The 72,089-nt window shown below is 37.4% G+C and overlaps 4 protein-coding genes across 5 annotated transcripts in view; 1 reads left to right on the top strand and 3 right to left on the bottom strand.

The window, feature by feature from the left end:
• The window catches only part of slc38a4 (solute carrier family 38 member 4), a 32,730-nt gene extending 26,509 nt beyond the window's left edge, over window positions 1-6,221 (bottom strand). The window contains exon 1 of the mRNA XM_084407259.1: window positions 6,138-6,221. The gene's annotated coding sequence lies outside the window, so the exon portion shown is untranslated. The remainder of the gene's footprint in view (window positions 1-6,137) is intronic.
• Window positions 6,222-21,324: 15,103 nt separating this feature from the next.
• Window positions 21,325-47,151, top strand: tulp3 (TUB like protein 3). 2 transcript variants are annotated; one of them, XM_084407265.1, is made up of 12 exons: window positions 21,325-21,442; window positions 27,469-27,510; window positions 28,288-28,339; window positions 31,182-31,344; window positions 33,382-33,567; window positions 36,492-36,625; window positions 40,286-40,477; window positions 41,003-41,115; window positions 42,108-42,225; window positions 42,623-42,721; window positions 42,815-42,986; window positions 45,228-47,151. In XM_084407265.1, exons 1-12 carry the CDS (start codon window positions 21,426-21,428, stop codon window positions 45,359-45,361), a joined length of 1,422 nt encoding a protein of 473 aa, XP_084263391.1. In that variant the 5' UTR covers window positions 21,325-21,425; the 3' UTR covers window positions 45,362-47,151. The 2 variants fall into 2 exon arrangements, with proteins under 2 accessions (XP_084263391.1, XP_084263392.1); XM_084407266.1 differs by lacking the exons at window positions 21,325-21,442; window positions 27,469-27,510; window positions 28,288-28,339 and adding an exon at window positions 30,064-30,163.
• Window positions 47,152-48,766: 1,615 nt separating this feature from the next.
• trim35-14 (tripartite motif containing 35-14) lies at window positions 48,767-55,387 on the bottom strand. The gene is made up of 6 exons (XM_084407267.1): window positions 54,597-55,387; window positions 54,419-54,514; window positions 51,885-52,115; window positions 51,725-51,747; window positions 51,516-51,631; window positions 48,767-49,621 (listed from the first exon to the last, which is right to left on the bottom strand). The coding sequence occupies exons 1-6, from the start codon at window positions 54,990-54,992 to the stop codon at window positions 49,098-49,100; spliced, it is 1,386 nt and encodes a 461-aa protein (XP_084263393.1). The 5' UTR covers window positions 54,993-55,387; the 3' UTR covers window positions 48,767-49,097.
• A 12,390-nt stretch (window positions 55,388-67,777) lies between these two features.
• On the bottom strand, window positions 67,778-70,008 carry LOC311288943 (uncharacterized protein). Its single transcript, XM_084406634.1, has 3 exons — window positions 69,929-70,008; window positions 69,083-69,311; window positions 67,778-68,884 (listed from the first exon to the last, which is right to left on the bottom strand). The coding sequence occupies exons 2-3, from the start codon at window positions 69,147-69,149 to the stop codon at window positions 68,085-68,087; spliced, it is 867 nt and encodes a 288-aa protein (XP_084262760.1). The 5' UTR covers window positions 69,150-69,311; window positions 69,929-70,008; the 3' UTR covers window positions 67,778-68,084.
• Window positions 70,009-72,089: the final 2,081 nt, after the last annotated feature.

Genomic DNA, 72,089 nt, shown 5'->3' with positions numbered 1-72,089 from the left:
AAACTACATTCAACTCCGATCAGAAATTCTGAAGCCACAACCAGACCGACTATTGGCCGGTATTGGCCAATTACCAAATCCACTTGACAGATTAAAAGCATCTTGGTGAATTTTGTAAATATTGAGTAAAACATAAAAAATAAAAAATGTAGTTCTAGATATATCAGATACTAACACTATATATCTCTAGATATCAATATAGGCCATTGAAAAATCCATTAGTGGCGATTGAAATACTGAAAACTAATATACATCGAAGAGTCCGTTTTACAGGAAAACACCATCTCAGTTTGTCTACAACAAAATTTCACGTTTAATTCAATGTATTACTTGCCTTTTCTTTGCAATCGTATGAAATTTACTAACAATTTCTGAGCTAAAATTGTTTCTACACCAAATTTTCAGTGTAGAATTATTCTTTTACCAGCTGCTCTTATCCAAAGTGCTAAACTTATAACTGGCGAATGGCCAATTTATGAATGATTGGTCAAGTCACTTTTATTTCTATAGCGCTTTATACAGTACAGATTGTTTCAAAGCAGCTTTACCGTGAAAATAATGATCAATGATGCAAACAGAATTTTTTGTAGTTTCCATCTCTGGAAAGTCTAACCAACAACCTTCTGAATACCAGTCTACACAAATAATACACAACATCACACTACACAAATAATCCCAGTCAATCAATCCAACCATACAATATGATGCATTTCCTACCCACAAAAATGACAAATTATTGACACAGTCTAATTATCAATCAACTGCGTCTGCATGTCGTCACGTATTATTGACTAGTCACAGTAAAAAGTCAATTCTTACTGTCTTGAATGATGCAGGTGCTCCAATCTCAAGGAGAAAGAGTCTTCCTGAAAGAGGCCTTTCCTTATACGGAGACACTTCAACACACTCAACGCCACGAGCCAATCAGCAGCTCCGGCTCAAGGGTCAAACACACAACGGGCCACAGAAACACAACACCTCAACATCACACTCAGAGCATTAGAATATGAAAAAGTAAATATAAACTGACTTGCTAATAACAAAAACTCCAAATATTTCAACCTCAAACAAACAAAACACTTTGACAGAGTCTGAAATAACCACTTACCCAGCGCCCCAAAAATGTACCAATATTTACTTATTATTTAGACACCATTTCGTATCAGAATATGAGACGACAACAACAAAAATGTTTCACACCCTGTTTGCATTATTTAGGCATTATTTTATTTCATTGTAAGGCAATATCTTTTTTTGTTTTGTTTGTTTTATAAAGAAATGTCGCCATCAGAGTGTAAAATAAATGTTAAAAGTTAAGGAATCTTACACAGGTTTACTACAGGCTACTGTAACTGTATATGTTTGTACGACTTTTGTAATCAGGATCTCAAAAAATTATATCAAAATTTGGATTAAGATTTATTGACCAATGTATCGGTTATCGGCTTTCGAATATAAAGAATTATCCGTTATCGGTATCTGTCAAAATGTTCATTTCGGTGCATCCCAACTATACCATCATGTTATATTAGCATTACATTATAGAAATCTACTTAATGCTAGTTATGCTACAGCTTGAGTTTTTCTAATACAGCTAAATCATTTTTTTCCTCTTTTGAAAAGCCTTAAAGCTATCGTCGATTTCTTTCTGTTGGGGAAAATGAGATCGCCAAAAATCGGCACTTGTCGTTTTCCAACTAAGTTTGCCCAACTATGACAACTTCCTCTTCTGAGAACCCCGGAAATGTGAAAAAGGTCAATCAAACACGTCTGATTCATTCACCAGCTTGTTAGTAGAGACTCCGAGACCCGAAATAGACGAGTCTGATAAGTGAGACATCCAAAATGTGCTCCGCTGGTGTGCCTCCAGGAATATGGTTGGGAAACACGGCCCTGAATAGTTGCTCACGGTATTATCGTGGCTTCTAGGACACACTATCTTAGAGCATGTACATGCAAAAAAGATGCTTTAAAAAACAAAGTTGCCATAGAAACGGAGAAATGATGCGAGAGATGCCACACCGACACCGGGAAGCAACATTCCACACTCTCGCTCCGAAAACACCAGGGAAAAACGGGACAAATCGTCCCAAACAACGCATGATTCACTTCTAAAACCTGTGCAATGATCTTACACGGTCTCAGTGCCGTTATTTCTCCGAACGCTTGCAGCAGGACTCATGTTCTCCTTCAGCTCTAAGATTATCCAGCGTACGGCTCGAGATTACATTACACAAATATATCAGCCAGCAGAGAGACAGACGGCAGGAACCTTTACCCCATAAAATCTGAAACCTGACACTCGTACTTGTATTTTCAACATTATATTCATTATTTGTCATAGAAGAGGGTTCGAGAATGGCAGTGAAGTGATGTAACTGACACTGGAAGGTCACATGACGATGACAGCATGGGGAATACGTCTGGATTACATTCATATTATAGTTTTTTTAGCAGTTGCTAGGTAGATATTTATTCAACGTAAGTGCTTACTCAAGAGAGTGTGTGATTTCAGACGCAGCCCTGGTTTAGTCTTCAACACAAGTGTGAAATAAATGTCCTTATTTTTTAATCAAAATTGGAATAAAACGAGAATTGTGAAATTTCTACCATTATTGTTGTATGGCACATAAAACTAAACCTTTTATTTTATTTGTTTATTTATTTGTATTTTTTTGGTGGGACCACTGTCCTGACCCTGGACTATATGGCATGAATACATTAAGATATTATAAACATTAACATCACGATTTTCTGTAAAGTTCCTTTGGAACAATGTGTATTGTTAAAAACACTATATAAATCAAATTAAACTTTATATATATATATATATATATATATATATATATATATATATATATATATATGTTTCTGACAAACTTCAAATTAACAAAAAATCTAGTTGTCTTAAAAGTTAAATCATTTTCACTGAATTACGAAGCATTACGATCCTATATAAATAGAAATGTTAATGCAAATTTTGAGCTGTTGGTGGCGCTAGACGGTTTGAGACAGACCTCAAATTTCCCATAATAGTAGATGAGATGTTCCTCTAGCAGTGTGCCAAATTTCCCAACTTTTAATCGCACAATCTCTGGGCTGCCATGGATTACCGTCCAAAAGTCGTTACAGACTTTTGGCGCTTGACCTCTACAAAAACTGCTATGCAAGTATAAAATGAATGGCAAGTATAAAACGAGTTTCAAAAGTCTATGTTCTAGCTGTCCTTGGTTTCATCTCTCTGTCCAACATCTTATCAGTCTATCGATTTGCTCATTGCTTGTGACATCAGTGACATAGCAGAACACATAATGGACTGACCCGAGCTGAAAATAACGAAAGATGAAGGTGAATGACGACAGATCCAATCCTTTACAGAAGTTGAGAAAGAATAGAGCACACTGTTCCCTTAATGAATGCATTCAACTTCCGCTTGTTGAGGAGAGTGTGATGTTACTTCAGATGCACGAGTTTAACCGAGCAGACCCGGAGCATATCGTGAGGATGGACTCCTGTCATGAAAACAGTGAGAAATCACATAGAAACACACTAGCATTGCGCTAACAACCACTAAGTAACCATTTATCAACACTATAGAGTTTTTCATAGGCAGTCATATTTCATAACAACACCTTATGATCATAATGATCAAGATTTATCATAAACGTCTATTAGGTGCCATTGGAAAGGTGAAGTTCTGTGTGTTTCTGTCCTGGCTCGGTTTGACAGGAACATTGTGTTTGTTCTCTGAGGTTATTTGGGTCTTTGGGTCTGCGCCATAATTACAGTAAGGGTCTCAGAACCAGCTATTATAATGAACCGCTTCCATTATTGGAGAAATACTGAACCCAATGACTGCCATGATGACATTAAAACATTCATTCTTTGAATTATTTGAAAGCGACTTATACAATGCAATTAACGTCATGCAAGCGCAACATGCGTAAAGTTTAAGTTGGAGCACTAAAATGATTAAATATTGAAAATAAGAATGAATTAAACTTAAATGTCAGTATTTAAAAAACGTATAACATGACGAAAGCACAACGAAATGACTAAAAACTAAACTAAAATTAATATGTAAATTAAAATTATGAAAATAAAAGCTAATTCAAAACTAAACTAACACTGGCGCACACAATTGGATTTTAATTTGCAGTTTTTCCACATTTCCAAGATGCCAGTAGTTTCAGTTTTGCCTTAAACACATTCGTTAAGGTTTGGCTTTTATAATAAATGCCAAGCCTAAACGAATGTTTCATGTTTGCTTTATACTTTAAACACTATCATTCATGTTTGTTTTATACTTAGATTTTTAATTTCTGTTCTGAATACGTCAAATGTAGAGAATTCAGTGTGGAGTGAGGGGAATAAAATACACGTTGAGCATGAAATTTTACATTATTTCTGAATGGAATCCAAAGCAACTTACCTGTGTGTGTGTGTGTGTGTGTGTGTGTGTGTGTGTGTGTGTGTGTGTGTGTGTGTGTGTGTGTGTGTGTGTGTGTGTGTGTGTGTGTGTGTCTCACAGTCAGGTGCAACTTACGGAAAATACGGGTTCAGTATGCGATATAAGACACCACCTCCACGTCACAGCTTCACATTTTGTGTACATTATCTGAAATGACTGACGGCTATTGTTCATCTCTGACTGAAACCTGATAAACAGGTTCACAGAGTCATGGCGTTGCATATTTAAATTGTGTAAGTGTATGTTTACTTTGACCAGTTTTACCGTGCTGGGCCTCAAACAAACTGGCGTAAACGTCCGAACAGTTCAGGGATATAACTTCTTGACGGATGGGTTGCATAATCAGTTCTTTGATGATCATAAACTGTTGTTTCCATATAAAAGATCCAAAACCTCAACAAATAAACACATCTATGTTGGTCATAACTGATACATTCTGTTCTGTTCAAACATGTTTTGCATCAAATTTATTATTTGCACTAACAAAAGCAATGAACCTACTATGCAACTGAAGAGCTTTAGAAGTCAGATTCTACATTAGGTGTTAAAGTGTAAAATGCATGCATGCAATGCCAGTAATTAATGTTTGTGCTTGTGAATTTTTAAAGGTCCGATCCCTGTGGAAGTGCAATGCATGTGTGTGAATGAGTTTAGCATTGGTGGGCGGATCACACATTACAGAATGTTCTGGATTACTATAAAACTCAATACAACTGCAACACATGGAGTCAGTCAGATCTCTCATTCTCACTCTTTCGCATTGTTACTTGCCAGTTTAGTGTTTAAACATAGTTTGCAAAGCAAAGACAGTGGACTTGCTATAAAAAAAAAAACCTGCTCATAAATGCTCATCAGCATAAACATTTATAGGTGGAATATTACAATATTTTCCTATGGAAACAAATAAATCTCCGGTTTAGATGCTGCTTCCTTATTGCATATAATGCACAAACAAGGAAATGCATCAACCGGCGTTTATTCCTGATAAAAACGACATAAAATCATATTCAAAAATATATATGTTATGCTGTTTATCACTTTGTGTAGCACTAGAAACTAATAAATAAGTACCAGTTAGTACCTTGTGGAATAGATACTAGTATCTTAAAAATAAGTACTAGTGGCATGGAAATAGATATTAGTACTTTTAAAGGATTAAATGTTAACTCGGCTTGCCATAATGCTGCAGGTTTGATTGACTGAATGCACGCGCGCCAAACAACCGCTTTGTGTGCGTGAAACCAACACAATATTCATCAAAATATTCAAAACACACATTTAAAAACCCAGCTTTTTGGAGTATATCTTTTTTATACGATCTATAGTGTTTCAAACATGTTGCTTCAATGTTTGCAAGCGCCTATACAGAACAAGCTTTAGTAAGTTCATTAGGAGAAACATTACACGCAAACGTTACTTTTGTCGTTTAGGAGCCTTGAAACAATTTCTACATTTATAAAACATTCATATAATCTTTAAAGTGCTCGTTCTAGTAATTAAAAACAACTCAGAGCCGTTCCTTTCACATCCAGTGATGCTTTTAAATGGTTCGTTCCTTCCTCGCGCAAACACAGATCAGTGATGTAGCAAAGGCGCAACATCATCAATCTTTCACTTTCATTCTGGAAATAAATGTGTGTCTGTGTGTGTTTGTGTACGAACCCACCTGGATCCTGAAGGAATCAGCGCAAATCTCGCAGGATGAAGAGAAACTGGCGTCGCTCCTCGAGATCAAACCCGTTTCACTGGGAGGAGTGCGTGGAAATTTCCACCATGTGATGGCAAACCCCTCCACGGCACGAGCATCAAATTACAGCAACACACACACACACACACACAGTAATGGAGGGTCTCTGACTTCCAGAGATCATCTTCGGGATCAGCTGCCCGAGTGTGTACGGCAGATCGTGTTCTCCTCGAGGGAGTTTATGGTGTTTTTGTTCGGTCACGGCTTTATTTTATTTATTTTATTTATTTTATTATTATTATTTATTTTTTTTATTATTATTTTTTTTATATTATTAGCTTTATTTTATTATTTTTTTATTTTATTATTTGATGTATTTTACTTTATTATTTTGTTTTGTTTTATTTTATTATTTGTTGTATTTTTGTATTTTATTTTTGTTTTATTTTTTGTTTTGTTTTGTTTTATTTTGTATTATTTATTTTATATTATTAGTTTTACTTTACTTTATTATTTTGTTTTATTTTATTATTTGTTGTATTTTATTTTATTATTTTGTATTATTTCAATTTAATTTATTTTATTTCTTTTTTGTTTTATTTTATGTAACATTGCTTTTTATTTAACTTTCATTTAATTATTTATTGTATTATTACATATTATGCCTATATATTATTCTTTTTTTTATATAACTGTCTCTTTTTTAAGACAAAGTTCCCGAAAAATGTACGAACAAACGTTCTTCCAGTAACGTTAGTCAAGTCACCTTTATAGCCCTTTAAACAACACAGATTGTTTCAAAGCAGCTTTACAGTGATAACAGGAAAATGATGCAGTTCGGCTGATGTTCAGCTGAAGTCAGTTTAGTGTTGATTCAGTTCTGTTGTAAAGATCAACAATTATTCAATTAGTGAATTTCATCTATGAAGCAGTTCTGCAAAAACCATGTCACCATCCAGCTCAGTTCAGTTCTTATACAACATTGCAGTCAGTCAGATCAATAATATTTCTGAATATTAAGTGTCAAGCTGAGCAAGCCGGATCTCAGTGGCAAGAACCCAAACTCCACCAGATGACAGAATGGGGAAAGGAAACCTTGGGAGAAACCAGACTCAGTCGCTCAGTTCTCCACGGACAACGAATGATCACGGTGTGATTATCAGTGTCAGGAATCAGATTGTGGATCATAGCGTTCATCCATCCAGGATGGATTTTCTGTACGGAGGACCTGGTTCTTGTGGTCTCTGTTGAGGACCTGTGCCGATGGCTGTCATGTCTTCATCCGGCCCGGATCCGGCTGACTGTACGGTAACCTCAGGATAAACAGAGAGAGTAATATTGGCATAGATGCCTACAAAGAAGAACAAGTATAGCCCACATCTGGTGTCATGAAAAGTGTTTTATACAGCCTAACAATCCTTCATCGAATTATAGACATGCGATACTGTGTTAGGTGTGTGTCAGGTCAAAGAGATGTGTTTTAGTCTTGAACTGTCAGTGTGTCTGCTTTCTGAACAAGGCTAGGAAGACCGTTCCAGAGTTTAGGTGCTAAACAGGAAAAGGATCAGTCGATTTTGATGGATATTATCAACTAGCCAGAATTTTGAGATCGCAATAGACGTGAAGGACTGATAACATTAATAAAACGTTCGTACAAAGTTATCCAGACTTTAGTAACGTTCTCAAAATGCTTGCACAAGAAAAAAAGAAGAAAAATCTGAAACGTTTTAGTTCGTCTAAACGCCACTATGTTTCAGAACGTTCAAAAGTAACATTCCCATAATCTCTGCATAATGCATAAGTGGAATGTTCACTTGACGTTTATATAACCAAGGAAAAAAGCAAAGAACATTTAGAAATATGTTTTCGTAACTTAATGGGAATGCAAACCGTTCTTAGAACAATATTTTGTTAGCTGGATACTGACGTTGTTGTTTTTTTTAGATGCTTTTGCAGTATAGACTTCTATCATGCCAATAACACTTGATTTCTACTTTATTCATTATTTAGTCTTTTTCCTCTGCACAGCATTTGATCCGTGTTGAGTCTCATAATAACCCCTGGGAGTGGTGTCATATTCAATATCAATCTGTTTTTTAATTGTCAAGCAGTGATCTTGTTGTTTTAGTCTGTTAACAGGAGGATATTTACACACTGCACAGTGAATTCAGATGACATTGCATATCAGTGACTGAACCGATCTCCCTGCCAGCTTCACTCGTGTGAAAACATGTGCATGTCCTTGAGCGAAATCAAACACACTCATCCTGAAGCTTCTGAAAAGAGATGATGCAAGATATGCAAAAAAAAAAATGGCGGCATTTAAATCACGCTAACGGATCGCCGTCTTCTTGACTCCATTGCAATGCAACGTTTGGCGCATTGCATCATGGGAGACAGGATTCAATGCAGTGTGCTCTGCACATTTTTGGCAAATGCTTGTCATGCAAGTTTTCAATGCATACAGAAACAGTGCCCAGCAAATATAACTAGTGTGTTATTCCGTGAACGTTGAAATCCATTTGAGAAAGGTCTTCATATCCGTGTATCCGCACAGCGCTGGAAGAGACTGCAGGTATTTTTGGATGGCCAGTTACATTAGTGACCCACATCAGAAATAGATCTTGAGCTCACGCCGACATGCCTTGCTGTGAATAGATTCAGTATATCTTATCAAATATGATGCATTTTTATCAATGGAAGTCTGAGCTGAGACCGAACCTCGTAAGATCACTACATAGACAGCAACTGCATGTGCCATACAAACAGCTGACGAAAGGAACGATCCCATTAAGTTTTTGGATGTTTAAATGTTTTTAAAAAGTTTTTTTTTCTTGGTTATGTGATCATTGAGGGAACAAACATTATGGGAATGTTACTTTTGAATGTTCTCTGAACGTTCTATAACGTTTAAAGAACATTAGATGAGCATCCAACCAGAACGTTCCCATGAACGATTTTGAGAACATTATTAAAAACCAGATCACTTTGAACCGACGTTCTATTAACGTCACTGGAAGAACGTTTTTGTTCATTACTTTGAGAGAACATTGCCAGCTCTGTTAGGGGTGAATCCATGTTATTCAGGTAATGCTGAAAACAAATACAAATATAGTATTTTAAATAGATTGAACCTCCGTTCTTGGAGGTATTTTGCAGTGGAAAACGTTCTGGCAAGGTTCTCTCAAAGTTATGAGCAAATGTTCTTCCAGAAACATTAATAGAACGTTTGTTCAACATGATCTGGTCTTTAATAATGTTCAAGACAAGCACAACATTTTTTATTTATACATCATTCATGGAGGTTTTCTCTGAAGCGTTCAAGTTGGACGGTCATGTAACGTTTTTTAAATGTTACGACTTGTTTTGGAACGTTCAAAGTTACATTCACATAATGTTTGCAAAATGGAATGTTGCCTTAACGTTTGTGTAACCAAGAGTTTTTCTCAAGTTTTTTCCAATTGCTAACACACTAAAATGACACACACAGCACAATTATTTAAACTCACACACAGAGAGCAAAACCTCTTCTCAAGTCTCCAAAAGTCTAAACACATTTTCTGCTTTACACACATTTTGCAATTAAAAATGGCACTTTTTAAACACACTGAACACGGTTCTCTGCGTAACACACAACAATCTGCCATAAAGTCACATGTTTGCCATTTCAAAACTCTGCCATTCAAAATGACACTCCATGATCTGATTGGCCGATACATGCGTCACCTGACCAAGCACCTCAACGCTTAACTGTTAACACTTCAATCTTTTGCAGTTTACTGTTTTTTGTGAGCATATTTGTGTTCAGTCCAGTGTAAATATATCTGCTGTGCATATGTTGCACTGACTTGTTTAGTGAAAAACAAAATGATAATAATAATAATTGTTTCACCAGCATGTGTGTGTATCTGCAAATATTTCTGTGCATGTGAACAATCTGAAGAATTTTCTACAATTTGAACTATTTTAGTATTTAGTGTTTAGTACACCAGCAGCGTGTAGTTGTTTAGACAAAAATCTGGTAATATGACGTGTGTGCCGTTCCGTGCAAAAGCTTGATTTTGATAATATGTACACTGAAAAAAATGATTAGTTGAATTTACAGTTTTTCTCAATTGTTTACACACAAATACTGGTACTTGAGACACAATGACCACAACATGTAACTCATTCACCAACCCTGAACCAATTCTGCTAAACTACAAGCACAATTCCTGCTTTACACTCAAACTGCAGGTCTAAAACACACCTTTTTCAAAACACTACACACAATTCTCTGCTTTTGGCACAATTTTCATGCAGAACATCTCTTGTTTTCACAAGGAACACACTGCCATTCAGATATGCACACTGACTCATCACATGGGCAAACACCCGTCACACAGTTTTACAATTAGCAATCAGAGCTTTAGCATAAAAGGGCAACAGGTGAGCTCTTCAACAGGTGAGCTCTTCAATGGAGCAATGGATGCCAACATTGGATTATTATTACAGTTTTTCTCGATTGTTTACACACATTTTCTGAAAGCATGCCTCATATTCTCAGAACTCTACACACAAATCCAAAAACACACACAATGGGCAAAACCCCTCAATTCTCCTGCAAAATGAAACTTTACATTCAAAACAATGTTATTTCTTCTCAAAATGGTATTTTGTTTTCAAATGACACACACAAACCATCATATGAATAGACATTTATAAGAACCAGTTGAACACTGATGTGCTCAGTGTAAAACACTATGATGAATGGAAAACACTTCTTCTCCATTCATCATAATGACTTAGGCCTTTTTTTGTTCAGTGTTACACTTACTACAGACAGTACATACATAAGTGTGTTGTAAAATATCTGAAAATATTGTTTGTATACTCAGAACACACAAATACACGGTAACGAATATATTTTATTTTTCCCACAAAAACAATGTACACAGTGTACATCCCAACCAACACAAAGTTGTACATACAGTGGTCTACATACAAAACAACAGAAGAATTTACTGTATACAGTTACAGTAATAAAAAAAAATCCAATGTTGGCATCCATTGCTCCATTGAAGAGCTCACCTGTTGCCCTTTTATGCTAAAGCTCTGATTGCTAATTGTAAAACTGTGTGACGGGTGTTTGCCCATGTGATGAGTCAGTGTGCATATTTGAATGGCAGTGTGTTCCTTGTGAAAACAAGAGATTCTCTGCATGAAAATTGTGCCAAAAGCAGAGAATTGTGTGTAGTGTTTTGAAAAAAGTGTGTTTTAGAACTGCAATTTGAGTGTAAAGCAGGAATTGTGCTTGTAGTTCAGCAGAATTGGTTCAGGGGGTTGGTGAATGAGTTACATGTTGTGGTCATTTTGTCTCAAGTACCAGAAAATGTGTGTAAACAATCGAGAAAAACTGTATTATTTTTACTGTAACTGTATACAGTCAATTCTTCTGTTGTTTTGTATGTAGACCACTGTATGTACAACTTTGTGTTGGTTGGGATGTACACTGTGTACAATGTTTTTGTGGGAAAAATAAAATATATTTGTTACCGTGTATTTGTGTGTTCTGAGTATAAAAACAATATTCTCAAATATTTTACAGCACACTTATGTATGTACTGTCTGTAGTAAGTGTAACACTGAACAAAAAAAAGGCCTAAGTCATTATGATGAATGGAGAAGAAGTGTTTTCCATTCATCATAGTGTTTTACATTGAGCACATCAGTGTTCAACTGGTTCTTATAAATGTCTATTCATATGATGGTTTGTGTGTGTCATTTGAAAACAAAATACCATTTTGAGAAGAAATAACATCGTTTTGAATGTAAAGTTTCATTTTGCAGGAGAATTGAGGGGTTTTGCCCATTGTGTGTGTTTTTGGATTTGTGTGTAGAGTTCTGAGAATATGAGGCATGCTTTCAGAAAATGTGTGTAAACAATCGAGAAAAACTGTAATAAGAACCTTGTTCCTCTATAATGAACATTTTATGCATTGAAAAGTTGTTAAAGGTTCCATCGATGCCAGTACAAGTGCTTTCTGTAGGCAGCGCGTTTGGTTATTGGAAGAGTCTGATGACTTTATGACCCTTTTAAGCTTCACGCTGTGCATAATGACCACAGTATATCACCATCAGTCTGTTGGAGGATCGAGCACATTCTGTTCTTATGCGGCTGCTTTTACTGTGAGGAACCATCAATCACACACCGCTGACACGCTTTATATGAGCTCATGAGTGTGAATGTGTGTGTGTTGATCTCACTGCACAGGTATGCACTCGCCGCTGCGTCTCGACACCCGTTATTCTGCGCATTTTTCCTCAGTTTTTGCAGAAAAAGAGGTCAAAGTTTGGCGGGTCATTTTGTAAAGGCTCTCTTATATAATGAGATCAATCTTCAACCGGAGGCCTGACATTATTCACTAAAACAAACACGAGACAAATCATTTACGCTTTAGATACTTGCATGCTGGAAATCAGCAGGGGTTGAGAAGAGCAGTTAACTGAAAAGCTTTTTTATTTTTATAATAGACCTGATGGTGTCAGTCATTTTCACTTTGAATACAGTGATTTTATTTAAAGAGCTCCTGTTCTGCTTTTTGGATGTTCATCTGTCTTCAGTGTGTAATGTTGCTGTTTGAGCATGAAAAAGAGTTATTCTCTATATCAGTGTCAGTGTTTCTGAACTCCCTGAAACGCCTCCATTGTAGTCTTGAGTTTCTTCCGGGAACGAACACGCCACAATATTCCTCATTTAAATAATTCATGCGCAGAATAAAGGGGCGGGGCCTGGTTGAGTTAGTTAGTAGTGTGTTAAACTGGCGGTAATGGTAAGGGGCGGGACATTCCCCAAACACACTGGAAGCGCTCGACCAATCACGACACACTGCTCCAGCTGACCAATCAGAGCACAGTGTGCTTTCAGAAGGCGGGGCTTCACAGAGACAGGAACTAAACAGAGCGTTACTGACAGACAGGGAAGAGAGGAGCCGCAACAATGGAGAATATGAGGGAAATAATGTTCACATCACATTTTTGTGATGAAGCCGGTGGTTTGCAAACATCGTCCAGACATGTTGAGCCGTAGTGCTCATGTTTAAACTGGCCTGTGGTGTGTTTTGATGCCATTCTGTCTCAATAGGCAACATTTTCTGACAAAAAGTGTTACACATGTAACATGAGCCATATCAGTTCTTATGTAAAGCTCAGTCCTCGGGCACTTTCTAAAACAGACTTCAGCAACGGGACACTGCAGAAAAAAATGAAGCTCTTCTTCAGTGTTTCTGTCTCGTTTTCCAGCACAAATATCGAAACATTCTTAAATCAAGACACATTTACTGGAGAAGCATCAGATATTAAGACTTGTTTTTTGTATCATGTATAAAAATTCATTTAATTAAGATTAGAGTTAGGATTTAGTTTTATTTTTCGGACCCCATTGGCAGATATTTTTTCTTGTTTTAAAGCACAAACTCACTTAATTTTGATGCATTTTTCAGTAAACAAGACTTATTGCTTCTCCAGTAAATGTGAATTTAAGAATGTTTAGATATTTGTGCTGGAAAACAAGTCAGAAACACTGTGAACGAGCATCATTGTTTTGCAGTGTGATCTTGTTTTTGATGAGATGCTTGATTGAATCAGGATGTGTGTGTGTGTGTGTGTGTGTGTGTGTGTGTGTGTGTGTGTGTGTGTGTGTGTGTGTGTGTGTGTGTGTGTGTGTGTGTGCGTGTGTGTGTGTGTGTGTGTGTTTGCAGGACAGTATGGAATGTGAACAGCAACATTCCCGCTGTGCAAGCCCTGTTTTTACTGTCCGGTGTAATTATTACTGGACATTCAGTCATCCAAACATACAGCAGCAAAAGCAGATTCAGCCTCTCATCCAAACTTACCATTCACTGACATTAAACAGAGCCATTCAAAACACACTCTTTATTTTTGTGTTTGCTCGTGCAAAACCTGCAGCGGACAGAGAATGTTCTCTTAAAAACGTTCTTCCAGTAACATTAACAGAACATCCGTTCAACGTGGTCTTTAATGTTCTCAAAACATTAGAAAAATGCTGGGTTGTTTTAACCCAATTTTGGGTCAAATATGGACTAACCCAGCCGTTGGGTTAAATTTTTTAATTACATTTTTAACCCAACGTTTGGGTTTGTCCATATTTGACCCAAAATTGGGTTAAAACAACCCAGCATTTTTTAGAGTGCTCATGGAGTGTTTTTTCATTGGACAGTTTTTGGATGGCCAGTTACATTAGCAAGTGACCCAGATCTTGAGCTCACGCAGCGGACCGACATGCCTTGCTGTGAATAGGTTCAGTATATCTTATAAAATATGATGCATTTTTATCAATGGAAGTCTGAGCTGAGGCCGAACCTCGTAAGATCACTACATAGACAGCAACTGCTTGTGTCAAAATAGTGCGTGTGAACCCAGCTGACGAAAGGAACGATCCCATTAAGTTTTTGAATGTTCTCTGAATGTTTTCTTGGTTATGTGATCATTGAGGGAACAAACATTATAAGGACCAATATAAACCAGTTTTCGGAAAACATTCAAAAGTAACGTTCCTATAATGTTAATGCAAAATGATAAAAAGGAATGTTCACTTAACATTTGCATAACAGAAAAAGTTGTTTTGTTTGTTTGTTTGTTTTTAACTGGACTTTTTTTTTTATGTTCAGAGAACATTTAATACTTCTTTCACGCACTTCCAAAAAGTGACGTGTCTTGTTTTCCAGCACAAATATCTAAACACTCTTATTTACTGGAGAAGCAAAATGACTGAAGATAATAAGTCTCGTTTAAAATAAGAACAAATATCTGCCAGTGGGGTCAAAAAGAGAGAACAAGATTGTGTTTCTGATGTTTTCTCGCTTAGTTTCGACTTTTTGCAGTGTAATTCAAAACCAGATTACATCATTTTTACTGCATTTGCCTGGTTTTCCCTGCTGACTATTCTGGTTCAGGAGTGAAGCGACTCTATGGGCTCTTGAAGAGCACGACGAGCTTCACGTGGCGATTCCTCACACAGGCTTTTAACAAGCTTCTGTCTGTGACCATCAGACCAAAACACAAGAGCCCTAAACATGTTACATAAAGCGTTACGCAACCGCCATGACGACTATAAAGACATCAGTGGAGCAGAAGAATCTGACAATTACAGACACTTTCAGATGCTCCTTAAATACCAAATTATCTGATGCGTGACCTTCATTACTCTGATTTCTGCTGCTGGAATTGGAAAACAAACTACTTATCTGATTAAAACGTGATGGCAAACTCAGAAACCCTGGAGGACATGTGCACAAACACACAGCGTCTCACCTGTGAGAGATATTTCACAAACGGCCATGAGATAAACCAGCTCTGATAGGAAACAATCACAAACACACACGTGATTTCTGGGCAAAGGATGGTCAACCTTCTCACATGTGCATCAGCATTTTTTATTCTTTGTTCGAATTCATAAATAAAGATTACTGGAGTATGTTTTACAAGAAAATACTATTTCAGTTTTTCTACTTCACAAATGTCACCTTTACTTCACTGTAACTTCTGAGTGCACTGTTTATCTATGAATCATTGATTAGTTTGATAGTAACCCTAGCAGATAATGTTCTCAGAACAAGATTCTCTCGTTCAGTTTGATGTTCGTCTAACGTTTGAAGTGTTTCAGAACGTTCAGAGAACATTCAAAAGTAACATATTGTTTGAAGAATGATGCAATGGAAAATTCCCTTATTGCTCGTATAACCAAGAAAATGTCTTTAAAACATTTACAAAACTGGGAACATTCAGAAATAGCGTTTTCATAACTTAATAGCAAAACCTTTTGGAACGTATTTTTGTTGGCTTGGAAGTGGGTTATATTCATAATATTAGTTATATCTTTTTGTTAGCGGTGGCAGCACAGATTCATTAATGAATTATATTTCCTGTATGTTTCTGCAGGATAAGTGAGTGAACATGTTTTTCTCCAGTATCTGTGATTGTCTTTATGTTGTGCTGAAGAACATCCATGTTTTGCATCTGTGTCAACACCCACCCGTGAGCGGGACAGGGTCTCCTCACGCGTACAGATGTTTCTGCACTTGTTATTCTGTCCTAATAAAACAAGGAGCAGGAAAATACATGCAGCTGCAGCATCAACTCTGGACTCGATCAACACACGTTCACTGCAAATATAGTCCATCCATCCATCCACCCATCCATCCATCCATCCATCCACCCATCCATCCATCCATCCATCCATCCATCCATCCATCCATCCATCCATCCATCCATCCATCCATCCATCCATCCACCCATCCATCCATCCATGCATCCATCCATGCATCCATCCATGCATCCATCCATCCATCCATCCATCCATCCATCCATCCACCCATCCATCCATGCATCCATGCATCCATCCATCCATCCATCCACCCACCCATCCACCCATCCATCCATCCATCCACCCATCCATCCATCCATCCATCCATCCATCCATCCACCCACCCATCCACCCATCCACGCAACCATCCATGCATCCATCCATGCATCCATCCATCCATCCATCCATCCATCCATCCATCCATGCATCCATCCATCCATCCATCCATCCACCCATCCACCCATCCACCCATCCATCCATCCATCCATGCATCCATCCATGCATCCATCCATCCATCCATCCATCCATCCATCCATCCATCCATCCATCCACCCATCCATCCATGCATCCATCCACCCATCCATCCATGCATCCATCCATCCATGCATCCATGCATCCATCCATCAATCCATCCATCCATCCATCCATCCATCCATGCATCCATCCATCAATCCATCCATCCATCCATCCATCCATCCATCCATCCATCCATCCATCCATGCATCCACCCATCCATCCATCCATGCATCCATCCATGCATCCATGCATCCACTCATCCATCTATCCATCCATCCATCCATGCATCCATCCATGCATCCACCCATCCATCTATCCATCCATCCATCCATCCATGCATCCACCCATCCATCCATCCATCCATCCATCCATGCATCCACCCATCCATCCATCCATCCATGCATCCATGCATCCATGCATCCATGCATCCATGATTCCATGCATCCATGCATCCATGCATCCATCCACCCATCCATCCATGCATCCATGCATCCATCCACCCATCCACGCATCCATCCATCCACGCATCCACCCATCCATCCATCCATGCATCCATGCATCCATGCATCCATCCATCCATCCATCCATCCATCCATCCATGCATCCATCCATCCATGCATCCATCCATCCATCCATCCATCCATCCATCCATCCATCCATCCATCCATGCATCCACCCATCCATCCAACTAATGTTCTCAGAACGTTCTGGCAAAGAAGAATTCTTTCAGTAACGCGAACGTTCGTTCAACATGATCTGATGGTCTTCTCAAAACATTAGCACAACAATGTTATTTATACATCATTCATTCATGTTTTTTTTACTGAAATGCTTTAAATTCAACATTCATAACGGTTTTTTTTTTAAATGTCACTTGGTTTAGAATGTTCAGAGAACATTCAAAAGTAAATATTGAAACTTGCAAGATGACAAAATGGAATATTATTCTCTTAACATTTTCATAACCAATGTTTCTAAAGTATATATTTTTTTAGAAAACATTCAGAAATAAAGTTTTCTGGACATTTTTACTTTTGGCAGTATTTTCTGGTTGTGATCAAAAGAGATATGCAAAAAAAAAAAAAAAAAAACATTATCTCTTAACAAAATGCGTTACTTAATCTTCAGATTTCTGTTCTGGAAATGTATGCAAATGAGAGCATGCATATTTAATTAGATAATGCCTTATTTGCATATTTAAATATATAATTTGAGAAAACTTGTAACACAAAAATGTATCTTAAAGACAGCATTATCACTAAATCACTCAATCAAACATCACACTCATGAAACAAGGTTCTGTGTGGTTCTATATAGAGCTCTCTAGGGTTCTTGGCTCAATTTTAAAAATCCCTTTCCAAAAAGGTTCTATTTAAGGAGAAATGTCTTCAACTATTGCATAATACTTTCATGTTAAATGTGTTATAATTTTTTTTTGTGATAAATATGTTTACGATAAAGTATGTTAATAAACTTTTATTAAAATTAAAAAGGAATTAAAACAATATTAATTAGTTGAAACTAAATCCATAAAATGATTCCATGATGGGAACCCCTAAAAAGTGCCTTATAGAACTTTTAAAGGTTCTATTTAGAACCTTTTATTCTTAGAGTGGCAGGACTGAATGAGTTGACAGGATCTCTCTCTCTCTCTCTCTCTCTCTCTCTCTCTCCCTCACATGCATCCGTCATGTGCCGGTCATTTTCCAAACTGCTCCTGATGCACAAACAACACTGATATGCTGTCGCTGTATTTTTCCACAGAGCAGCGCAGACTTCATGCTCGTCCACCCACAGTGATTTAAAAACTTTCTGACACTCGGCCTGAGAAATTCTCTGCTTTATTTCCAGCATATCAGTCCTCGCTGTCCTCAGTCAACAGTGAGCAGAGCCCGAGCCCGAGGGAGCCAGCAGATCAGGCGTCTGAGGAGAGACGGGCATCTGAATGAAGCAACTCATGCAGTGTTTTGATGGATTTCATATTGAAATGTGCAGCTACAATGAAGATTTTGTATTTTGCTGGACAAAAATCTAATTTCCACCTACTTAAAAACTTACGTTCAGTTGCTGTCTTAAATTAAGGGAAATCAAATTAGCTGTGCAAGTCATTTCACAAATTAGATTAAACTGACTTTAAAAAGTTGTTGAATCTTGTATAACTTAGAAAAAAAAAAGGTTTAAATTGGTTAATTTCATACTTATTTAAGGCAGCAATTTAACCCCCATCTGCAATACTTCTTTTTTAATTTACTTTTAATACATTATATAATTGGACAAACACTTTTTTTTTTTTTTTGCACGCCCACTGTGCTATTTTACCCATGCATATAAATAACATCATACATATACATTTAAATTGTGTAAAGTGTGTGTATCTGCATATGCATATATTATCATAATATGTGTATCTTGTGTTCATGTTAAGAATGGGATTTTTCAGCAAATTGTGTGTGTGACACTTGGCCAATAAATCTGATTAAATTATTTTTAGAGTTAAAATAGTGGAAAAAATGTTTGTCTAAATGTCTAGGCATAGCACATGAAGTTTATATTTGTTTGTTTTTTGTTCTTTTCTGTCAAAGTTGATTCGTCAAAGTTTTCAACAAAACTATTTTTGTTCTGAAAATGTGCAATGGAAGCATCATAACGTTCCCAAAGGTTTTGTTTCCACGTTCGTTGATGCGTCAGATTGTGTTTGTTTGCAGAGGCTGGATGGTTTTTGAGATGATCTGTATAAATAATCTCATGTATGTCCATGCAGTGGTCAGATGGATGAGCAGCTGTGTTTTTCTCAGCATAACCTCGTCCACCTTCATGTCTTCTCTCATGTTCTCTTGGTTGTAGATCTCCAGAAACTCCTGACCCGAATTACTCAGAAAACACCTACGCCATAGACCCCCAGGCAGTAAGACACTATTTTGGGCTATTTTTCAAGCAATATGTGTATGCAGGTGCTCAATATATATATAGGCCTATATATATATATATATATATATATATATATATATATATATATATATATATATATATATATATATATATATATATATATATATTAAAAAAAGCTGTTTTCTGGACTGCTTAATTAAAATGCATCATGATAAGTAAAAGGAAAGACATTAAAAGCAGTTGTTGAGTGGTGAGATGTGTCATCAAATGTTTAATCAGATTCAAAACCATCACATAAAGGAGCTAATAGAACTTTGTAACAAACATTATACCAGATGAGAGCAAGTGTAGTTTGACTTTGGTAGAGATGCTTTGAGCGGCATCACAATACAGCAGTGACTATACTGCCATCTAGTAGAGATATAAGGATCTAAATTAATTTAAAATCCAAATGGTCTTTTAAATCGGCACACACATTGGGCCCAAAAACTATTTGTTCAACTCATTCACACTAATAATCATAACCTTCATGCACTCAAATGCTACAGGATCTTCCCTCAGAACTAATTAAATTAACATAATCAGTAAAACAACCTTAGTTAACTTGGTTCACAAGAGACCAGCACTAGACAGTAGCAAACCATTATTACCTTAAAGGGATATATCACCCAAATTTTTTAAATCTGTCATTAATTATTCACACTCATGTCTTCCAAAAACATAATATTTTCATTCATCTTCGAAACACAAATTAAGATCTTTTTTTTATGAAATCTGAGAGATTTCTGTCCCTTCATTGACTGCTACGCAACTACCAATTTGACACTTCAAAAAGTTCATCAAGAGATCGTAAAATAATAATCCATATGAATTGAGCGGTTTAGTCCAAATTTTCTGAAGACACTCTTTCACTTTTAATGCTGCATAACACGAGAATGAACCTCATTAGTTTTTGTCAAGTTAACATGCTTGAGCTTCCGTTTACCACAACTGATCATGTGTGAGTTGAGTTGGTGAATGTTTATATGTGAATAAAAGCCTAAATTCAGTCTGTTCATCATATTAGCGATCGTGTCTCTTCAGAAAATTTGGACTAAACCACTCTATTATATGTCATCAAAAGATCCTAATGGTTTGGAGCGACATGTGTAATGTGTAACTAATTTTCAATTTTGGGTGAACTATCCCTTTAAGACCAGCCAAGGCAGCTGTCATTAAAATTCATGTATGAATGAATATAAAATCATAAAATGGGTCTTTGTGGACTCGAACGATCTATCCCAGTGTAAATTGTTGTGCAGATTCATCACAAACTACAGTGATTGGACCATCTTGAAAATCGCTGTAAAATGTAACGCATTCCACGTGACAGCACCACTGTAACCAATCACAGTCGTTTGTGATGATCAGTTTATAGAGATTTAAATGCGAATGTGAGATAGGCTACCTCGCATTTTTAATGTATAAATATTTACAATCATATTTTATATTAGTGTACAAATATCTCCAATAAAACAATAACCGTGCTGAGTTGTGATTGGATTTTCTGAGGCATCACGCGCCCCCTTGAGGATGAGCCCGATTGTAACCAAAGGAATCGTAATCATGTGCGCATGCGCAGGCGCGTGCTCGTCGCGGCCGCTGCGGGTTTTGCGCACACGCCGCACAGGGACGCGACGCGACAGTTGCGGAGGAATCCATAGCAACGGCGGATAAACATGAGTTACTACAGCAGGTAAGACACAGATGGGAACATTTCTCAGAAATGATCCGAAACTGTCATCCGTTTTGGGACAGCGGTGTGCGCGTGCATGTGTGATTTATCGTGTCTTTCGTAACTTTGGTGTGTGTTTTGTCGGTGGGATCCTGTTGCGTTTCGAGCGCGCGCTGTGTAACATCAGCCATCAAGCTAAAAACACACAACAACACACACGAATTTAGAACAAAACACACACAAATGTGAATTAAACTGCTGGATTGTGAACAGAAGAGAAGGAGAATAAAGCAGGAGAGTGTGTATGAATGCGGTCGGGGGTGTAACGGTTGAGGAGCAGTTAGCTGGATGATGATAGCAGATGAACATTACAGTCTAGAAATATGATGTTCAGCTACTCGTCTGTAGATCACACAAAACGCCTCGTTGATGAGTTTATGATTATGAATTTGATCTATCTCACAGTGACTGAATGGATCTAATTCATTAGTCTCTCGAAAGCGTTACCGACCGTTACAAACATCCAGTGGTTTCACATTTCTGATACAGTCATGTGATGTAATATGTACGTCATTACTGTATTGAAATGACATCATAATATAGCTGGAGAAAACTGGACTCTTTAAACATTTTTATCTTATAGTCACATCATTAAGATTTTTAACCTCCTTCTAATTACTGTAATTTGTTATTTTTACTGTAAAGTATGTATTTGTTGTGCTTCCTTACATTTGCACTAATTTAAATAAAAACTATTGTGTCCAAATAGGACATCATAATACAAAACAACTAGAATTTGAGGGTGGAAATCGTTTCGTAATTGTTTTTGTAATAAGATCACATTACAAAAGTAAGTTTTTTTTTTATTTTTATCAATAGAATAGAAACGTTCCCATAAATATAATTGAATATGTTTCCATGAGCTGTGATTATTACTAGAGCTAATCTAATAAAATGTACACAATATTTGATTTAATTTCACAACTTAAAATATTGTATAGATATTAAGTACTGTATATAGTGCTGTCAAATCGATTAATCGCGATTAATCACATCTAACATAAAAGTTTGTGTGTGTATATATATATATACTTACACACACACACACACACACACACACACACACACACACACACACACACACACACACACACATATATAAACCCAGACTTTTATGTTAAATGCAAGGATTTGACAGCCCTAATTTTAAAATCTGTTTATATATTGATAATTATATATTTTTAGAAGGGTGAATTAATTCTGTCCTATTGGACAAACTCTGGAGTTCTTCTGTTCGTACTGTTCTGTTGTTAACACTGGTCATATGAAGGAAGGGATTAATTAGACAGTCTCTCATTATAATCAGTGTTGTGGATGAATCTGTTCTGACAGCGGTGTTGACTCTCTCCTGAGTCCAATGTGTTGACAAGACTAAGATCTCTTTCAACATCTGCTCTCAGTTTCTTTGTGTATGTTTTGTCCTCCAAACACAACCAGCTTCATCCTATCAGAAGCACACTCCGTCCTTTCCCATGATGCCTTGGGCTGGAATTCGGTGAGGTTTCGCCTGATGCACGAGGGCAGGAAGTGGTTTGGATTTATCTGCAGTTTTTGTTTAACATACAGCCTTCTTCTGAGAACAGCTGATGTAGATTTACATCTCTGATAACGACAAACCAGCTTCCACGTGTTCTGCTCCTGATTTAGTGTGTACGTTTTCTTCAAGGTCTCTCGGCCTCGGATTGGATGGACTGGTTTCTAGTAGAGCTGCAGGATTAATCGTTAAAAGATTGTGATCTCGATTCATACACCCATGTAATATTATTCCTAAATCAAAGCGATTCAGCTCTATGTCTATTAAACCTTCGACAAGTGCGATCACACTGATTCAGATCTGTGTTCTGATCCAGAGAGAGCCGTTGTCATGAAACAGCTTCACTAACAGTCTTTTCAACCACACAGTATCATTATTTCCGTCTTATAATAGTTCACATTATCACAGAAGTACTGGGATAAAAGTTTATAGTTCGGAAATAAACAGCGATCAAAAGAGAATAAATCACCTCTATTGATTACATCGTTACACCAGTAATTGTCATTGAATCATTCAAGAGATTCGTTCAAAAACGCTGATTCATCCAGTAATGAAACAAGCAAAGTCTTTATGAGTGAGTCATTGAATCATTCATTCAAGAGATTTGATTCATCCAGTAATGAAACAAGTCTTTATGAGTGAGTCATTGAATCATTCATTCAAGATATTCGTTCAAAAACACTGATTCATCCAGTAATGAAACAAGCAAAGTCTTTATGAGTGAGTCATTGAATCATTCATTCAAGAGATTTGATTCATCCAGTAATGAAACGTGAAGTCTTTATGAGTGAGTCATTGAATCATTCATTCAAGAGATTTGATTCATCCAGCAATGAAACAAGTCTTTATGAGTGAGTCATTGAATCATTCATTCAAACTGATAAAAAATAAAATTGAATTAAATATATATTTTTTACATATTCTGCAGCAATTGACATTTTGTCAGAACCTCTAGTAAATTACATGTTATTTAGTTTAGTTGTCTATTCAGAATCGTGATCTCTCGTGGTTTATTATAAGCAACAGCACAAACACAGAATGCATTAGGTTTGGGTTTGTGTGTGTTTGCACGTGTGTCTTCTAGATCTTTCTGAACGCAGCTGGCCTGGATTTACATGTCGGAGTGTGTGTTTTCAAGGAGTTTCTTCACAAAACCAGAAAATAGTCCATCCACTCACAGACCTGATGAATGTGTCTGAGAGTAATTACTGTGCAATTATGGTCTGTTTCGGTGGCCATTAGATGAATGTGGAAGAACTACAGCCTGAGATTGCCATCATTATCAGAGCCGTGAGAGGAAATGACACGCTACTGATGAGACGACTGCGGTTTGCGTTTACATTTATAATCATTTACATAGCAGACGTTTGCTTGCAAAACTGATTTACTCGACAAGCCTGTGCTTTCTCCACCTATTCAAAGGCTTCATAGTGTTAAAAGAACAAACTTTCCTCTCAGAACTTCCTCAAAACTTCCTCCTGAGTTCAAGCAGCAGAAACATCTTGTTTACATGAACACATTCACATTATTATTAAAGATTTTTATACATTATTCATGATTTTTTTTTTCTTAAACATTGTAGTTGACCGTTTGTCTATAATGTTTGCAAAACAAAATGTATTGCAAACATTCGTATAACCAAGAAAAAACGTTTTACAAACAGACAAAAATGCTTTTTAGGAATAATGGTCGAAAATGTATTAAGTTACGAAAATGTTATTTCTGAATGTTCAAAATGTCAATTTTATAAATTAAATTATAATATATTTATATTAGAAAAAGGTTTTTTTATTTATTTTTTTATTTTTTTAAACAGTAAACCTCCGTTCTGTCTTATGTATATGTGTGTGTGTGTGTGTGTGCGTGTGTGTGTGTGTGCGTGCGCGCGTGAGTGTGTACCTGTACGACCAGCGGCTGTAAGCGGGCTGAGAAGAGCTCAGACATTCTAAAATAAATTAAAAAACATTCCATTTTATAATTTTGCAAACATTATGGAAATGTTACTTTTAAATGTTCTCTGAACATTCCGAAACGGAACTAAGACGAAATCAGTTCCAAACATGATGTATAAATAATGTTTTTTAAGTGCTTTGAGATCATTATTAAAGACCAGATAACTTTGAATGGACATTGCTGGAAGAACGTTTGCTCGTAACTTTGAGAGAGCGTTCCCTGTTCGCTGTGAAACACACGTGCAGTCGTGTGTGTAGTGTTGTTTTAAACTGAAGGTTCCACACTTCAGTGGCCTCTCGGTTCCTCCTGCTCACCAAACGCTCCGTAGCATCCGACTTTTCAAAGGGCGTCTGTGGGGTGTTGTTGCCGTAGTAACCAGCATCATCCCAGAGGCCTCACCTGTGGCCGTCATGCGTGTGTGTGTTCCCACATGACCTGCACAAGGTAGAGACCACGAAACACAGACACACACTCACACACACACACTCGACATGGAGACGGTGAAGAGCTCTTCTCAGCCCGCTTACAGCCGCTGGTCATACAGGTACACACATACACACACACACACACACACACATACTTAAGACGGAATGGAAGTTTACTGTTTAAAGGACACGGGTGAGTTTCTCAGTTTGTGTGTGTGTGTGTGTGTGTGTTTAATTGAGGTGTGTGTGCTCTGGATTCACATGAGGACAGTCGCTCTGTTGTGTGTTTGTAAGGTGTGTTTGCAGTCATTAAGATGTGTTTTGTTTCCTGAATGACGCACAATATTGACATTTACTGTATAATGAAGAATAGAGTGACAGTCGATGGATGGATGAACAGATGCAGGGTCGATCAGCCACCAGAAACACTGAGGGGAACTTTTGCTGTGATTGATTCATAAAATATTATATTTGGTCCAGATAGATAGACAAATAGACAAATGGACAAATGGATGGATGGATGGATGGATGGATGGATGGATGGATGGATGGATGGATGGATGGATAGATAAATGAATGGATGATATGGAAAGATAGATAGATAGATAGATAGATAGATAGATGGATGATATAGATATATAGATAGATGGATGGATGTATAGATAGATGGATGGATGGTTGGATGTATAGATGGATGGATGGATGTATAGATAGATGGATGGATGTATAGATGGATGGATGTATAGATAGATGGATGGATGGTTGGATGTATAGATAGATGGATGGATGGTTGGATGGATGGTTGGATGTATAGATAGATAGCTGGATGGATGTATAGATAGATGGATGGATGGTTGGATGGATGGTTGGATGTATAGATAGATAGATGGATGGATGGATGTATAGATAGATAGATGGATGGATGGATGTATAGATAGATGGATGGATGTATAGATAGATAGATGGATGTATAGATAGATGGATGGATGGATGGATGGATGTATAGATAGATAGATGGATGGATGATATGGATAAATGGATGGATGAAATATATAGATAGATATATAGAATTATAGATAGATAGATGGATGGATGTATAGATGGATGGATGGATGGATGGATGGATGTATAGATGGATGGATGGATGGATGGATGGATGGATATATAGATAGATGGATGATATGGATAAATGGATGGATGAAATATATAGATAGATATATAGAATTATAGATAGATGGATGGATGTATAGATAGATGGATGGATGGATGTATAGATGGATGGATGGATGGATGGATGATATGGATAAATGGATGGATGAAATATATAGATAGATATATAGAATTATAGATAGATAGATGGATGGATGTATAGATAGATGGATGGATGGATGTATAGATAGATGGATGGATGATATGGATAAATGGATGGATGAAATATATAGATATATAGAATTATAGATAGATAGATGGATGGATGTATAGATAGATGGATGGATGGATGGATGGATGGATGTATAGATGCATGGATGGATGGATGGATGGATGTATAGATAGATGGATGATATGGATAAATGGATGGATGAAATAGATATATAGATAGATAGATAGATGGATGGATGGATGGAGATGATGATCTGGGTTTTGTTGATGGTGTTTCTGCTCCTCTGAGATCTTCAGATCCACTGAGAGCTGAAGTTTCCACTCATCACTCACAACACGTCATCTTTCTTTCTTTCTTTCTTTCTTTCTTTCTTTCTTTCTTTCTTTCTTTCTTTCTTTCTTTCTTTCTTTCTTTCTTTCTTTCTCCTGTTCTAGCGAGCATCTGTTAGAATGTGTGTGTGTGTGTGCGTGTGTGTGTCTCCACAAGTTGTCTTGTTGATGGTGGTAACCATGGTTACACAGGTGTCTCATCAGAACGCTTGTGTGTCGCCTTACCTCGGTCACACCGTGAGCATGAAACATTCATTCAGGTGTGTGTTCAGACTGCTCATCTTCATCACTGCTCCTCACGGACTCTTTCTCCGTTCTCTTGTGTTTCTCTCCTCTGTACGGCTGTGATCGTCATGGATACAAAGACCCTCCAGTTCCACCAGCTTCGCGTCCACCGCCACGACCAGGTACAACACACACACTATAATCACACACTACTTTTTACTTTGGTCCTGGTAGTGTGTTGTAGGAAGTTGGCAGTGCAGTTTCTACAGTGTTCTGATTGGTTTAAGCATGTTGCTATGCGGTTGCTAAGGTATAGTGGGTGGTCGCTAGGTCGTTGCTATGTGGCTGCTTTCCTGCCTCAAGTTAACCCTTAAATTCATGAATATTTCGCCAAACATTATTACATATGATATTTGGGTCTTTAGTGACCGGATCTATATCTAATGCGGATGGATCTCTAACTGCTGCAATAACAATTTCTAAAGAATAAATAAATTAAGCACATTTTGTTAATTTCACAATTAATTCGACCACAAATAAATTATTTTACATTCAAATTATAATTGTTTTTATATAAACAAAAATACTAGTTTCATATTTCTTTTTAACACAGGTTCGAAATGTTTCTCTAGTCTCTGCATGTGTGTGTGGGTGTGTGTATTTTTAGATGTATACATGTGAGGATGTTTGTGAGAAATTGATTTTCTTTCGTTTGGGTGTCTCTCGGTTGCCTAGCAACACAATGACTGATACACGAATGATGGCAACACTCACACGCAAGTTTTAGTCTGGACGCTCATAGCCATCTTTCAACATGTCAGATTGTGTGTTTTAGCATTAGATTCAGCCTTTGGTGATTATAATGAGCTTATCTACTGAATGAGAGGATATTAGTGTGTATATGAAATGATATAGGTGTGTTTTAAATGGGTTCGCAATGTTACTTTATTGTGTTTCAGTACGCTGGAGGATGACAGTCTGAACCTCAGACAGCAGAAACTGGAGAAACAGGTGAGACACATTTACACACAATTAAAACAACAATACACACTTCAAAACACAAATGCTGTACATTATAAAAACACAATAAAACACATCAAAACACAATAATAAACAACAATGTGCGTCAAAACACAATAAACCACGCATCAAAACACAATAAACCACGCATCAAAACACAATAATACACAATCACACATGCCAGAACACAATAATACATATTAAAAACACAATAAAACACACAAAAAAACATAAACAATAAAACAAAATAATACGCAGTAACACACAAAAACACATGCCAAAACACACTAATACACAATAATGTGTCAAAACACATTAAATAATAAGGTACTATGAAATCTGTTTAATTTTTTCCTAAATTCCGTTTTTATTTTTTTCCAAATTCCATTTTTTCTGTTTCTGGATTCAGTTTTTCCCCCCATTTTAAGTTTTCTGAATTCCATTTAAATGGTTTAATAAAATTGTAATAATCAAAAAGCATATATAATGAAATAAATGAATAAAAACAACCAAATGTATTACGTTTTTTATTTTTATTATTTCTATGAAATTTCTATGTATTTGTTTTTTCAGAAATTCTGTGTTGTGTATATTATAATATATATATATACACTATACACTAATATACACTATAATTTTTCTGGTAATCACATAAAGGCATAAAACATAAAACAAGTTTTAATAGTAATTTATTGTTATTAGTATTATTATTATTATTATTACATTGAGACATAGCTAGATTCTACTGTACAACAGTAATAAATTTCTATTACAATTTCTTCAAGTTAAACCGAACTTTAATTTGTCGTGAAGACCTTTGAGTTTCTGTGTGTTTATGATATATTCTCCAATAAAACGGTAAAATGCTCACGAAGTGACTCTGGAGCTGAAGTTCATGCATTCATGTCGTCATATAGTGAGGCGACGGAGGCTGAAAACACTGCGAGCGTCATGCACGTTTCAGTGTGTGTGTGTGTCTACTCCATTCATTTACACAGAAATTCACATATGTTTTTTTGCTGTTTAATATTCACAGACACTGGTCTATGTCACTATTTGATTTAGTTTACTGACCTGCTTTTTATTTATTCATCAAGAATTTGACAAATTCCGTGAAATTCCGCGTTATACAGTAAATTACTTTTTTATGACTGGATTCCGCGATTCCTTTCACGTTTTCTGCATCGCAGATATCACAGGGCCCTGAATAAAGCACATCAAAACACAATAATACACAAGAATGTGTGTCAAAACACTATAAAACACACAAAAAAATAAACAATAAAACAACATAATACACAAAAACACGCCAAAACACAATAATACCCAATAACATACGTTAAAACAAAAAAACAAGAAAAAAACACACACACAATAAGACACAAACATGCATCTAAACAAAGTAACACATCAAAACAATAAATTACAATAACACCTGAGTTTGGGACCTTTTCCGATCCGGTCCCCCCCTCTCTCTCCCACCTCACTTCTCGTCTACTCTAAACTGTCCTATCATTATAAAGGCAAAAATCTGCAAAAATAAAATAAAAACCTCACTTCAGTAGTTCTTTAGTACTCAATGAGAGACGCTATGGTATAAAAGTTTATATCTGAGAGGTTTTCTGGTGTAAAACAGTTTCTGTGGTTTCCTGCGCCGCCCTTGATGTACGAGACTCCTCTTCTCTCGAACGCTCATTCGTGTGTCAGCCCTCATTTCTCTTCCTGTCGGCATGTGTTCTCATCTCATCCCAGTTCTCTTTCACACACTCTGCTGTCGTAAGGATGATTCTAGCGAGAGTCCGTCAACTTCTTTCCGTGAGTGTTTGGTTTCTGAGAAAGGATTGTGTGTTTACTGCAAACATCATTCTGATCCTTGTCTGTGTTATAGTTTACTTCCTGTGCTCTTAATGTTTTTAATCTCAGATTATCTGTACTTTACTCTGTCAAACATTTGAACACTCCTTCTTACTCGTCCTTATGACTTTTTGCACATTTTATAATCATATTAAAGCATCAAAAATACTGTAGCTTAAAATGCTCATATATTAAAAAAGAACAGTATTATTTATATACTATTATAGTATTTATTCATATTTTGAATTAGCTTTTATTTTTGACAGTGTCAGTTTTCATTTTTGTTTAAGTTTTATTAGATGAAATTGTGGGAATGATGTAAATTTTGTAGCTTAAAATGCTCACATATTAAAAAAGAACAGTATTATTTATATACTATTATAGTATTTATAAATATTTTGAATTAGCTTTTATTTTTGACATTGTCAGTTTTCATTTTATTTTATTTTTTATGTGTTTTTGTCATTTGGTAACTTAAGCTCTCATTTGTTAACATTAGTTAATGCATTAACTTACGTGAACTAAAAATGGGCAATATATTTTTTACAGCATTTATTAATCTTTGTTAATATTAATCAAAGATACAGTATTCATTGTTTGTTCATGTTAATTCACCGTACATTTACTAATGTTAACAGATCAATTAAATATATTAAAAATGTTGAAATTAACGCACATTCGAAATAAATACTGTAGACGTTTTGTTCATAGTTAGTTCATGTAATCGCTCGTTCCAAACCTGTAAGAATTTCGTTCATCTTTGAAACACAAATGAAGATATTTGATTGAAATCTGATGAAATATTTCTGTCCCTCCATTGACAGGCTACGCAACTCCCACTTTGACGCTTCAAAAAGTTCATAAAGAGATTGTAAAATTAATTGAGTGATTTAGTCCAAATTTCCTGAAGAGACACGATTGCTTTATATGCTGAACAGATTAAAGTGAGTGTTTTATCTGTGTGTGTGTGTGTGTGTAGAGGGCGCTGTTGGAGCAGAAGCAGCGACGGAAACGCCAGGAGCCGCTGATGGTCCAGCCGAACCCTGAGGGACGTCCTCGCCGTTCACGACCCCGTCGCAGTGAAGAACAAGCGCTTCTCGTCGAGTCACACGTCAGCACGGGCAGTGACATCATCCTAGACGGTGAGGTCATCACACGCGACCTTTGAGAGCTCAATCACGACACTCCTCACTGTGCTTTTTATGAGGCTTTTATGAGGTCTTCAGTGAACAATAAGCCCCGCCTTCTTTGATTTGATTGATTTGCTTCATCTCAATGATTCAGACGTTAACGAGCACTGTTAGAACCGGTGAGTCAAGAATATTAAATATTAGGTGGACAATTTGGACATTTCTAATTATTGGGGGGGGCTTGTGTCTCAGCTACGACAGGAAAGTGACATTTTCAAATGTATCCACTCGGCAGAGTATCTTCAATAAGCTCCGTTGTCCCAGGACACATTTGTTTTGTCTCTGTGCGAAGGCGACAGAAGGCCAGAACAAACATAACTTAAAGGGTTAGTTCACCCAAAAATGAAAATTCTGTCAGTAATTGTCAGTAAATACACTTCCAACCTGTAATGCATGGTTCAGATTACACTATTTTTTTGTCTGTTACGATAGTCACTGTGTCAGATTACACGATTTTGACTCCTAAAATCTTGCCGTATCGTAGACAAGAAACATGTCAGACTACTACACGTTTCTTTCCAACCACACGCACACATTCACTCGCCCATATACACACGCACTCTCTCACACACAAGCACACTCTCGCTCACACAAACGCACTCACTCACTCACTCACACACACATGCACGCACACACACACGCACGCACGCACACACACACACACACACACACTCAATCACTCGCGCACACACACTCTCGCTCGCTCACTCACTCACTCGCGCGCACACACACTCACTCGCTCACTCACTCACTCGCGCACACGCACACACACTCACTCACTCAGTCTTGACGCAACCCGTCGTGGAGGACCGATTTTTTTTTTCAAAATGCTAGTCTTTTTATCGTGGTGTCGTGAAGCATTGCCCACAAAACATCAACCGACGTCGCCCACTATGACACTATACGAGCTGAAACGATCGAATATTGCGTCCTGACGCCCGTTGTCGTTTACAAATCCCCACGACACCCTACGTCAAACGGATCGTTCCAAAATCGGGCTAAAATCGTGTAATCTGAACTAGGCATACGGCTTTCGTTCATCTTCCGAACACAAATGAAGATATTTTTGATTAAATCTGAGAGCTGGATCACTCCTCTATAGGCTTCTATGGGATTGAAACTTGCCGGCCCAGAAAATTTAGTAAAGACATCGTTAAAATAGTCCAAGTGACTACAGTGGCTCAACCGTAAGTTTATCAAGCGACGAGAATACCTTTGTGTGTAAAAACAAACAAAAAGAACCAATTTATTCAACTATTCATTTTAGTGTAGTGGGCGTAGGCTCACTATTGGCCAGCATCACACACATGACCAGCGTCGGCCAATAGTGAGCCTCCGTTCTGACGTACAACCCAGAAGAGCTGCGCTGTTACACTACGTCAACTCACTCAGAGGAACACAGAAGAAGATGAAGAGTTGAATAAAGTCGTAATTTGTGTAAATGTTTTTTTGCGCACAAAAAGTATTCTCGTCGCTTGATAAACTTAAGGTTGAGCCACTGTAGTCACTTGGACTATTTTAACAATGTCTTTACTAACTTTCTGGGATGGCAGATATCCATTACAGAGAAGCCTATGGAGGAGCGAGACAGCTCTCAGATTTCATCAAAAATATCTTAATTTGTGTTGTGAAGATGAACAAAAGTCTGACTGGGTTGAACAACACGAGGGCGAGTAATTACTGACAGAACTTTCATTTGTGGGTGAACTAACCCTTTAACTGGATTAATGTAGACGCAGCCTCATTCACTCCCGTCTCCCCCTCCTGTGTTTTGGTTCAGTGTCATTTGTTTAACAGTTTTTGCGTCTGTTATCTGTTTCTCAGGACTCATATCTGTTGTGTGTCCTTCACTCTCTTCTGGGAAGGTTTTATGAGTCTGAAAATAAAATGACAGGGTTTTATTCTGCACCTGCCAAGTAGATCTGGAAAAATCTCGTGCTTTGATTTGCATTTATCTCATGATCTCTTGTGTGTGTGTTTGACCGTCAGGCATCGACGGGCCGGCGGCGCTGCTGGGATCCGAGGCTCCGGATCTGGGAAGTAAGATCCAGGTTCTGTCGGTCAGTCAGACACAACAGTCCTCGCCGCCCACCGCAGAAGAGCCAGAGACCGACGCCGACACCGACACACTGCTGGAACCCAAGACTGACATACACACACTGCTGCAGAGACGTGGTAATACACACACACACACACACACATGCTCACTTAGGCCTCGTTTACACTGTCAGTGAAATGTGACCCAATTCCGATTTTTCGCTCACATGTGACACAGATCGGATGTGTTCTATGACCGTGTTCGAGATCGGTTTCAGGCCTCATTCATATGTGGAAATAAATCAGATATAAATCAGATCTGTGCCAGTGCGACTGTCATGCAAACTGGCAGATCGGGTTTTCTGAGGCATTAGGCGACGTCTCCGCGGTTTAATAACGAGAGAAACCCTGACGCACATCTGCAAAGGGACGGATGGCCCGACGAAACGTTGTGTCATCGTAGGACAGGAATGTGGACAAACGTTGACACAACATATCAAAGGTTAGCTTGCTCATCCTAAAATTTCGGACCCACTGCTCCTCGTTAAAGCCCGCCACAATATGTTCCCGCCAGTCCTGAGATCTCTCTCACACACAATAACTGAAGTATATGCGCAATGATGCAATGATGGCACTTTTCGTCCTCCTCCGCCTCATAATCATGGTGATGTTTGGCGAACTTCGCATATATCGCAGAGCTAGCATCAGTCATATTTTGCGTTCGTCCATCTGTGCAAGATAATTTAACCCTTTAAGCATGCGCGATGTTTCAGATAGTATGGCAAGTGTAAACACGTGAATCAGATATGGGTCACAATTGAAACAACATGTAAACGGACGGTCAAAAAAATCGGATATAGGCAACAAATCAGAATTGGGCATCAAGACCTGCAGTGTAAACGAGGCCTAATATCAGGGGGCGATCAAAATGCTTTTGCTTCTCTTTTCAGTACGAGTGCGGCACACTTGCTTGAGACGTGTGATACGGACTGTTGAAACAAATGTTACTAGTTTCTGATTTCACGGACAGCTTGTTTCTGATGTCAACACAATGTGAAGTACTTGCTGAGCCACATATACCCCTTTTCCACCAAGGCAGTGCTGGTGCCGGTTCGGAGCCGGTGCCTACTCGCGAACCAGGTCTTTGTGTTTCGACAGCCAAAGAACCGGTTCTCGGCCAGGAAAATTGGTTCCAAAGCGGCACCAACTCTTTGCTGGACTAGAACCGCCATGCTTACGTCGGGGGCTGGGGGCGGGGTTATTGTTGAACTCCTTCTCGAACGTAACCTCCGTCTATAGTAATCCAGACGAGCAGCACAAATGTGTTCTAAACGTCTTCTTCTGACCCCAATATAGGATCGCAAAGCCAGGAGAAACATTTGCAGAAAGACGATGTAGTCCAACATTGTAATTGTTATGCTTGAAGGTGGCGCAAGCGTTTCTGCGAAAGCTAAGACGTATGGCAACGTACACAGTGACGTAACGACGTCGTTCGCTGGGCTCTCTAGTCAGTGGAAAAACAAACAGGTTCTGAGAAGGTTCGCAAGTTGAACCAACTTTGAACCAGAACCAGTTCCGAACCAGTTCTTTTTTGGTGGAAAAGGGGTAATAGAGCAGCGGTTCCCAAACTGGGGTGCGCCGACCGACCCCCGGGGGTGCACGAGAGAGTCTTTGTAATAGCGGAAAATTTGTCTCTTTGTTATTTTTTATAAAATGTTTTGGTTACACTTTATTTTAAGGTGTCATTGTTGCAGTGTAATTATATATTTAAGTACTGAGTGATATTAATCAACTACATGCACTTACTATAGGGTTAGGGTAGGATTAGGGTTTGGTTGAGGGTTAGTTGCTTGTAATTATGCATAATTTACTGTTATTATTATGGTAAGTACATGTTACATATGTAACAAGGACACAGTAAAATAAAGTGTTACCACATCTAATTTAACTTGGGTAAACTTCACATGTCAAAGTTTAATTGAGAAATATAATTTCACATTACAAGCTGTAAATTACTCATCAGTTAATTTTACAAGCACGTCTGCGTCACAATAGCCCCGCCCATTTCATATTAGGCGCTAAGTGATAATTCATTAGATTTTCATCAAAATGACGGATTTCTGGCTTCAGCAATGATGGAGGATCCTGGATTGTCAAAGCTAGCACTTAAAGCAAATGCTCTTTGCAACCACAGACTTATGTGAGACTTTTCTGCACTGACATTGTTGAAAACCAAACATCAACAAAGACTAGACTAGTAGATGCCGAGAATGATCTGAGAGTAAAACTGTCATCCATTACCCAGAATTCTGATGAGATCTGTGTGCAAACATGCAGGCCCAGCCGTCTCACTGAAAAAGGGTAGGAAGCAATAGTAATGTTTTTTATTTATAACTGACTGAAATTTTTATATTTTCTAATATACAGTGAATATTTCTATTTAGTTCTTGTGGTTAAAAATGTGATGTTTAACTGGAGTACGGTGGTGTAAAAATACAATTATTTATCTAAACAATTCATAATAAGGTATCTAGAATCTCTGTAATTTTATTTAATTTTTATTATAATTTTTTTTTTTTTTTTATATTTGTATATTTTTAGTTTTCATGTTAATTTTATTAAATTTGAAAGTTATTAAAATGGTGCTTTTTTTAATATTGCTATTTAATTTATTTTATATTTTCATTTCGGGTTTAGTTTTTATTTCCAGGTAATCAGTTTAATGCAACTGCAACATTTCTAATTTTCGTTTAGTTTAAGTTTTTCAACTAACATTTATATTTTGAGCTTTCTTTTAATGAACAGAAATGAACTAGAATTATTCACAGTATTTTATCATTCCCACGATGACGACACTGTGCTTGTTCATCACCGTGATTTACACCGAACACTCGCATGCTTCTACTGGGGACATTTTTAAAAATGTCAAGAATAGCACACACACTCACAGTGCAGGATGGTGAAGTGTGTGTGTGTGTGTGTGTCTCAGGAGATGGTGTGTAAATGGCAGATCTTCGGCTGTTGTTTCTCATCTCGAGCTCTTTAAACTCTGTTCCTCTCAGGACTGTCTGGCAGTATGAACTACGATGAGGCCAGCGAGGATGATGATGATGAAGCCGAAGAGCGAAGCCGATCGCTTTCCCCGAACACAGAGAGCACGCGCCCTGCGTCGGCCTCCAGCACGAAATCCACCACGGTGAGAGCGACACACACACACACACACACACACACACACACACACACACACACACACACACACACACACACACACACACACACACACACACACACACACACACACACACAGTGTTTTCCCAGCTAATATCTCATTCGGTATTGGATTCTTCCATAACAAACTGTGGGAGTAGGAAACTCTTTCTGTTATAATTCTAATAACTTGTTCATTTACAAAAAATAAGTTAAATTACAATATAAGATTCGATTAAAATAAAATAATATGATTTTAAAAAATACATTTTTAAATGTTATTTAAATAAGTAATACAAATTTAATAAAATAAACAAATATTGAAATTAGATTAAAATATATAAATACTAATAATTAGATAAAGATAAATAAATAATTTGGATTAAACTAAATAAATAATTAATGAAAAAATCGATTAAAACTAATAAATATATAATAAAACAGTAGGTTAAAAAACATGAGAACATTTCATTAAGATAAATACATAATATGACTTTTATTAAATAATTATTTAAACATTTAATTATAATATTTGGTTAAAATAAATAAAAGGTTATATAAATAAGTAATAAAAATAGAATAAAATAAACAAACTGAAATTAGATTAAAATATATAAATACTGATAATTACATTAAGATAAATAATTTGGATTAACTAAATAAATAAATAATGAATAAATCAATTAAAAACTAATAAATAAATAATAAAACAGTAGGTTCAAAAACATTTGAACATTTCATTAAAAATAAATACATAATAGGACTTTTATTAAAAAATATTTGATTAAAATAAATAAAATGTTATATAAATAAGTAATAAAATTTGAATTAAACAATTAAAATGTGTTTAAAACATAAATACTAATAATTAGATTAAAATAAATAAATAAATACATTAGATTTAACTAACTAAATAAATAAATAATGAAAAAATAAATTAAAACAAATAAATAAATAATAAAACAGTAGGTTAAAAAGCATGAGAACATTTGATTAAAATAATACATAATAGAACTTTTATTAAAAAATAGATATTTGATTAAAGTAAATAAAATGTAATGTAATACATTTTTTATAAAAGTAATAAAAATAGAATAGAATAAAATAAACAAATACTAAAAATGTGTTTAAAATATATAAACACTAATAATTAGATTAAAAATAAATAAACAAAACGCCTTAATAAAGGTGTATAGTATCAATATTGTTTTGTCTTTGTCTCGAGCTTTGTCCCTGTAATGATTAATTATATGAATAGTAATGAGATGAAGTAATGGGTTTATTATAATATTTCAGTGGTTAGTGTTTTTTATAGTGTTGTCTATTGTGCTGTCTATGATATATGTATGAGAAACAGCCTGAACTTGTTCACTGAAATCCAATTTACCTACGGGTATAGAATAAAGGAACCAGAACCTGAACATGAAGCATTTTGCACTCAAATGATGGATTTTCCTCACGGATTCATGTCAAGTCAAGTCACCTTCATTTATATAGCGCTTTTAACAATATAGATATAAAACTGTTTCAAAGCAGCTTTACAGTGCAGGGAACTACACTAACCTTTTCCACTGGTGGCACTTGCGCTACTACATTTTTCAGTTACTGGCGCAAAACATGATCTGGTCGCACAAATTATTTATAGTAAGCCGCTCTGGATAATAATGAAGAATAATGAAACTGTATTGCATACAGATGTGCTTTTTATTTTACTTGCCATCTTTTAAACCACATGCCGCCTTGTTTTTGTTTACTTTAACATTGGTTGGGATAGATTTTCTGCATTAGAAAATACAGTACACAATAAAGTGCAAAATGGATTTCAACATGCTATGGTTGGCACAGATGGGCAAACTCCTGAACTCTTAAGTAGTGATGCACCGATGTGAAAATTTTGGTCGATACCGATAATAACCGATATTAATATTGCTGTTATGGCATAAAACAGTAAAAAATAAAATAAAAAAATAAACAGGAACATTGTGTACAATTAAGATAGGCTACTTAATTTATTATTCTAATTAGGGGTGGGCGATATGGCAAAAATATCATATCACGATTTTTTCAGGAAAATCACGATTCACGATTTTATCACGATTCATTTTTATGTTGGTTTTACTGTTTTGTGACTGAGCATTACAGCCAAACTAATGTCCATATTTTAAAAACAAAGCCTTAGGTAACAAAAAATAAATAAATAATGGCAGACAGGGGCGAAGATAAAAATATTTGTCATTATTTTCTTTGTTATTAAATATTAAGATCAAAGATACACATTACACATACACAACTTAATATACAAAATATAGCATTGAAGAAAGTAATTAAATGAACAAATATGAAAATAAAACAAAACAGACTTCACTGTATAAATTATACGTTGATACTTATTAAAGCTACTTCAGTCAATAGCAGTGAGTGATTTTCTCTTTGCATTGTGTTGTTTTATTAACATTAGAGGAATAGTTCTCCTAAAAATTCAAATTGTCATAATTTACTCTCTGAAGTTGTTTTAAACTGGAATAAGTTTCTTTCTTCTGTTGAAAATAAAACGTTATTTGGAAGAATGTGGGTAACCAAACAGTTGATGTACCCCAGTGACGTAGTATATTTTTCTCCTATGGAAGTCAGTGTGGACCAGCTACTGTTTGGATAGCCACATTCTTCATAATATTAATATTAGAAAAATATGAGAAAATATTAGAAGGAAATGAATACAGGTTTGGAACAACATTAGAGTGCGTAAATGATGAGAATTTTTATTTTTGGGTGAACTATCCCTTTAAGGACAAGCGGCAGCGTGTTTACTATTGCTACTGTTTCTTTAAGAGTTGCGCGCGACGCGTCTAATATACACGCATTTGACAAGCAGATTTACTCAGATTTTCTCAAGTTTGCTTTCACTTTAGACCATTAGACACATAACCGACTTTATGTAAACCTTGTGTGTATTTAACAGTATAAGCACAATAAGACTCTAAAGATAACTTAGTCCAGTATCCAGGCGCTTGTCGACAGGCTTTTAGTGCATGTGAGCTTCACATACGCGCTGAGGAACGCACACGTTAGAACACGTTAAAATATTAAACGTTAAATATTAAATGTTAAACTATTTATAAACTAAACCGTCCATTTTCATTTTACAATTATCTTCTCGCTCTGTGTGCGCGCGTCCGTGTTTGTGTGTGTGAGAGAGAGAGAGCGCAGCACTGATACAATGGTACGTTTTAATAAGTAACGGTCGCGGGGCTGAAGCCAACTTGATGTTTTGAATGCTCAGAGCACGTTATAAAACGTATTCTTAAAATACACATTTCTGCTTTAATAAATAAACATAGTAAATCATAGCATATTGCCTAAAACATAGGTACAAAAATAATCAGTGATACATTTGCGACCCATTGAAAATTACGGTCGCAATGGCATTTCAAAAGGTCGCATATGCGACCATTTTGGTCGCAGTGTAGTTCCCTGCAGTGAGATTACAGTAACAGAGATTCTGGCTTTACAGCAGCTCTAGAATTAAAGTTATTGTCCAGATAAAGTTAGTTTTGATTGATTGATTCACTTCCGTTGCAAAGATCATTAACTTAGGGGCCACTTACACAACAGAAAACCGTGTTAAATGTGTCTCTCTCCCGGCCGTCAGGAGTGTATCCCGGTGAGTTCTCCGTCGGCTGAGGGCTCCTCCATCGAGGTGGATAATCTGGAGGAGTTCGTGCTCCGTCCGGCTCCGCGGGGAGTCACGCTCAAGTGTCGCATCTCACGGGATAAGAAGGGCATGGACCGCGGACTCTACCCAACGTACTTCATGCACCTGGAGAGAGAGGACGGCAAGAAGGTGACCGTCTCAACACACTTCTGCTCACGGTTTCTCTAAACTTTTCCTATCTAAACTCAGATTTTTGTATTTATTTACCTATTTTATTATTTAAATCATTTTTTATTTTTTACTTTTTTATTTTTATTCCATTTGTATACAAATTTTTATTTCAATTTGTTATTTTTTTAATTTCAATCTATTTTTAGTATTTTGATACAATTTACATTTATTGCATTATTATTATTTTTTCATTATTACGTTATTTTTACATTGTTTTTCAATAATTGTTTATTTTTTTTCCATTTAATAATTTCAATATTTTTTTTTATTTTTATTATTAATACATTTAAATACATTTAAAATTTTATTTTCATTTATTTTAATCAAATATTTTATATTTTATTTATTTATTGTAATTAAATTTTTATAGTTTATTTATTAATTTAATTCTTATTAATAGTGGAAATAATTTTCTGCGGTAACAAATGCTGTTAAAAGATCAACTGAACAGGAAACATCCATAATCTGTCTCTCTTTCATCAGGTGTTTTTATTGGCTGGACGCAAGAGGAAAAAGAGCAAGACATCAAACTATCTGATCTCTGTGGATGCCACAGATCTGTCCCGTGAGGGCGAGAGCTTCATAGGAAAACTGAGGTGCCTTTTGTTTCTGGTATTAACTCGTCACGTCTCAGGTGATTATTTGATCACAAGTGACATCCATCCAAATGAGGTTTGAGGGATCGGATCATGTTTAGCTCTGTGAACTCACGATCGGATCACCCGTTGATGGATGTTTCCTGTTGATCTTTTGTTACCGCAGAAAATAATTTCCACTAATAATAAGAATTTGATAAATAAATAAACTATAAAAATTTGATTTCAAGAAATAAATAAAATATAAAAAATTTGTTTAAAATATATGAATAAATCAAAAAATTTATTTATTTAAATGTATTAATATTTTTTTGATTAAAATAAATAAATAATACAAAATTGATTGAAATGATTAAATGAACACTTTTTTTTTATTGAAAAACAATGTTTTTTTAAATAAATAAAATAAAAAAACAAAAAATAAATTAAAAATAATGCAATAAATGTAAATTGTATCAAAATACTAAAAATATATTTAATGAAATAAAATAATTTTAAATAAATGTAAAAATTATAAAATGGAATAGAAATAAATAAGTAAAAAAAAGATTTAACTAATAAAATAAATTTTTTAATTTTTAATTTAAAAAATGGATAGGAAAAGTTTAGAGAAAACAGTCTACAGTGTAAAATATATATATTAAAAAAAAAGATTTAAATAAATAAACTAAATCATAAAAATTGGATTAAAATAAATAAATAAATACAAAAAATGTGATTAACTAATAATACAGCTAATAGGAATTTAATGTGATAGGAACTAAATATTTAAAAAAATTGTAATATACATTTTTCACAGTATAAATGTGGTCTTTATACATGCCTTTAAAACGTTAGGATTGCGGTCCATCACACGAGGATGATCCATGGCATCTGAAAGATTGAAAACCCCTGAGTCAGACATTGTATAGTCAAGAATAGCCCAAAAAAGAAACATTTGTCCTCAGTAACCCAAGAGCTGTAATAAAATGACATGTGTCACGCGTGTGCAGGTCTAATATGATGGGAACAAAGTTTACGGTGTACGATAACGGCACGAACCCTTCGAAAAGCCCCGGAGCGCTGCTGGAGGAGATCAACACACGACAGGAGCTCGCCGCCATCTGCTACGTGAGTGTGTGTGTGTGTGTTCCCATGTGTTCACACACTTCTTATTGTTGTGTGCTGTTCTTAAAGTACTTGAATTTGACTTTTTGACATTTAAGTCCTGGAAAACCTTTGAAACAACAGCCATATTTACGAAGAGAAGTGCTTGACTTATTTAAATACAGTATATATGAAATGTAATATTTTTGAAAAAACACAAATATGATCTTTTCACGCAACATTAACACTGCGCAGCCCGTGTGCTAAACCCCCATCAGAATATTATTTATTGAACAATAACAGCCATTATAAACGTTGTATTTAATAGATTATTACATATGTTGTAAGTTGTATTTTGGATTCCTTATATCTGTAATAGTTTCTATACGAACCCTGTGTGTGTGTGTGTGTGTGTTTTTAGGAGACTAATGTCCTGGGCTTCAAAGGGCCGCGGAAGATGACTGTGATCATTCCTGGCATGAACATGAGTTTCGAGCGGGTCCCGGTTCGGCCCCCTTGTGTGAGTGTTTCTGCTGACAGCTGTCAATCATAGATGGTCATTATGAGCGCAGACTGCGAGTGATGCATGAATGTGTGTGTGTGTGTGTTTCAGGAGCAGGAGTCTCTGCTGAGTAAATGGCAGAATCATTCACTGGACAATCTGATCGAGCTGCACAATAAAGCGCCGGTGTGGAACGACGACACTCAGTCATACGTGCTAAACTTCCACGGCAGAGTCACTCAGGCGTCCGTCAAGAACTTTCAGATCGTCCACGACAATGACCGTGAGTGACATGAGTCCTTAACTAATCTGTTAAAGTCCCCCTGTGGTGAAAATCAAGCGTTTAATGTTGTTTATACGTCTATGTGTCGTTTTTAATAAGACAAATCATGTGTAAATTCATAGGTCGACACCATTGCTGAGTATTTTCTCCTTAAAGGGGTCATATAATGGTACATGCACTGCTACAAGTTGATTGTACTGAAATGTGTGTTGGCAGTGCCTGTACACAACCATCATATAATGATAAAAATCCATCCAGTGGTCTTTTTTTAATCTCCTTATATGTTTTCCCCCGTTTCAAATCGAGCCGTCTGACCATAGATAACGTTACGCATCACTGACAAGCCTACATTTACCGAAAAAAAGTTTTTCATGACCATTAGCTGTAACATCAATCTGTCAATAACCTAATGTATACATCAATAAACACATAGCGTTCGTATCTCACTACTCTACCCTGGCAGTACATACAAAGATAGATCAAAGTGACATTACGTTAACCAACCATTCAGAAACGTCCTGTTCGAGCCTTAATTGTCGAACTTCTTTGGGGCCGTCGTCTTGTTCCGGGTCCGACTCAAGTTCAAATTGATACGGTTGAACAAATGTGTCCTCAGAGACTCCCGCTGCCATTCTTTCTCCAAAATATACCCTCAACTGTTGTCAAGGCAACACTCCACGTGTGTTTTGTCAAAGCGCCCACAGAACAGAGGGGCGGGGTGAGCAAAGCTCATTATCATTTAAAGTCACATGCACTTAAACGGCGTGCTGAAAACAGCTGTTTTTGACCAGGTAAAATTAGTGTTTTATTAGCCTGACTTCGTCATACTCAGATTCTAGTCAGAATGTGAGTCTGATACTTCTCCATAGAGATTTGATTATGGGGCGTGTCTCAACCGAACTAGGAAAAAAAAACAACCTCTGCACTCAATTGGATAGACCTACAACCAATCAGAGCAACGGAGTAAATGACACATGTCCTTCATTCATATTTTCAACCAACAAAATGTTGCGGGCGCGGCTCTCTGTTCCTCTTTTAAAATGAATGCGCTGTCGATATCTTCTATAACAGACGCGATGGCGGAATCTAAACGTGATGTTTCATAAACAAAGTTCGGGAGGAGCACGTACAAATAATCAATCCAATATCAACTTGTCATCAAACAATACCATGTCTAACGTTACCCTATATCAGCATGAGGAAGCATATTCACTCTGTCAACTTACCTAACACTCCTTGACAGTTTTTCAGCATCCCTCGGTCCCTCCACCACCCCGAATCCTCACTCTTGTCTTGTTCTCTCACAACCAGGAACACGGGAGGAGTATGGCTACCGAGCCCACAGCCCTCTCCTCGGACAGCACGTCATATACGCATTTATTCTATCTTACTTATTTGTGTGAACTCGTGACATCTCATATAGCCTACGCATTTATTCTATCTGACTTATTTGTAATTGTGAACTCGTGAAATCTCAATTCTCCAGCTGCAGTCGTCTTTGTTGTAAACTAATTCAAATCATACGCTCTTTGGTGACGTGGGTGATTACGTAACCGCAGACCATCTGTCCATCATCGATTAAAGCCCGCCCTGGCAATTTGATTGGCTCGGCCTTCTAGGAGCCGAGCATAATTACTCCTCAATGGATCGAGTCCAGACCGAACTTCCCGACCAAAAAATGTTGTGGGCGGGGTTCGGGCTGGCACCCAGGCTAGTGTTTTATTACAATACTATTGAGAATTTTTAATTAAAGTATATTACAAACTTTTCATTTAGACCCTAAAGAATCATATTAGCTTGTACAAAAATGGCATTATATGACCCCTTTAAAACTGCAGTGAACCAAAGACAGTCTCAAAAACACGCTTTGAAATCGCTGGTGTTTCTGACGTCACAAACTACCTTGTAACCAATCAGATCAACGTGTGATCGTCAACCAGTGAATCTCTGAGCGAGTGAGTGGAGGCGGGGCTCATTTGCATATTCATAGAACCACGCATACTAAATGAGGCATGAGTTACATTCAAGCTATTTTAAGGCATGAAGGAAAAAAACGTTTAAATATGTCATGTTGCTGATCAAAGATGAGTTTAAGGGATAAAATGATTGACGACAGGGGGACTTTACCAGTTAACGATAATAACCCTGCTCTTCATATAATGGACTTTCCAGGAAGGTTCGTCAAGCCGAACCATCAAGGTCTGTCTGCGCTGTTGTGATTGTGTGTTGGTGTGTTTTCAGCGGATTACATCGTGATGCAGTTCGGCCGTGTGGCGGAGGACATCTTTACTCTGGACTTTAACTACCCCATGTGCGCCCTGCAGGCGTTTGCTATCGGCCTGTCCAGTTTCGACAGCAAACTGGCCTGCGAGTGAATCTGTGACACGACACTCACCAACCTCTTCCACTCAGGACACTAAAGCACAATCGTCTCGTTACGCCCCCGAGGACGAGGGTTTGTGCTCCACCGAAACAGATCAGAAATTAATTCGCTTTTGTAAATGAAACACTTCAACTCATTTAAACATTTGTGAGTTATTTACCGCCTTTCTCTTTTCCGAAAAGAGAAGATGCGTGGGATTTATGCTTTAATCGGACCAATAGAAAAGACACTGTGGGAGATTGTGCAACGGAGAGATTTTTATGATATTTTCTGTGATGTTTTTAAAGTGATGGATTTGAGAAGGACGTCTATAGGGAGAATCTCTTCACTTTAAAATGAAAATTAAGTCATAATTTACCCACCCTGGTGTTGTTCTAATGCCGTTTGCTCTTCTTTCTTTTTTGGACCAGGAAAGGAGAAATGTTAAATGTCTTGTGTTTCCATATTATGGCAGTGAATAGCGACCAGCATCAAGCGTCTTTAAAAAAGATGTGAAAATATCACAGGAAGATCCCGTGTCGTAAGTGTTCTGGGGGTTTACGGTGGGGTTTGGTAAGAAAACAACAATGAGATTTAATGTAATATTTAAAGAAAATGTCCTGCTCACGACTGAGCGTTCATGAGACTCCATTAGCGTCACAGTTCACACAGAAAAACACACAAGTTGTGAGAAATCAAGATACTTTGATTTGTGTGTTTTTTTACCAAATCCTATTCTATATTCTTAGAAAACATGGGATATAAATGACACGTGTCATATGGGACCATTGTGTGATACTTTTGCAGCTTTTTTTAAAGTCTTGATGCTGATCGCTATTCACTGCCGTTATGTAGACGAGCGAAAACAGGAAGGAAGAAGGGCATTTGGCACTAGAACAACACCAGGGTGAGCAAATGATGAATTAAGTTTCATTTTAGAGTAAACTATCCCTATAAGAACCAATTCTGGTCAGATTTCACCTCTGAGATTAAAAGAAAAAAATAAGAAGTTATATTTTGCATGAAGAAAATTAAACGGCAACAAAAACATCATGTAATAGAGTAAAAATTTGTATGACAGTAAATGGGAATTACAGATGCATTATGGTTGTTAAAATGCACTCATTTTCTTCAGGTACAATATAATTTCTCCTTTTCCTTTTGATATCGGGGTGATATGAATATTTGTTTCCTTCATATTTACATTTTTATTCGGTTGATGTTGTATTTTTGCATTCATGGTAGAATATGAAAATTTGAACACCTTCTGTTTTTAAATGTGGTTCATTATTTGTCTTTTTAAAATCTTTGCTCACCAACAATCCCTGAGAAAACACTTTGCATGTTGATAAACGCTGGCCTGTTCGTCCAGCTTCCCTCTCGTGCCCTTGTGTTGACCTTTGAGAACTGACGCACACTTTTGAGAATGCACACTTCTGGTAATTACCGCTGCATGGATTGTGAAAGTTGCCTTAACATGTTGCTGTAGTTGTAAATAGTGCCTGAATGCTGTGTTTACATCATGAGGAACTAGAGAAAGGGAAGTTCAAGCACATTTGTTCCTGTTAAATGTGTATTCCTATTGATATGATTGATGTGCGTGTTGATATTCATCATCTGTTGTGTGTGTGTGTGTGTGTGTGTGTGTGTGTGTGTGTCAGCCAAGAGTGTACTGATATATATGTATATTAAAAAAGCAAAACATTTTTGTTTTCATTTTAAAACGATAACCTGTTTGCACAAACTGTATTTTATGATGACACTGTTGGTAGAAATACAGTAATTAAAAGTCATAACTATTTGAAAAAAGAAAACTGCATTACTTTTTATCCTTATCAAATGGGCTGGAAAATACAAAACCTACTACACATTTATCCATAAATTGAATTACCAGAGCTTCCATTGCAGATTTTTAGCCTTTTCAACTTGATTGGCTATATATATACTTTTTATAACCTTCATTCTAATCTGGTAAACACTTTTCTAGATAAATACAAAGGAATCCAACTCAATTTTAATTCTCATGTCTATATATGAACCTTCATTTTAATCTGGTAAACGCTGTAAAATCAGTGGCGTGTTTATTAATCAAACAATAAGATAACTAGTGCAATTCAAATCAAACGTCTTTACTTTTTAAAAAGCTAGCGTTATTCATTTAGCGCATCTGAGATTGCGCATGCGTAGTACGAGTGAACGGTTACTGCAGTGCGCATGCGCGGAGGTGTGGCGTCAAATGGCGCCTTTTCTCAGTTTTCTGAGGTGAGTCACTTTTGTTTTTACCAGACGACAAATTAATTATATCATGGAGTTTCGTAAAGTTATGAAATATCAAACATAAATTATAAAGTGTGCGAATTTCATTTAAAATGTCTACAGGAGGTTTTCTGGCGCAGTCTGTTAGTCACGCGCAACTTTTAATTGTCCTTAGCTTAGCACAGTTCGTCAAACAAACTTAGATTTCAAATATGAAATTTCATAAACAAACCACTAACGTTTTTTTTATGGTATATTTGTGACAATAAAGTGATAAACAATTACATTATTTAGTTATTGTCAATATTCCATCCAATAATTACCTGACATGAAGGATAATACTTGAGTTGCTGTGGTTGCTAGGGTTACCTCACGATTTCAGTTCGTGTTTGAGTGTTTGTGTTTACTGTTTACCGCCAAGTGAACCAATTTTGCCAGTTAAATAGATTAAATACACTATCAAGATGCCCTTGGATAAATAATGCAAACAGTTTCTGCACTGCTTGGAGAATATAGAGCTAATTATGTTGACATATACACCCTCAGGTTGGGATATTTATGACAGCTCAGGGTTTACTAGTCTTCGTGACATGAGAGTTTAATCAGAACAGTTATTATCTGTGTTAGCTTTATTATCTTCCACAATATAGCCAATATCAGAAAGGAGTAAATGCCACCAGCAGCACCTCGATGAGCTTGAGTCTTTTAGCTGCTGGACTAGGCAGATGTGAACACCACACTAAAATTCAATATTATCACACTGGTACATCTAATAGACCATTGTTGCTTTTCATATAGACCATTTGGAGACTATTTATTAGGGATGCTCCAATAGGATTTTTTGGTCATACTGATTTTAACAAAGAACTAGGCCTAGCTATTAGCCGATTCAGATACCGATACCACTTGCTCACTTATTTTAAGTTTTGTTATTATAGAATACGGTTTTGATCGTGTTTTAAATGCGCAAAGTTCAAAAACACATGCAATAAGGTTCACTATCTAGTTTATTGCTGCATAATGAAATCAGTGCAGTTGCTTTATATATCAAGTATTAATTTAGCTACTTCAGGAAAATATGTACTGCTTTCCCCCGCTAAACTGATTATATAATGTCTTTTAAAAAAGTTAAACTTCACACAGTTAATTAATAAACTATCGGTTAGAAAAATTGGCATTTTTTTAATGCTATAGCCATTATGCAGATCAGCCGATAAATATCGCCGGCCAATACATCAGTGCATCTCTGCTAATTATTAATGCATCAGCTATGTACTAAAACATTGCACGATTAAATAATCTCAAGGCTTGACATACATAAGCAAAAATTACCGGTATTAGGATACTTGCACACTTAGAAATGCACGAAGGTCATTGGATTTGATAGATTATCAAACCAAATGGCCTTCGTTTTAAAGAAAGATCATGGCACAACATGCACAAAACACAACGTGTAAAAAATAAAAAATAAAAATAGTCATGTTAGTTGTGGTTCACTGTTGTTGTTGATTTGCCGGAAAAACATTAAGTGGCGTGATAAAATCTCCAGTGCAGAAATATGGGAACACCCTCTCTGGGAATCCACCGTTATAGGAGCACAAAATTCGGTTTCTGAAGGGATCAATGAATCTCAGCTGTCCTTTGTAAAAGTCCAGCTGCAGTCGGATGACATACGGCCTCTTATCGTCATCAATATCTTTGGCAGGTTTATGACCTTTCTTGTATTTCCCATCCACGTAACGAAAACACCAAAAACGACTCACTGGATCCATTTTGTAAAGCTTTTTGCGGTTGACTGTTTCCCCCACCACTCCCAGTGTCCAGTGTTCGTTGTCCCCCACCTCCACGTCCCAGCAGTGCAGACCCGAGCTGAAGCCCTGTGAGGCCAGCACTCCCACATACAGCCTCTCCGGGAGATCAGACACTTTCATTTTATTTTGCACGTACTGAACACTGGTGCAATCCTGTGACACCATCAGTTTATCTGAGGCTGTGTCAGGGTCAAGAGTCACAGGAGCTGTAAACACACAGATGAGCGTAAACTACAGCGGACAGCCAATGTCGGAGTATGTGTTTGGGTTGTTATTTTTTCCGGTCCACACATTAAAAGTGGATGGTATGGAAGCTTGTTTCCGCCACAGAGTGAAAAATAAAAAAGGTAATTGCGACTTTCTAATCTCACAAATTCAGACTTTTTTTTTAACACAATTGCGAGTTTACATCTCACAATTCTGACTTTTTTTCTCAGAATTACGTGATATAAAGTCGCAATTGTGTGTTATTAAGTCAGAATTGCGTGATATAAAGTCACAATTGCGTGTTATAAAGTCAGAATTATGAGATATAAACTCAGAATTGCGAGAAATATACTTGAAATTCTGACTTTTTTCTCAGAATTGCATGTTTATATCTCGCAATTCTGACTTTATAATATGCAATTGGGAGATATAAAGTCAGAATTGCATGATATAAAGTCGCAATTGCGTGTTATAAAATCAGAATTGTGTAAATACGTTTTTTTGTTTTTTTTGAATTGGACTTGAGTTTATATCTCACAATTTCTGAGAAAAGATGTCAGAATTGCGAGATATAAACTCGCAATTATGTGTTATAAAGTCAGAATTGCGTGATATAAACTCGCAATTGCGAGAAAAAATTTACTTTATATAACACACAATTGCGACTTTATTTCACGTAATTCTGACTTTATATCTCGCAATTGTGAGATAAAAAGTCGCAATTATCTTTTAAAATGTTTTATTCTGTGGCGGAAACAAGCTTCCATATGATGGTGACCAGAGGCTTGGTCCAAAAAGACATACCAACTGTACTTTCATGGTATTCATGCTACTAGGGAAAGGAGGACGGCTTCAGCTGACGCGTGACATTATTACATTTTTTTTGTATCAGGGCTCGACAATAAGGACTGCCCGATGGCCCGTGGCCACGTTTTATCGATGCTCGGGACACTCGCTCGTTTGAACCAGAGCTTTCTTATCATTTGTACGTGTTTTAATGGCCAATATAAATAATCAAGTCAAGAAGATGCGAAACAGAACGAGAAAGGCGACGCATGTGTAACAGTATATTGGATCCGCGCAGCTCTTAAAGTGACATCAGCCTAATATTCCTCTGTTTTTAATTTTTAATCAAACAACAAAGGACAAAAAACAAACAAACACTGCTCTTGACTGAATAACTTTGTAACTTTAATAAGGATTAATCTACAGTATACAGTGACGACTATGCAGTGTTATTTTACATTTGATTATTCAATTTCTGTACCTGAAAATTACCGTTAGATCTACTTGAAAAACATGAAAAGCACTGTTTATTTCATTAGTATTGTATTTTTTTGTGCTATTGCTCATAATTTGATTATTTTTTCTTTCTTTTTTTTCTTTACTGAGAGTTTACTTGTCTTTAACAATACAAAATTTTGAAATTTATACGAGTTAGGCTCGTAGTTTTTGGTGTCGTAACCTCATTTATTAAGGTTAAGGGTCAAAAACACTAACTAGGCCTATTTTATTTGATTATTTTTTAGAAAAAAATCCTTAGCGTTGAGCCGTGTGTGTAAAATTCCTTAGAAAAGTCAAGATTTTAGCCGTTTTAGCATGTTATACGAACAAACGGTCTAAAACCGGTTTCCCCTTCTGCTTCCCTCCTTCATGCTACTCTGAATACATAACAAACTCCAGTACAAGACACACATATACACAAAAATACTGCAATATACGGAAAGAAATACCATTTTTGTATATTTTGGTTATTTTTTTTGTCCATGTTGGACCTTTCAAGCCTCTGGTCTCCATAAACTGTTGCACAAAATTTTCAATTTTTGTTCCATGGAAATAAAGCATATGATCTGGAACGACATTAGTTAAAGTAAAGGAGGCGTTATTACTTACGCTCTTCCACAAGCGTCTGCATTCTGGCCCAGGTGGTGAACATCAATGTCTGAACGGGATGGTGTTGAAATTCCTCCGTTTCAGGGCTCGCGTTTGGTGCTGACAGGTGTTCGAGTCTGTGTGCATAAACAGTTACATATACGTGTTATTATTTTTATATTTAAGATAGTTTGCAATGGGATTTTAAAGCTAATGGCAAAAAGACTCACTTTTCCAATGCATCACTGTAATTCTGAATGAGAAATAAGGAAGCAGTTAGTGCAGCTCAGTCATGTGTGTGCGCGAACATTGATTATTAGACACGTTTGCGTCAGATTACAGCGCTCTGATTGGCTCTAGCCCCTGGTGTGATGCGTATCCCATCTGTACCTGCAGAAAAGTGACGTTTTCGGCTTCCAGGTGCTGCCAGAGAGCTGCCGTCCTCTCGGACAGGTCTGACATCTGTGCGGACAGATCCTCCATTCTGGCCTTGAGTTTCTCATCTCGATTCTGCATTTCTTTACGCAGCGCTCTGATCCGCTTCTCCTCCTCCTCTCTAAGAAACCGATAGAGCTTCTCAAACTCCTTCTTGATCTTGCTTTCTTCCACACTGGTGTGTTCCTGAAATGGTTGAAGAAGGTTTAATCCTTTCTGTTAAAGTCGCCCTGTGGTGAGAATCAAGTTTTTAATGTTGTTTATACGTCTATGTGATGTTTTTAATATGCTTTTAGACAAACCATGTGTAGATTCATAAGTCATGAGTATTTCCTCCTTAAAACTGCAGTGAACCAAAGACAGTCTCAAAAACACGCTTTGAAATCGCTGGTGTTTCTGACGTCACAAACTACCTTGTAACCAATCAGATCAACGTGTGATCGTCAACCAGTGGATCTCTGAGTTGAGTGAGTGAGTGGAGGCGGGGCTCATTTGCATATTCATAGAACCACGCATACTAAATGAGGCACGAGTTACATTCAAGCTATTTTCAGGCATGAAGACATGTTTTTCAAGGAACAAACTTAAATGACTGACGACAGGGGGACTTTACAGGGTGGCCGCGGGTCCTTAAAATGTCTTAAATAAAGTTTTCCGAATAAAAGTCCTTAAAGGGATAGTTCACTTTGAAATTAATTTTTGATATGTTTTAGCTTACCTCAAGGGCATCCAAGATGTAGGTGTCTTTGTGTCCGCAGTAGTTTCAATTTTTATATTTTTAGGTCAAACTGTTCTTGTCTGTCAGTCATATAATGCAGGTCTATGGTCACTGTCTCAAAACACAAGCACAGAGTCCAAATTAAAACAATTCCCCATCGTCCAAATGAAACAATTCCCCATCATAAGTACACATTGATGGCCTAAGACACGAAACGAGCGGTTTGTGTGAGAAAACGAACAGTATTTATATTGTTGTTATCTCTTGAAAACAGCACACGTCCAAATGATCTGACGGCGCGGGCGGGTATAGATATATACATAGATGTCGCCTTGGCTACTGCAGTTCATTGGAACGAAATCGTAGCCAAGCGACATCTAGTGTATATATCTATACCCGCCCGCGCCGTCAGATCATTTGGACATGTGCTGTTTTCAAGAGATAACAACAATATAAATACTGCTCGTTTTCTCACACAAACCGCTCGTTTCGTGTCTTAGGCCATCAATGTGTACTTATGATGGGGAATTGTTTCATTTGGATGATGGGGAATTGTTTTAATTTGGACTCTGTGCTTGTGTTTTGAGACAGTGACCATAGACCTGCATTATATGACTGACAGACAAGAACAGTTTGACCTAAAAATATCAAAATTGAAACTACTCCGGAAACAAAGACACCTACATCTTGGATGCCCTTGAGGTAAGCTAAAACATATCAAAAATTAATTTCAAAGTGAACTATCCCTTTAAAAAGTCTTAAAATGTCTTAAATAAAGTTTTCCTAATAAAAGGCCTTAAAAAGTATTAAAATGTCTTAAATTCAGATTCGATAGGTCTTAAATATTTCTGGTCACGTTACCGCAAAAATTTCTGAAAGTCCGTCAAATAACCAGTGAAGCATCGAATCGCGAGAATGATTCAGATTTTATTACATAAACAGCTGTTGATAATGATAATGTAGGCTTTTTCTGGTGACGCTGTTGAGGCTCGCGCTGCTTGTCTCTGTGATGGATTTTATAGGAAGAAATCAAAACAAATGAGCATAACGGCAAACATAAAGAAACATACTGAGGTAAAAATTCTAAATGTTGAGTTTTTTATTTATAACATGTGATATAGTTAAGTTGTTTGTATAATTTTTTTCTCATTATTATTCTTTTTTTTTTTTTTTACAATTTATATTTTATTTTTTGTTGATATTTTCTTTACTTTTTTTCTCATTATTATTATTATAATTATTTTTAATTTAAAAAAAAAAAAATTCTTGGTCACATGTGTTACTTATTATTGTCAATTACTTGTATTATTGGTTACTTGTCTTTGTGTGTGGGCCTAATTAAGGTGATTACCTGTTTCTACTTAAAGTTCACTTCGCTCTACATGTGTATCGTGCCTGATGAAGACCTGATAGTCGAAACGTTGTGCTTTTAATACATTTATCTTGAGTAGCGTGCAGTGTGCGGACTTCACTTTTCTTTTTTTGTTATAGTTAAGTAACATAACATGACGGGAGCTATTTTGCTGAATATTCTCACGATTGCAAATGTCACATTGATTTTAGTTCAATGAACAAGTAGTGAATATTAAATGATTTCAATATTACATATACGCATGTAATATAATGTGTATTTCCATCACAGGTTTGGTCTTAAATTTCATTCAAAGTGGCATTAAAAAGGTCTTAAAAAGTCTTACATTGAACTTGTTTATATCTGTAGACACCCTGCTTTAACATAATGTGTACTGGTTATGAAACACTAACCACACACCTTAATGAGCTCAGCCTCTTCCACACAGCTCTCTTGGGCTTTCTTAAAGTCAGCGAGGGTCTCCTGAAGTTTGCTGATTTGTTCTTTTACGGTCTCCTGGAATCACAGGATAAACTCTTTAATAACAAGCTTGAAGAAACCAAACGCTCACTCAGATTAGATTCCAAACTTCTCCTACCTTTAAATTCCCAGCAGCCTCTTCGACAGGAGAGCACTTGTGATTTTCATGCTTCTTTGAAGTGTAACAGACCACACAGATGGGCCGCTTGTCATCATAGCAGAAGAGCTTGAGTGTCTCTTTATGCAGCGGACAGACGTCTCCTGACACAGCTGTGGGTTTCCTCGTCTTGAAGGATTCACAGAGCGCTCTGAATGCCAGGCTCTTGGTGGGCTCGTCGCGTGAGCATTTCTTACGGCAGACTGGACACTGCGGCTCTTTCTGAGTCGTCCAGAAACGCTGGAGGCATTCAGAGCACAAACTGTGGCTACATTTCAGAGTTACCGGATCAGTGAAGACATCACAACAGATGAGGCATGTCAAGTCCTCCTCCAGGAAGGACAGAGCGTCTGCCATGACTGTAAGCAATCCTCAGTAGAAACACTCATTTATTTGGAGATATGAAACCTACTCTAGTTCTACACGAGACCCAAGCCTTTCATTTCTTTTACTTTCACTTCAGTAGAAAACACAGCAAACGGCTCCTCCCTCTAAAACACTGTATTACAACAAATGGCAATCAGGAAATGATCACATGGTACGTGGAACCTAAGCTTAAAGTCTTAAAGTCAATAATTATATCCCTTAAAACTCATCTTTGATCACAAAAAGTACATATTTAAAAAACAATTCCTTGAAAAACAAGTCATGTCAATCAGTACAATTATGTTAAAGTCCCCCTGTCGTCAATCATTTAAGTTTTTTCCTTGAAAAACAAGTCTTCATGCCTGAAAATAGCTTGAATGTAACTCGACACCCTTCTATGAATATGCAAATGAGCCCCGCCTCCACTCACTCACTCAGCTCAGAGATCCACTGGTTGACGATCACACGTTGATCTGATTGGTTACAAGGTAGTTTGTGACGTCAGAAACACCAGCGATTTCAAAGCGTGTTTTTGAGACTGTCTTTGGTTCACTGCAGTTTTAAGGAGGAAATACTCAGCAATGGTGTCGACTTATGAATTTACACATGGTTTGTCTTAAAGGGTATTAAAAACACCACATAGACACATAAACAACATTAAAAGCTGGATTTTCACCACAGGGGGACTTTAAATTAAGACATATTTTTTGCATCAGTGAATTAGTAAGTACTTAATTTTGTTGACTATATTCTCTTAAGGCAATTAATGTATAGTCTCATAATCACATCTGGTTTTTATCCAATAAACAGCTGTTTCATTTGTAAATAGAAGTAGGGTCGATTGCCTTGCCGTCAACAATGAATCATTTAGCCTAATTTCCATTGATAGTTGTTTTTAAATAGTAATTTTTCACAATATTAAAATTTTTACTGTATTTTTTTATCAAATAAATGCATCCTTGGTGAGCAGAAGAGACTTCTTTTCAAAACCATTTCCAGGTAGTGTATATACACAAGCAAATGTTAAATTACTAATCTGAAATATAGCAAATAGTTAATTCTGTATATGGAAAATCGAAAAAATTCAGGAGCAATAATTAAGTACTAATACAACATTTATTTTGGTAGGCATGGCTATTGATGCTTTTCACATTGATTGCATGCGTTTAAACTAAGTTTAATAGTACAGTGCACCAATATTTACTAATTAATTAGTGTCCATGTACTGTGGGATTCAACTAGGTGAACATCCTGAGTAAATGAGGGCAAATTCTGAAGAGGCCGCTAAAGATCTGAGCTTTATAAAATCGCCACTAGATGGCAGTATGCATCCATGTATCTTGACTTCAGGACGTCACTGGGCATTTCACATTAATTGTCTTTAAAAGAAAATCAAAATCTCGCAAGTGTTTCCACACTTTCTTGCTGGTGTGCACAAAAAAAGAAGTTTGCATTCAGTGAGTGTTTCCTTTTTATTTCATTAGCTTGTTTTTCTCCAGCATATGGTGACTGAGAGTCCTGCCGCTACGTAGAGCAGCTCTGTGCATGGCACTTATTAATCACAGTGGGGTCCTGCAGATGCTGTATGAACACGGGCGTATCATTAAAAGTATAGTTCTCACTCAAAAAAGCGAACCGTCCTCATTTACTCTTCTAAACCGTGCTGTTCAATGATATACAGACAAGTGGAGCGGTGCTTTGTCATCCTTTTTGGATGATCTGACATAATAACCACATAAAAATGCTTTCTTTTTGTGTCCCACAGGAAAAAAATAACAGCACACAGGTTTGGAGCAACATGAGGGTGAGTAAATAATTAAACATTTTTCCTTCTTTTTTTTCCTTTTCCTTTAATAAACACACATAAAAGATGTAGGGAGATCTATCACATAAGACATCTACAACATAAGACTCTATAGTTCTCGCTCAAAAAAGCGAACCGTCCTCATTTACTCATCTAAACCGTGCTGTTTAATGATATACAGCACAAGCTGAATGGTGCTTTGTCATCATTTTTGGATCTTAAAACATAAAAATTCCCACAGGAAAAAATAACAACACACAGGTTTGGAACGACATGAGGGTGAGTAAATAACAATAAAAAAATTCCTATGAATGTAGTTCTTACTCAAAAAAGCAAACTGTCCTCATTTAGTCTTCTAAACCGTGCTGTTTAATGATATACAGACATGCTTTTGTCATCATTTTTGGATCTTAAAACACTATGATCTGAAATAACCATGCAAAAATCCCTTTTTTTTGTGTCCTACAGGAAGAAATAACACAGCGCACAGGTTTGGAACGACATGAGAGCGAGTAAATGATAGCATAATTTTTCTCCGTGAACTTTTCCTTTAATAAACGCACAGAAGAGAGAGAGATCTATCACATAAGAGAGAGTAAAAGACAGATATGAGGCAGGAGCTGTGATGGTTGTGGGACCCAGGTGTTTCTGTCTGCCGTCTGAGATGTGCGCTCGTCTCCCAGAGCTCCGCCGAACTGATGGATCCATGTGGGACTCGACGCCGCATCAAAGCCAAAACAATGTTTGTTCACCAATATTGTCCATGTCACTTTTCCTCTTCTCTTTCTGTCTCTCTCTCTCTCACTCTCTCTCACACACACTCTCTCTCTCTCTCTCTCTCTCTCTCTCTCTCTCTCTCTCTCTCTCTCTCTCTCTCTCTCTCTGTCTCTCTCTGTCTCTCTCTCTCTCTCACTCTCTCTCTCTCTCTCACACACTCTCACACTCTCTCACACACACTCTCTCTCTCTCTCTCTCTCTCACTTTCTCTCTCACACTCTCTCTCTCTCTCTCTCTCTCTCTCTCTCTCTCTCAAACAGTCCTTACATCAGGATTGGCAAAACCTCTGTCCGAACTCAGTCAAGCACTGGAAGAGCTCTCAGTCACAGGTAAACTGATCTGGGATGCTTTAGGGAACACGTTAAATTTCCATTCAGCATAAAATGATGTTTTCCACCTTTCTCCTTCTTTGTTAAAGGAATAGATTGTCTAAAAATGATCGTCTGATCTTCATTTTTTTTTTTTTTACTCACCCCCATTTGGTATGAAATCCATGAAGAGCTGATTATTACAAGATTATTTTACGTGAAGCATAGCAGATCACTAAAATTATGAAACTCACTTGAATCTTCATAACATCATAATTCCTCCACCAAGTCTCAGTTTCTAACAGTATTTTCATCCTACTTCTGATTAATTTTCTCTTGTTATAGTTGTTATAGTTTTGCTTGGGAAATGTAATTTATAAATAAAATAAACATTATTTGTTGTTATTATGGGTTTTTAAAATGACAATGGTGAGTAAATATTGACAATTTGTTGGTGACAAAGCATATGCTGTCTGTGTAAGTGACATGCAGTGGCCCTTTGGAAAACTAAACAAAGTGTCTTACCAAACTTTTCGCTAGAATACAAAAAAAGATCCCATAAGTTAATTGCACCTTGTCAAAAGGCCATTTTTTGCATGCCGTCCACGTTTGCATTGCCGAACCCGCTATGTATGTATAATAGGTGCATCTCATTTCAGCTTTCACACATGAATTCAGACCTACGCAGAAATTGGATTAAATGCACAATTTCACCAGATGGACCAGAGCTGCTTGCAAAGTGCCAGTCACCTTTTCAGCTGATGTCTCAGAACAGTGGGATATGTAGACAAACAGACCATCACTGCCAAGGGCAAAGACTCAAGCTTCCTTGAAAGGGCTCTTGATATACAGGTGCATCTGGCAAAAACTTCAAAATAAGCACAAATTCATGTCTAATTCTGGTCATGCACCATATCCCAGCTAACACTGAACTTTCTCAGAACATAGCTAACTTTCTGACAAAGTTATGAACAAACTTTAACTTTAACAGTGTGTTCTACATCATTCATGGAATGTTTCGGTTGGATGTTTATTTTTACTTTTTTAAATGTATCAACTTGTTTCGGAATGTTCAGAGAACATTCAAAAGTAACATTCCATAATGTTTGAAGAATGACAAAATGGAACGTTCACATAACCAACTGGATGTTCAGAGAACATTCAGAAATATTGTTTCATAACGTATTAGCAATAATTCATAGAACATATTTGTGTTGGCTGTGAGGAAACGAAAAATTCTCAGAAAAATCTCTTTAATCCCTCAGTTGTTTCTCCATCCATCAGCAACTGTATGCTCAAAATAAGACCAGGAACATGTCAAACATGCAACTTGAGCAATACAGTTTTCCTCTGGTGTAGGATATGAATTCGGCTTCAGGGATGGAGGACCAAAGCATGATACGGCCAGAGTTCAACAGCACATAAAGCTCCAAATTCAGAAAGCAATGACAGCTGTGCAATTGAGCCGAAGCGCTCGCCACTTTTGCAGGTTGTGTTCAGGAGATTAATTCGTACCTAAAAATGTCTCAAATTGTTTTTTTGTTTTTTTTCTTTCTTCCCAGGCAATTGAGAGAAAAGCATGTTCTGTGCTGGCAGGATGGGGAAATGAACAGGATCCCAGGGAGCACATGGAGATTGGGTTCCAGATCTGCAGTGGTCAGCTGTTGTTCTGTACCTTGCACACAGTCAGGTACAGAGTGATGAATTTCAGCATCAAATCGGACACAAAAACACACATGCACAAACACGTACACGTGCAATTATACCTGAAGCTGCTCTGAGCGATTTCTGTGCCGCTGCAAAAATCACTTTTTCTGAAGCAAATTGCTCACAGGCTCCAGTGAAAAGGGTCCTTGCACGACTCTGTAGATACGGCTCGGGTTTCTCCTCTGTGCAAGTGTGAGGTTTTATTCACCTACATTCAAGTGTAAATCATGTGACTCATCTCTTAGAAAAGTAATAACACAGCTCTCTTTAACTACCCACATGATCAATAAAAGTGCACGGAAATAAAGTGCATTTTAATATACATCGTTCAAAAGTTTAGGGTTAGAAATTAGAAATTAATACTTTTAGTCAGCAAGGGATGCATTAAAATGAATCAAAAGTGACAGTTTATAATATTACAAAAGATTCTATTTCAAATAAATGCTGTTGTTTTGAAAACTTTCTATGCATAAAAATATCCAGAAAAAAACTGTTGTTGAACTTTCTATGCATAAAAATATCCAGAAAGTTTCCACAAAAATATGAAGCAGCAGCACAACTGTTTTCAACACTGATAATAATCATAAATGTTTCTTGAGCATTAAACCATCATATTAGAATGATTTCTGATTACAATAGAAAACAGCTATTCTGAAGTGTAATAATATTTCACAGTATTACTGTTTTTACTGTGTTTTTGATAAATTAATGCAGCCTTGTTGAGCATAAAAAAGCTTTCAAAAACATAAAAAAAAAAAAATAAATAAAAAAACCTTTTATTATATTTTATTTTTTTATGGAAATTTTGACTTTCAGAGTCAAATGAGGAACACAGTGTTTCACTGAAAATTCCTGCTGGAGTCAAGGAAAGCTCCCAGAATGCATTTTAAGGGCGAGTTAACCTTTTCTGTTCAACCAGCAGCAAATCTGCACAGAAGAACAGAGAGTTCCAAGAGTGTGTGTGTGTGTGTGTGTGTGTGTGTGTGTGTGTGTGTGAAGATCTCTGGTTAAACGGTTTGTGTTTGAAAATCACGTGCAGTGTACGGTGATGAATGGAGATCTGCACAGAAGAACAGAGAGTTCCATGAGAGTGTGTGTGTGTGTGTGTGTGTGAGTGAAGATCTCTGGGTAAACGGTGTGTGTTTGAGAATCACATGCAGTGTACGGTGATGAATGGAGGGACGGCAGAAATGCGTTGCTCAGGTAACCAGACGTCCGTGGGTTGATATAGACACGATCCGCTGGGATGCAAAGCAGGAATGCCTCATCTAGCAATTACAGCGTTCAGCACGGAGCAGAACTTTATTAAAGTTACACAAATGTCTCATATTTCTCTCCGTAGACCAGACTCATTCTCTCTGTAGATCAGATTCATCTCTCATCTTAAACCCAGTGATTTAAAAACTCCCCAAACTCATTTACTCCTCTCCGTAAGTCATTTAGGATATTGGTTGAATCTCTTTAAGAAATTCTGGATCATGTTTCACCCCTACAAAGAAAAAAATATATAAAGAAAATTAGAAACTATAATGTGCATTAAAAAAATGTTTTGTCTATTATTCATACATACATTATTTATTCATAAGTCTAAAACATAAATAATGAATATATATATATATATATATATATATATATATATATTACACATTATATATGAAAAGCATATGTATATATATATATATATCTTTTTATATTAAATATACCATATTCTATATGGTAATTATAATTAATATTATTATATAATAATTAGTCATTATTATAAATATTAAATACACCATAGTCTGTAAATATATATATATATATAGAGAGAGAGAGAGAGAGGGGCCTGTATTGATTTTGGTGTGAAATATGACCCATTTCTTGACAGTTTTGTTGGATTTCACCCTAGTATTGACACTTTCCTCAAACATGAAACAATTTGTAGTTTTATTTTCCAATATTTGTTGGTACTGGGTTGAGAAACATCATATGACACAGATTATTTTTGAGCAAATATGTTGCGGTTTAGACGACGCAGTGATTATAGAATGATGAGTGTTTATAATCCACTTTCCCACATGATGTAACATGGTTTTATTATTCAGGAGATTAGAAAGCGAGTAAGAAGTGTTAGTTAATATCCTCCTCGGGCTGTCGTGAGTAATGTGTCTTTATTCGTCTTAATAGATCTGACAGGGAGCAAATCATCCCTGCGATTTCCCTCCATAATATATGAGCGAGTGAGGAGTCGTAGAGGTGTGTAAATGGAAAACCTTGTCCAGCAAGCACTCATTGATCGGATCCGACGTCTGGTTCGATACATGGCAAAGCCTTGCGTTTGACTGCGATAAGCAGTGATGTGTGTGTGTGTGTGTGTGTGTGGGTTAATGGTTTGCCTCGTTTGGTCTGTGGCTAGTGAAGGTTTCGCTTTATTGAGTTCATGGTACAGCTTTTCCTCATCAGCCTCTTGTTGAATCCATGACTTTGATTAATCGTCATGATTATTACATAGATGACCCTGGATCGCAAAAAACAGTCACATGTCGAACGGGTATATTTGTGGCAATAGCCGACAATACATTGTATGGGTCAAAATTATCGATTTTTCTTTTATGCCAAAAATCATTAGGATATTAAGTAAAGATCATGTTCCATGAAGATATTTTGTAAATTTCCTACCGTAAATATATAAAACATTTAGTTTTGTGAGTGAATGCAGCAAAATCGCGAACATAAATGGTCAAATTTAAAGGAGATTTTCTCAATGTTTAGATTTTTTTGCACCCTCAGATTCCAGATTTTCAATAGTTGTATCTCGAACCAAATATTGTCCTATCTTAATAAACCATACATCAATGGAAATCTTATTTATTCAGCTTTCAAATGATGTATAAATCTCAATTTAAACAAATTGACCCATGTGACTAGTTTTGTGGTCCAGGGTCACATATTTCATGCATCATGAAATTAATAAAAGGCTAAAAAACATCCGTCATCTCTCACACGAGTAAATAATAATGCATGTTTGTAGATATATATTTGTAGATATATTACTAGATACAGCAGCATTGCATTTAATAGCACAAGCACATTTCTAAATCAATGCATTCAACAAAAAAGGGTTTGAAACGAACTCAACATCTCTCACATCTGTGCTCTGCTTGTGAATGATTCCTCAGATCACGTATGTTTAACATGCTTTGCAATTCCGTGCATCTCTAAGTTTAGCGTTTCAGCATCCATTTGTGTCTTTAAAAGCGGAAGTAATCTGATAATAGAGAGACCAGAACATTCTCGAGCAATAATATTCTTACGGCTTTAATGAAATAAAAGAGCAACTTTATGTTGACTTTGCTGATATATAACCGGATTAAATGAAATCCTCCTCCTCCTCATTAAGGAACTCATTTGGGAGGAAAGATCATTTTATTGAGTTCGAATGTCAGGCTGTGGGTTGCCATGGAAATTAATGCACAATCCGTGTGCATCTAAGTATTTAAATTTATAAGAGCTAATATATTCTGATTAATAATGCATGCGATTCATAACGAGCTCTGAGAAGTGTGCTCAAAGTTTAAAGTAGTGTTTAAAGAGATTTAAGTTTTTATTGTCTGTAATCCCGGCAGATTATGCAGGATTATGTGGGCGGCGCTGGGGTTAGATTAGAGATTACCCTCGTCTGCTGTGTAATCCAGCTCTGTTTAATAACATTTCATACTGAGATCAGGGGAAACGCTCAGTAATGGGATATTAGCATCTCTCTCCTCCTCATGTCAACATACTAGTTGTACAGTTTCAGCAGTGAATTCAGCAGAATCAAACAGTAAGCCCTTGTTTAATGTCGTCTGGGTTTGCATGTTCTTCTGCTTTGTGTTGTTTTGTTTATGACTTATTAGGATGTTGACTTTTGTCTAATTTGACATGAATTTGTGGCAGAATACCAATGCGTTTGATTGGACGCGGGACCTTTGACAGCAAGCGTCTATTTATTCATTCAAGATATACAGGGCCATTTTTCTCCCATGAGTTTTGTCGTATCATAAGCATAAGTGCTGTTGTGCTCAAATAGCAAATATGTCATATTGATTTTATAAAATAGTTCAATAAACATTATTCTGTCAGTGTATGAAACCACAGCCGAACTGTTTAGCAACTTGTCATTACTGAATGAATCAGTGTTTTGAATGAATCAGTTCATGAATGAATGAATCAGAAATGAATCTCTGGTTTGTTCTAAGGCTGAATATTTCAAACCCTCAGAATGTAATAAACAAACATTAAGGGGTCCTATCTTGCACCCAGCGCAATTGACTTTGTACACCGACGCATGTATCATTCCTATTTTGCACCCGACGCACAGCGGACTTTTCCCTCCACAGACGCACGTTGGTAAATTAGGGAATGAACTTGCACTCCCGGTGGCGGTTCAGTGAAAAGAGGAGGTGTGTTCCGGCGCAAACGTTCCCTGGTGCTATTTTGCAGTTTCAGAAAACAATTCCGCCACAGACCAGGAGAAACCTAGTCTAAAGTCAGTGGCGCGTTGCGCGTGTTATTCAGATGCTATTTTAAGGGCGCGTGCTTGGCCATAATGTAGCGTGTGCACAACGCACATACACTTTCCTTCTCTACTCTACACAGACGCAGCAGTTGACATTTTTGCAAACATAAGTACAAGGAAAAATATTCCACATGAGGGAAATCATTGTGGTGTCCATGAAGATGTGTAAAAAATAGGCATAAATCTAGCTTACACATTTACCCAAATTATTATACGCCTGTTTAACCGAAGCTAATTTGGGTGTGTTTCTCCATCCCCAATGTCACTTCTCTGTCTTTTACAGCCCTGACGAGAACGTCGGTCTCCTTGGGATAGTTCACTTTGAAATTAAATGTTGGTATGTTTTAGCTTACCTCAAGGGCATCCAAGATGTAGGTTTCTTTTTTTCCGCAGTAGTTTCAATTTTGATATTTTTAGGTCAAACCGTTCTTGTCTGTCAGTCATATAATGCAGGTCTATGGTCACTGTCTCAAAACGCATGCACAAAGTCCAAATTAAAACAATTCCCCTTCGTCCAAATTAAACAATTCCCCATCGTAAGTACACATTGATGGCCTAAGACACGAAACGAGCGGTTTGTGTGAGAAAACGAACAGTATTTATATCGTTTTTAGCTCTTATAAACAGCCACGTCTAAGTGATCTGATCTGAGGGCGCAGTATAGATATATATACACTAGATGTCGCATTAAAGATATTCGTTCCAATGAACTGCCGTAGCCAAGGCGACATCTAGTGTATATATCTATGCACCAGTCTGCGTACACGTCACACACCAGGATGCGCGCGCGCCCTCAGATCACTTGGACGTGGCTGTTTATAAGAGCTAAAAACGATATAAATACTGTTCGTTTTCTCACACAAACCGCTCGTTTCGTGTCTTAGGCCATCAATGTGTACTTACGATGGGGAATTGTTTCATTTGGACGATGGGGAATTGTTTTAATTTGGACTCTGTGGATGGCTGCTCTTTGAGACCGTGACCATAGACCTGCATTATATGACTGACAGACAAGAACGGTTTGACCTAAAAATATCAAAATTTAAACTACTGCGGAAAAAAGACACCTACATCTTGGATGCCCTTGAGGTAAGCTAAAACATACCAAAATTTAATTTCAAAGTGAACTATCCCTTTAAAGGGAATGTGAGATGACGCTCTGATTGGTTTATTGCACGTTACGCCCAAACCACACCTATGAGTAATGAAGCTACTTCAGACCAACACATTTTAGATTTGCGTCGGGCGCAAGAGTCATTTATCCCGCCGGTATAATAGAGAGCCTAAGTCCCGCCCCTCCGCTTCCGGCTCATGGGACCTTATTTCGGAAAAAATATGTATGGAAGTCAATGGCGAGAGATAACTTTATTCCGTCTGAACTGTGCCCTGAACTACACATATGATGTTTGTCAATTTAAAAGGTAATTATGAAAGTCAAGAAAGTCGCAGTTTGTCATAAAACAGAAGAGTAACGTTTAGTTTATGTGAAAATCGCTCAATGAACCACATCTCTCGTCTCGCACTATTTACGTCACAAGATCCGTTGCTCGTATGTGTGTATTCTGGCTCAAAACACTCAGGCATGACGGCGTTACGTTACGATTATAATGTAAGACTATAGAAAAAATGACAGACTTTAGCTTCAGTAAAGTTAGCTTCATTCATTGAGAGAAAAGGTATGACGTCGCATGTGCGCCTTCTGGGTTTGTAGTCTTTGTAATTACGTATTTTCACAGTCTATACCTCAGCAGTTTTACATCAAGCTGTGACTTTCTTGAATTTAAAATGTATCTTTTAAATTGACAAACATCATATGTGTAAATCAGGGCACAATTCAAACGAGATCAAAGTATTTGTTGTCTCTCGCCATTGACTACCATACAATATTTTTCCGAAATAAGGTCCCATGGTGGTCGACCGGAAGGGGAGGGACTTAGGCTCTCTATAGCAACAGTGCCGAGATCCGCCCACAAAGTTACTTGCGTTTCGCGTTTGATACTTGCGTTTCAGATCGTTAAAATAGGGCCCTTAGAATAGATTAATGGAATTTTACTTGAAAAAAATCCAAATGCACAGCTTTGAAAGTAAAGCTACAGAAATATTCCACGTGCTAAAATAACACTAGTGTGATCGCTGGAATGAATCACTAACTAGTTGTTAACACTGTTGTGTGTAGATCGTAACAGTGTTTTACATGGATCAAACATCCGCAGAAGTCCATCCACCTAGAACAGAACAGAAGTCCCACATCAAAAGGATGATTTGGACAAGTTTATATTGAATAATTCATGGAGGTGCTTGAACAAAAACACGAGCTTCACATCTCTGGATTTTATCCCTCTGGCAACTTTCCCCGTTCACTTCTATTGTCGGGACACTACTGTTCTTGGCTTGTTTATACATTCGAAATTATTGTCTGTGAAAATCAACAGCATGTCAGTGATGCTGTTTGCGGTCCTTGTCATGTGCTGTGTGTGTGTGTGTGTGTGTGTGTGTGTGTGTGTGTGTGTGTGTGTGTGTGTGTGTCTATAGAGCGTATTAAACTCTCAGTTTGACTCGTTTTTTCTGGATCAGTGGAAAACAGCAGATTTTTGAGCACATGCAGTGAAATATGCAAAGCAACAGCCGCCTCGTGGTTTTAATATTTGAACCACTTGGAGGGGTTTTCAATCTCACATACACACACACACACACACACACACACACACACACACACACACACACACACACACACACACACTCTTCTTTCCAATGTTCCAATTATTCCAAATCTGGCATCACATTCATGCTTGACGGCCTGCAGATTGTTTTTGGCTGAATGAAGATTCAACTTTTGGAGAATGATTTTTGGATGAAATGTCATTGTGAAAGGTTTTACCCTTCCTTTCATCATCCAAGTTACTTTTAACAACAAGAGAAATCAAGTGGTGTGTGTGTGTGTGTGTGTGTGTGATTTGATTGTTGAGTTGTTTCCTCAGTCGCTCTTTGTGAGAGCGGCGGGGCGTATGAACGCACCTCAGTGTGATGATCCAGGTAGCAGATTCATGTTTACAATGAAAAGCAAATTACCTTAGACAGGGAAAAAATGAAGCAATTTATCGTTACAACCATTGGTTTGATTTATGCAAAACTATTAGCTCATGTTTTCTGAGCTCTGAAACGCTACATTAATAAGATGTTGAACTCAAAGACAAACACTTAGAAATACATGAGAGAAAGAAAGACAGTAGATTAAGTTTTACAAAACAGTTCAAACTTTAATTTCTGATATGGTTCGTTCACACATTTGAAGTTACATTACAATAAGCTGTTATATACACACATTCTGTATTAATGGATAATCTACAGTTAGACTAATTAAATTAGCAGATTTAGTCAGATTATGTTGACTTGACAAAGTGTATCTGTCTGCCTGTCTATCAGATAGATGGATAGATAGACTGACGGATAGATAGATAGATAGATAGATAGATAGATAGATAGATAGATAGATAGATAGATAGATAGATAGATAGACAGACAGACAGATAGATAGACAATTGATAGACTGATAGATAGATAGATAGATAGATAGATAGATAGACAGACAGACAGATAGATAGACAATTGATAGATAGATAGATAGATGATAGATAGACTGACAGATAGATAGATAGATAGATAGATAGACAAGTGATAGATAGATAGATAGATAGACAAGTGATAGATAGATAGATAGACAATTGATAGATAGATAGATTTACATTTACATTTACATTTAGTCATTTAGCAGACGCTTTTATCCAAAGCGACTTACAAATCAGGACTAAATTAAGCGAGTCATCATGAAGAGGTAAAAGACAACAACAACGCAAGAAGTGTTCAGAATACGAAGTTCAGGCATTATTCAGAGTAGCATAAGCATGATAAGTGGGATTTTAAGGGAAAGGTTTTTTTTTTTTATTTTTTTTTTATGAGTTTAGGTGCTCATGGAAGAGATGGGTTTTCAGCTGTTTTTTGAATGTTGTCAGGGATTCAGCATTCCGGATGAGGGTGGGGAGAGTGTTCCACCAGCATGGAACTGTGAATGAGAATGATCTGGAAAGTGATCTTGTGGCTTTCTGTGATGGAACCACGAGACGTCGCTTGTTGATTGATCGTAGGCGTCTGGTGGGGATGTAGGCTCGTAGGAGTGAGTGAAGGTAGGAGGGAGCTGAGCCTGTGATAGATCTGTAAGCAAGCGTCAATGCCTTGAACTTGATGCGAGCAGCGAGAGGTAGCCAGTGCAGAGAGATTAACAGAGGGGTGACGTGGGCCCTCTTGGGCTCGTTGAAGACAAGACGAGCTGCAGCATTCTGGATCATCTGTAGAGGTTTGGTAGCACATGCTGGAAGTCCGGCCAGAAGAGCATTGCAGTAGTCAAGCCTAGAAATGACCAGGGCCTGGACGAGGAGTTGTGTTGCGTGCTCAGTTAGGAAAGGCCTGATCTTCCTGATGTTGTGCAGCGCAAACCTGCATGATCGAGCTGTCTTTGAAATGTGATCTGTGAAGGTCAGCTGGTCATCAAACGTTACTCCCAGATTTCTGACCGACCTTGATGGTGTGATTGATGATGAATCAAGCTGGATGGTGAAGTCGTGCTGTAGAGACGGATTGGCAGGGAGGACGAGCAGCTCAGTCTTTGCCAGGTTGAGCTGCAGGTGATGTTCCTTCATCCATGTGGAGATGTCTGCCAGACAGCTCGAGACCCGTGCAGCTACTGTGGGATCATCTGGTCGAAATGAGAGGAAGAATTGTGTGTCATCAGCATAGCAGTGGTAGGAGAAACCATGTGCCTGTATGATGTGTCCCAGTGATGTAGTGTAGATGGAGAAGAGGAGGGGACCGAGAACTGAACCCTGGGGAACCCCTGTGGTCAGTTGATGTGCTCTGGATACCTCGCCTCTCCATGCGACTTTGAAGGACCTACCTGTGAGATAGGATTCAAACCAGTCGAGTGAAGTTCCTGTGATGCCCAGTGATGAGAGGCTGGACATAAGGATCTGATGGTTCACGGTGTCGAAGGCAGCAGACAGATCAAGGAGAATGAGGAGTGAAGATTTGGAAGCAGCTTTTGCAATCCGTAGGGCTTCTGTGACCGACAGTAATGCAGTCTCAGTTGAATGCCCTTTCTTGAAGCCAGATTGGTTGACATCCAGCTGGTTGTTTAGAGACAAGAAGGATGTTACTTGGTTGAAAACAGCTCTTTCAAGTGTTTTTGCAATGAATGGTAGGAGAGAGATGGGTCTGTAATTCTCTACAAAAGATGTGTTTAGCGTTGGTTTTTTAAGCAGTGGAGTGACCCGAGCCTGCTTGAATGCTGTAGGGAAGGTGCCAGTATGGAGGGATGAGTTGATGATGTGTGTGAGTGCTGGTAGAAGTGTGGGAGAGATGGCTTGTAGAAGGTGTGAGGGGATGGGGTCTAGAGGGCAGGTGGTAGGGTGACTGGAGAGGAGAAGTGTAGATACTTCTTCCTCTGTTAGCGGCGAAAAGGAGGACAGAGGGGTATTGGCTGTGGAAGGGGTCGGTCTGGGTTCCTGTGTGTGTGGAGCTGAGAATTGACTGCTGATAGTTGTTGTTTTGTTGGTGAAGAAGTTTGCAAAATCATCGGCAGTTAAGGAGGAGGAGGGTGGTGGTGGAGGTGGACAGAGGAGTGAGTTGAATGTCTTGAAGAGTAGTCGTGCGTTGGAGGAGCTGTTGATCTTGTTGTGGAAATAAGAAGATTTTGCAGCATGAACATCAGCAGAAAAGGACGAGAGGAGAGATTTATACATACTCAGGTCAGATGAGTCTTTTGATTTGCGCCATTTCCTCTCTGCTGCCCTGAGTTCGGTCCGGTGTTCACGAAGAACCTCAGATAGCCAGGGGTTAGAAGGAGTAGCGCGTGCTGGCCTGGAGGAGAGAGGGCAGATATTGTCTAGAGTAGAGGTTAGTGTGGAGCATAGGGTATCCGTTGCAGTATTCACATCCAGAGATGAGAATTGTGAGGGTGGGGGAAGAGAAGAAGACACGGCAGAGGAGAGGTGGGAGGGGGAAAGTGAGCGTAGGTTTCGCCTGAGGGTGACTGGTGGTGGGGTTGGTGGCGCAGGGGTAGCGAGTTGTAGACTGAAGGTGATGAGGAAATGATCTGAAACATGGAGAGGCCTCACCAAAATGTTGTCTGTGATGCAGTTGCGTGTGTAGACCAGGTCCAGTTGGTTGCCTGATTTGTGAGTACCTGTGGTGATGAGTCGTTTGAGATCGAAGGAGGCTAGTAGAGAGGTGAAGTCTGTTGCATGTGGTTTTTCGAGATGAATGTTGAAGTCACCGAAGACTAGAAGTGGGGTGCCGTCCTCAGGGAAAGAGGACAGCAGCACATCCAGCTCCTCTACGAAGTTACCCAGCTGACCTGGGGGGCGATAAATTACTACAATATGGATCTTACTGGGAGTTGTAAGTGTGATAGCATGATATTCAAATGAATTGTTGTTGCATAGAGAAGAGAGCGCTGAGTATTTCCAATTGTTGGAAACGAGAAGCCCTGTCCCGCCACCCCTCCCAGACTGGCGAGGGGAGTGAGAAAAGGAGAAATTGCTAGAGAGAGCAGCGGGGGTTGCTGAGTCTTCAGGACGAATCCAGGTCTCAGTCAAGCCCAGGATACTGAGAGTAGAATGAGATGCAAAGGCTGGAATGAAGTCAGCTTTGTTGACTGCTGACTGACAATTCCATAGACCCACGGAAAGAGAGAGAGGAGTGTGTGAGGATGAGAGAATGGGACGCAGATTAGTAGTATCGCGCTGCCTTGTGCGCGTGATGAAAGGGCGTTGTCGAACGATAACAGGAATGTGTTGAAAACACATGCTGATTCGGGAGAAAGATAAGATAAGAAGTGGAAAGGGAAAAGGCGAATTTTAAGTGCCTTTCTGGTGTCCCTGCTCGGTGGAGTCGCGCAGGTAGAGTCGATGGTCTTTACCCGAGTCGGTCTTCACACGAGGAGGCTGAACACGAGAGCTGAACGCTTCCGCTGACGCTTCCGCGACAGCGCGCAAAATACACAGATATACAGAAGAATGCTTTCACCGCTTGAGTGAGTACAGCTGGTTCGGTCTTGCAATTAAGTGGATAACGCGATAATGGGCCAACTTTCGCTTTGAAAGTGCTAGGAGCAGAGGCTTAAAGTGCAAATTAGGCTTTAACAATAATAATTTTCACTCGCGGCTGTTTGTTTAATGTGGCAACGCGTCCAACTAAAATACACAATTATGTGAAGTTAAAAATATAAGGGAAGCTGAGAATCGAAGATGGGCTTACCTTGACTACAAAGCAACGCTGACAATAACAAGAGAGCAGAGTATTCCAGAAAGGAATAGATAGATAGATAGATAGACAAGTGATAGATAGATAGACAAGTGATAGATAGATAGATAGATAGATAGACAAGAGATAGATAGATAGATAGACAATTGATAGATAGATAGATAGATAGACAAGTGATAGATAGATAGATAGATAGATAGACAAGTGATAGATAGATAGATAGATAGATAGATAGATAGATAGATAGACAATTGATAGATAGATAGATAGATAGATAGATAGATAGATATAGATAGACAAGTGATATAGATAGATAGACAATTGATAGATAGATAGATAGATAGACAGACAGACAGATAGATAGATAGATAGATAGATACAGTAGATAGATAGATAGATAGATACAGTAGATAGATAGACAGACAAGTGATGGATGGATGGATGGATGGATAGACAGACAGTTAGATGGATAGACGGATAGACAAGTGATAGATGGATGAATGGATAGGCAGACAGTTAGATGGATAGATAGATAGATAGATAGATAGATAGATAGATAGATAGATAGATAGATAGACAAGTGATGGATGGATGGATGGATGGATATACAGACAGACAGTTAGATGGATGGATAGATAGAT

The sequence above is a fragment of the Rutilus rutilus genome (genome assembly GCF_951802725.1).
Source record: "Rutilus rutilus genome assembly, chromosome: 4".
Taxonomy (NCBI): Eukaryota; Metazoa; Chordata; class Actinopteri; order Cypriniformes; family Leuciscidae; genus Rutilus; species Rutilus rutilus.
The sequence above is the reverse complement of the archived record's forward strand: the minus strand, read 5'-3'. Positions and strand labels throughout refer to the sequence as shown.

What these genes read in the sequence shown, in the direction of transcription:
- trim35-14 (XM_084407267.1), bottom strand. Translation starts at nt 54,992, where the DNA reads ATGGCAGACGCTCTGTCCTTCCTGGAGGAGGACTTGACATGCCTCATC. An exon ending in AGGCTGCTGGGAATTTAAAG is followed by an intron (nt 54,515 to 54,596) that starts GTAGGAGAAGTT and finishes CTGTGATTCCAG; the next exon opens with GAGACCGTAAAAGAACAAAT. An exon ending in AAAACGTCACTTTTCTGCAG is followed by an intron (nt 51,748 to 51,884) that starts GTACAGATGGGA and finishes TTTCTCATTCAG; the next exon opens with AATTACAGTGATGCATTGGA.
- LOC311288943 (XM_084406634.1), bottom strand. Translation starts at nt 69,149, where the DNA reads ATGTCCAGCCTCTCATCACTGGGCATCACAGGAACTTCACTCGACTGG. An exon ending in GTTTGAATCCTATCTCACAG is followed by an intron (nt 68,885 to 69,082) that starts GTAGGTCCTTCA and finishes CATTTCGACCAG; the next exon opens with ATGATCCCACAGTAGCTGCA.
- tulp3 (XM_084407265.1), top strand. An exon ending in AGCAGAAACTGGAGAAACAG is followed by an intron (nt 28,340 to 31,181) that starts GTGAGACACATT and finishes GTGTGTGTGTAG; the next exon opens with AGGGCGCTGTTGGAGCAGAA. An exon ending in CCAGCACGAAATCCACCACG is followed by an intron (nt 36,626 to 40,285) that starts GTGAGAGCGACA and finishes CCCGGCCGTCAG; the next exon opens with GAGTGTATCCCGGTGAGTTC.